The following is a 72,089-nucleotide window of genomic DNA, read 5'->3' as shown; positions in this document are numbered from 1 at the left end:
TCGTGTACAAACCAGCGAGAAAAAGTTTGAAATTATGTTTAAAATTCGTTGGGAGCAGCTAAGTGCTCTCATTATCAACCTCTGAATGAGTATAGCATCAATAATTTGCGTCCGGTTTTAAGGTAAGCTAGTTTTTCACACATTTCAATGTTTAAATCGTCGTATTTCTTGAACTACGTATGTGTTGCACAGTGATATGTTTTTGCATGTACACATGCAAAATGTTTTGCGAACAGAGTTAGTAGTAAAGAAGTAATAAATAAGAAAGTCAGGCCCAGTGCTGAAGTTTTGCTTCATCTAAATCTACAAACATATTCCGCAAGTAAGTGTAGGGTGCATGACGGAGGGTAGCACCTAGCACCATTAGTCATTTCCTTTCCTGTTCACTCGCAAACAGAGAGAGGAAAAATGACTATCTATCAGCCTCCGTAGGAACTGAAGGTCCTCTTATCTTTATTGCGTGGTACATAGGCGAAATGTGCGTTGGCGCCAGTAGAATCGTTCTACAATCGGACTCAACTGCCAGTTCTCTAAATTTTTCCAACAGTGCCTCGCGAAAAAAACGTCGTCTTCCCTCCACGGATTCCCATTTAAGTCCACGAAGGATCTCCGTAATACTACCGGTAACGAACCTTGCAGCATATCGCAGAACTGCTTCGACATCTTCCTTTAATCCGACCTGCTGGGGGATCTCAAACACTCGAGCAGTTCTCAAGAATGGGTTGCAGTAGCGTTCAATACGCCGTCTCCTTTACGAATGAGCTACTCTTGCCCAAAATTCTGCCAATAAAACGAAGTCGAGTATTCCGTATATCAGAGTGACGCGACCATTCCATTGTGTATCGCTCGGCACTGTTAGTCTAGATATTTAATCATCGTTACTGTGTCAAGCAGTACACAACTAACGCTCTACTCGAAATTATTAAGGAATGGTTTTTGCTACTCATCTGCATTAACTTACACTTTTCTACGTTCAAAGCTAGCTCCATTCATCACGCCAACTAGAAATTTTGCTGAAGTCAGCTTGTATCCTCCTACAGTCCCTCAGCGACGACAGCATCATCAGTAAACAGCCGTAAACTGCTTCTCAGCCTGTCCGTAAGGTCATTTATGTATGCTCAGAATAAGAACGCTCCTTTGACGGTTCCTTGAGGCACTCGTGACGATACCTTTGTCTCTGATGCACACTCGGTGTCGAGGACAGCGTACTTGGTTCTGTAATGTAAGAAGTCTTCGAGCTACTCATGTATTCGGGAACTCAGTCCGTACGCTCACACCTTCGTAAGCAATCTACAGTGGGGCACAACGTCAAATGCTTTTCGGACAATTAGGACTATGCAATCTGTCTGTTGCCCTTGATCCGTGGTTCGCAGAGTATCACGCGAGAAAGGGGCTGCCTGAGTTACGCACGAGCGATGCTTTCTAAATCCTTCCTAATTTGTGGACAGAAGCTTTCCTGAATTGAGAAAATTTATTACTTCGAACTCAGAAATTGTTCAAGAATTCTGCAGCAAACCGATGATAAGGATATCGGTCTGTAATCGTATAGGTCCGTTCTTTTACCTTTCTTATATACAGAAGTAAACGGCGCTTTCTTGATATAGACTACATAAATGCTCTTACGGTCAGACTGAGCAGCAGTTACGCCTGTTTACTGATGATGCTGTGGAACTTGGTGCTGGGCGAGAGATTTGCGACAGATGCGAGCTAAGTAAGAGGCCAATGCTGCGCGAATTTTTCCTTTCGTTATTTTCTGCGAGGGGTGTCGTGGAGAAAAAACTGCCCAACTCGACTGTTGTTGATGTGAAGAGGATATGCGGAACAACAGCCACTGCTAAACCAGTACCTGCCAGACCTCGTGTACTGACGGATAGGGACCGTCGAACATTGCTAACGGGGGGGCAAAAAATCGCATGAAATCAACGAAAGGAATCACTTCTGATTCCCAAACTGCTACCGGCAGTCCAGCTAATACAATTACTGTGCGTAGGGAGTTGAAAAGAACGGCCGACAATGGTCGAACAGCTCCACATTTCTACAGTCAATGCTAAGCGACGCTTGAGGAGCGATGTTAAAAGCGACGCCACTGTAGACGAGTGGCAATACTATGGAAGGACCTTGGTTTGACGAGTTCTTGCAGAACGTTACCTACCGTCATCTGTAGTGCCGACGGAGAAGATGGTATTACAGTGTCGGAGTGTTCCACGGCCATGGCGTGGTCCTCCCACCGTACTCAAGGAACACCAAATGTGGAATGATCTGAATACATCTTACAGCATTGTGTACTGCGTGCAGTAGGGAAAGGGGTTCCGAGATTTGTTGATTGTTTGCAGCAGGCTTGACAATGCACCCAGTCATAAAGCGTCATCTTTGAAACAGTGGCTTGCAGATCTACGAATTTCCGAACCGGGGCAAAAACCTGATAGTGCCCCCCCTCCCCTTACACTCGAGCGTTTGAGATACGGCGTCAACAATTCAAAAAAATGATTTTTCAAAAACATATTAGTTTTGGAGCGCACATCTTTCAGATGATGTTTATATGTAAAACATATATGTTCGAGGAAATGTAAGACGTGTTGTCTGGTCTTAAGTGCACCAGAGTGCAGTGCCACGCCTCTTCACAAAGCATACTTTCATCACCCGTCACTGTATTTCGCTCTGTGGAATTTAAACGCGTATATTTTTTAATGGAAGCCATCAAACCTATATACAGGACAGTGGAAATTATAATGTTTTGTGGTGCCTCTCCAGTCGGCCGGTATAACAACCCACACAAAAATAAATAAATAAAAAGGAGAGAACTGGGTGGCATTATTTGTGACCGAGAGAATTTTCACTCTTTATTGCCTATTAGCTAATAACTTTCTCTTTTGTGTGACATATAATTAAATATAGGAAAATCAAACGAGTAAAGACAAGACACAAGCAAGATAGTACACATTTCCTCAATCCTTAGGTCCCAGCATTCTTTTCTCTTGCTGCAGATTTACACGGACTGCTTTCCTTTCTGCGAAAGAATCTATTACCTCATCAAAGTTCGTCAAACGTTTTGCTACATGAAAAATCAAAATGTCGTTGTCTAATACTGAAAAAGTTGCTCATACGAATAGTACCCAAAACTGGTGTGGTCTATTTGGTTACGTGTAGTTTGGCACTGTTTGCTAGATAAAACGAAATGGGCCTTTCTAATATTGCAGCAATTGTAATACGCGCCAAATAAGCGAGATTGTTTTGGCATAAATTCTCATTTTTATTTATTTCGTTTACAAAGATAACACGACAATATAATTAGTCCTATTACAAGCAAAAAGTTTTATGTTAGGAAATAGTTTCACATTTCATTCATAAGCTCCAGTTTGTCAAATAATAGATTGAAAAATAGTGGTAAAAATTTTTGTATAAATTTGGAATCCTCATATTCTCCCATATAATTTGTGTGATATCCCGTTTCTTCTCCTTAATCGTTGTAACAAACAATCTTGTCATCACTAATTCTGTAACTATTCCTGCCATTGACAAAACGTATTCTCCGGTTAACTTTACTAACCCTGCCAGCATCACATCCCGCGCTTATTCTCCGGTTAGACATTATTACGTGCTCATACAAAGCGTCTCCCCCGCTGTTCCGAGAACAGAACTTACTCCTTTACTAACCGGGGTCTGTACAACTGGCCCTTAGCAGTGTAGCGATCTAACAAAAATTTCCTGCCAAAATCTCGTTTTCTTGGATCCATTCCCGTTAGCCGATTGTTTCCACTCTGGTAGTCCGAAACTATGGATTTCGCTAGTAATTATAATAACGCTTATCATTCGCACACCCAATCAACCAATCAACCCCATAAACAAACAGCGTTTGGTATTCACCCGATCGCGTTTATTCGGCTCAGGTCGTATAGCCCCGTCCTCTTCTGTCTGCTAAAAAGCTTGTCATTTCTTGCTGCGACGGCGATTCCCTTGGTAGAGACATCACGTATACTGCCCACGCATTCAAAAATCAACTTACGTTAGAATATGTTCATAAATGTTTAAAAAAACAACAGGGACACGTTTAAAAATCATATGAGTTATCGTCAGACCAACGTGGGTTTTGTGAAGCAAGGTTTTTCTCTTCATGAATATACATTTGGCGCCCCTTGAAACTGGCGCCCGGGACAGATACCCCGGTCCCCCCAGCCCAGAAATGGTTCAAATGGCTCTGAGCACTATGGGACTTAACAGCTATGGTCATCAGTCCCCTAGAACTTAGAACTACTTAAACCTAACTAACCTAAGGACAGCACACAACACCCAGCCATCACGAGGCAGAGAAAATCCCTGACCCCGCCGGGAATCGAACCCGGGAACCCGGGCGTGGGAAGCGAGAACGCTACCGCACGACCACGAGATGCGGGCTACGAGATGCGGGCCCCCAGCCCAGATCCGGGCCTCGTAGACAGTAGTATTCCTGGAATAGACTGAACTGCCCAGAGTCCCACTTGAACCCAATTGAACACCTTTGAGATGGGCTAGAACGTCGAGCTCGCCCCATACCCCAATGTGCAACAACAGTACCTTCTCTGGTTCTGGCCCCTTGAAGAAGAATGGACTGCCGTTAAAAGTCAATGCATGATGCGGCAGTTTTTCATGCATCTCATTGTTTATGACATCATGTCTCCTGAACTAGGATAGTTGGGTGGTTCTTGTCCCCATAGCGATTGTTACCAGACGGTAAGGGCTACGTGTACAATTTTGGTTGAAATTGGATCAATATTTTAGGAGGAAGTGTGGAACATATGCACAAATATACATCCGTTTTTATAATATATATAGATTAGTTTCGTGACCATACTGAGTTCTCTGCTAACAGGTAATAGTATGAATTTCTTCGTTAATCCTGGGGTTTTGATCCGTAAGTCCAAAGTCGAAAGTCACTTCTAAATACCGGACTGTTGAACAACAAGGGAGATATCTGCCATATAGTTGAAGTCTGGCGCAAAGCTGGTCTTTTTCTGCTAAAATGTATCCCCTTTGTCTTTTTGGGATTCGCTTTTACCTTACTTTTCCTACCGCAGTCTGCCATAGTATCTAATTGACACTGGAGTCGCCGAACTGCGACTGAATTGTCCCTGTCGTAAGGAATGCTGTGTCGTCAGCAAATTAAGCAGTCTGGCCATGCGGAGCGTATGGGATGTCATTGATAGAAATCGTAAATAGCACAGTCGACAACGCCGATCCTTGTGGCAGTCTGGCGGTTGATATCTTCATATCTTGGATTGACCTTCGACATACTGTTAGTTGTCTACTTGTATTGGGGAGAAAGTTGGCAAAAAGAGGTTTGTAACATATTTTAAAGAGATTCTCCTTCCAAATTTTGTCGTACGCACTTTTAATGTATAGAAAGACAGCAACTATCGATCTGGCGTATTTGGTGTTGTTTGTTAAATGTTTGTAAGCTTTAGAAGTTCTTCTGCCGAAATTTGGGTTCTTCGGGGCATATCACTGCATTCACACGTATGCTGGCTCTTCATTCCACTTCTTAATCAAACGTTTAAAAATTCTGCTCAAGCTGCTGAGTAAGCTAATGGGACGGTGATCAGTGACTTATGTGAAGTCTTTGTCTGTCTTTCGGATTGGTACCACTTTAAGCCTCTTTCCAGGTATCCGGGGAGTAATTGTTTAAAAATCAGGCACTACATATCCAGATGAGTAATACTAACAGTAATACAAACGGCTTCCTGAGGATATGCTTGATCTATGTATTTGTGATCTTTTCGGGGCCAGACACCTTTGAATTGTTCCACTTGTGAAGAATAGTTCTTACTTCCGATTGAGTTGTAACTGCACATTCGTTTCATTGACTGAGATGTGCCCCAAGTTGGTTCGTTGTGAACTCATGCTCGTTCTGCTACACCCACATTCCCAACATTCTCACGGGAAAGCGTGCAAGGGATAAGTCCCTGCAGTCACGCTATTCGTCTGTGTCCTCGGTGGATCAGATGGATAGATAGAGCATCTGCCATGTAAGCAGGAGATCCTGGGTTCGAGTCCCAGTCGGGGCACACATTTTCAGCTGTGCCTATCGAGGTATATCAACAACGCCTGTCGGCAGCTGAGGGTTTCAATTAATTATCATTTATCAGCTCCTCCTACCCCTTCTGTTAGTTCATATTTCTGCCCTCTCACCATGTCCTCCTCTCCCTTCCTTCTGTCCATATTCACTTCTCCCTATCCTGTCTATACGAGGTGCATTCAAGTTCTAAGGCTTCCGATTTTTTTTCTCCGGACTGGAAAGAGATAGAAACATGCGCATTGTTTTAAAATGAAGCCGCGTTCATTGTCAATACGTCCCAGAGATGGCAGCACCGTACGGTAGATGGAATTTTACCGCGAGCGGCGAGACTGAGAACTGTTTGAAATACTTAAAATGGCGACATTTTCCTTACTTGAACAGCGTGTAATCATTCGTTTTCTGAATTTGCGTGGTGTGAAACCAATTGAAATTCATCGACAGTTGAAGCAGACATGTGGTGATGGAGTTACGGATGTGTCAAAAGTGCGTTTGTGGATGCGACAGTTTAATGAAGGCAGAACATCGTGTGACAACAAACCGAAACAACCTCGGGCTCGCACAAGCCGGTCTGACGACATGATCGAGAAAGTGGAGAGAATTGTTTTGGGGGATCATCCGAATGACTGTTGAACAGATCGCCTCCAGAGTTGGCGTTTCTGTGGGTTCTGTGCACACAATCCTGCATGACGACCTGAAAATGCGAAAAGTGTCATCCAGGTGGGTGCCACGAATGCTGACAGACGACCACATGGCTGCCCGTGTGGCATGTTGCCAAGCAATGTTGACCCGCAATGACAGCATGAATGGGACTTTCTTTTCGTCTGTTGTGACAATGGATGAGACGTGGGTGCCATTTTTCAATCCAGAAACAAAGCGCCAGTCAGCTCAATGGAAGCGCACAGATTCACCGCCACAAAAAAAATTTCGGGTAACCGCCAGTGCTGAAAAAAATGATGGTGTCCATGTTCTGGGACAGCGAGGGCGTAATCCTTACCCATTGCGTTCCAAAGGGCACTACGGTAACAGGTGCATCCTACGAAAATGTTCTGAGGAACAAATTCCTTCCTGCACTGCAACAAAAACGTCCGGGAAGGGCTGCGCGTGTGCTGTTTCACCAAGACAACGCACCCACACATCAAACTAACGTTACGCAACAGTTTCTTCGTGATTACAACTTTGAAGTGATTCCTCATGCTTCCTACTCACCTGACCTGGCTCCTAGTGACTTTTGGCTTTTTCCAACAATGAAAGACACTCTCCGTGGCCGCACATTCACCAGCCGTGCTGCCATTGCCTCAGCGATTTTCCAGTGGTCCAAACAGACTCCTAAAGAAGCCTTCGCCGCTGCCATGGAATCATGGCGTCAGCGTTGTGAAAAATGTGTACGTCTGCAGGGCGATTACGTCGAGAAGTAACGCCAGTTTCATCGATTTCGTTTGAGTAGTTAATTAGAAAAAAAAGTCGGAAGCCTTAGAACTTGAATGCACCTCGTATTCTCCTCACAGTTCTCTCTGTCCCTCTCATCTTCATAACTGTGTGTCTTCTTCCCTCTGTCCCCCTTTCTCTCTGTCCCTCATCTCCTTCCTCTCTCTGCCTGCCCATCTCCTACTCCTATTTAGTCCGTTCACTTCTTTCTTTCACCATCACACTATCCGCCTCCTCCTTTCTATACTTGACTGTGCTCATCCACGCATGTAGCCCCTGCAAGGCATGCTGATACTACCTGGACAATGTTTCTCCTTCCCTCTCTTTTGGCCCATCTATAAGGCAGTCAGTGTGTGTGTGTGTGTGTGTGTGTGTGTGTGTGTGTGTGTGTGCAGCATTGCCTCCTAAAGCCCTGGATCGATATCAACTTAATCTGATACTCAAACAGCAACTTCACAAGTATCTACACTGGCGACTAGAACCTTCTAGCTACCAAAGCACTAGGGATATGGACAAAAATGATCTTGCAGCTTGTGACATGTAAGCTCCCCTGCATGGCAGGAGTGCTGTGTAGGCCTGCCTTGTAAACCTGCTTTGCACGGCAGACTACATGTTAGGGGTAAGAACAGAGAGGACAGTCAGAGAGAGGGAAAGTAAGAGAAGATGGCCAGAGTGAGAGGGAGAGAGGAAACGGTCAGAGAGAGAGGGGGAGGTGGAGGTGATCAGAGTAAGGGGGAGTAGGGGATGGACAGAGAGAGGGTGAAGGCTTAAATGGACACAGAGAGGGAGAGGAGCGGTGGACAGTGAGAGAGGGGGGGGAATGAGATGGACAAGGAGATCAGGGAGCAGATAGACAGATAGAGGTGGGAGATGAGGTGGACAGAGAATTGGGGAGGAAGGGGTGGTCGCACTGGAAGGAGTTGAGAATACGTATGTATGTCTGGGAACTCCTCCGAGGCACCTAAACCGAAATGGTCCAAATCTGCGACACGAACTCCTTGCCCTGACAGGACCAACGCACGGGTGTTTATAATGCTCTAGCCCTAATATATCTCTCTCCCCCCCCCCCCCCCATGAAATGTGGACCATGCCGTTGGTGGGGGTGGGGAGGCTTGGGAGGCTTGCGTGCCTCAACAATACAGATAGCCGTACCGTAGGTGCAACCACAACGGAGGGGTATCTGTTGAGAGGCCAGACAAACGTGTGGTTCCTGAAGAGGGGCAGCAGCCTTTTCAGTGGTTGCAGGGGCAACAGTCTGGATGATTGACTGATCTGGCCTTGTAACACTAACCAAAACGGCCTTGCTGTGCTGGTACTGCGAACGGCTGCCCCAAGGGCATGCAGCTTTACTGTATGGTTAAATGATGATGGCATTCTCTTGGGAAAAATATTCCGGAGGTAAAATAGTCCCCCATTCAGATCTCCGGGCGGAGACTACTCAAGAGGACGTCATTATCAGGAGAAAGAAAACTGGCATTCTACGGATTGGAGCATGGAATGTCAGATCCCTTAATCTGGCAGGCAGGTTAGGAAATTTAAAAAGGGAAATGGATAGGTTAAAGTTGGATATAGTGGGAATTAGTGACGTTCGGTGGCAGGAGGAACAAGACTTTTGGTGAGATGAATACAGGGTTATAAATAAAAAATCAAATAGGGGTAATGCAGGAGTAGGTTTAATAATAAATAAAAAATAGGAGTGTGGGTAAGCTACTACAAACAGCTTAGTGAACGTATTATAGTGGCCAAGATAGACACGAAGCCTTCTGGTAGAATTTTGCACAGAGCATAACTTAATCATAGCTAACACTTGGTTCAAGAATCATAAAAAAAAAGGTTGTATACGAGGAAGAATCCTGGAGATACTAAAAGGTATCAGATAGATTATATAATGGTAAGACAGAGATTTAGGAACCAGGTTTTAAATTGTAAGACATTTCCAGGGGCAGATATGGACTGTGACCACAATCTATTGGTTATGAACTGTAGATTAAAACTGAAGAAATTGCAAAAAGGTGGGAATTTAAGGAGATGGGATCTGGATAAACTGACTAAACCAGAGATTGTACAGAGTTTCAGGGAGAGCATAAGGGGAACAATTGACAAGAATGCGGGAAAGAAATACAGCAGAAGAAGAATGGGTAGTCTGAGGGATGAAATAGTGAAGGCAGCAGAGGATCAAGTAGGTAAAATGACGAGGGCTAGTAGAAATCCTTGGGTAACAAAAGAAATATTGAATTTACTTGATGAAAGTAGAAAATATAAAAATGCAGTAAATGAAGAAGGCAAAAAGGAATACAAACATCTCAAAAATGAGATCGACAGGAAGTGCAAAATGGCTAAGCAGGCATGGCTAGGGGATAAATGTAAGGATGTAGAGGCTTATCTCACTAGGGGTAAGGTAGATACTGCCTACAGGAAAATTAAAGAGACCTATGGAGAAAAGAGAGCCACTTGTATGAATATCAAGAGCTCAGATGGAAACCCAGTTCTAAGCAAAGAAGGGAAAGCAGAAACATGGAAGGAGTATATAGAGGGTCTATACAAGGGTGATGTACTTGAGGACAATATTATGGAAATGGAAGAGGATGTAGATGAAGATGAAATGGGAGATACAATACTGCGTGAAGAGTTTGACAGAGCACTGAAAGACCTGAGTCAAAACAAGGCCCCGGGAGTAGACAACATTCCATTAGAACTAATGACAGCCTTGGGAGAGCCAGGCCTAAGAAAACTCTACCATTTAGTGAACTAGATGTATGAGACAGGCGAAATACCTTCAGACTTCTAGAAGAATATAATAATTCTAATCCCAAAGAAAGCAGGTGTTGACAGATGTGAAAATTAACAAACTATCAGTTTAATAAGTCACAGCTGCAAAATACTAACACGAATTCTTTACAGACGAATGGAAAAACTGGTAGAAGCCGACCTCGGGGAAGATCAGTTTGGATTCCATAGAAATGTTGGAACACATGTGGAAATACTGACCCTACGACTTATCTTAGAAGAAAGATAAAGGAAAGGCAAACCTACATTTCTAGCATTTGTAGACTTAGAGAAAGCTTTTGACAATGTTGACTGGAATACTCTCTTTCAAATTCTGAAGGTGGCAGGGGTGAAATACAGGGAGCGAAAGGCTATATACAATTTGTACAGAAACCAGAAGGCAGTTATACGAGTTGAAGGGCATAAATGAGAAGCAGTGATTGGGAAGGGAGTGAGACAGGGTTGTAGCCTCTCCCTGATGTTATTCAATCTGTATGTTGAGCAAGCAGTAAAGGAAACAAAAGAAAAGTTTGGAGTAGGTATTAAAATCCAGGGAGAAGAAATAAAAACTTTGAGGTTCGCCGATGACATTGTAATTCTGTCAGAGACAGCAAAGGACTTGGAAGAGCAGTTGAATGGAATGGACAGTGTCCTGAAAGGAGGATATAAGATGAACATCAACAAAAGCAAAATGAGGATAATGGAATGTAGTCGAATTAAGTCGGGTGATGCTGATGGAATTAGATTAGGAAATGAGTCACTTAAAGTAGTAAAGGAGTTTTGCTATTTGGGGAGCAAAATAACTGATGATGGTCGAAGTAGAGAGGATATAAAATGTAGACTGGCAATGGCAAGGAAAGCGTTTCTGAAGAAGAGAAATTTGTTAACATTGAGTATAAATTTAAGTGTCAGGAAGTCATTTCTGAAAGTATTTGTATTGAGTGTAGCCATGTATGGAAGTGAAACATGGACAATAAATAGTTTGTACAGGAAGAGAATAGAAGCTTTCGAAATGTGGTGCTACAGAAGAATGTTGAAGATTAGATGGGTAGATCATGTCACTAATGAGGAGGTATTGAGTAGGATTGGGGAGAAGAGATGTTTGTGGCACAACTTGACTAGAAGAAGGGATCGGTTGATAGGACATGTCCTGAGGCATCAAGGGATCACAAATTTAGCATTGGAGGGCAGCGTGGAGGGTAAAAATCGTAGAGGGAGACCAAGAGATGAATACACTAAGCAGATTCAGAAGGATGTAGGTTGCAGTAGGTACTGGGAGATGAAGGAGCTTGCACAGGATAGAGTAGCATGGAGAGCTGCATCAAACCAGTCTCTGGACCAACAACAACAACAACAGCCCTAATATTTGCTGAGATGCAGACAAGTGATGCTTTGAAGCCCCTGCTGTATTGGCTGCCCTTGCCAGGATTGTTGTGTGGGAATAATAACCATCCTTATCTAAGTATTATGCGGAGCAGCCTATACGTCAGGGGCAATAAATGGTTCTCAAGCCCCCTATGTGTAGGCTGCCCTGCATGCTGCGTTGGAGCAGTATCAACCTGATTTACATGGCAGCCTATACATCATGGGAAAAAAGAGTAGCCATGCCCTTGACATATGGGTTGTGCTGAATGGGAGGAAGGTGACAAGAAGGGATGGATAGGGGAAGAGGGGTCAGGAGGGGATGGGTAGGGAGTGAGGGGACTGAATGGCATGTACAGAAGAAAGGGGGAGGAGACAAAGGGGGTGGAGGAGATGGACAGTGCAAGAGGGAGGGGGACATGGACAGAAACAGAGAAGGGAATACGAGATGGGTTGAGAGTTGGGAGCAGGTGAACAGATGTTGAGGTGAGGAAGTGATGGGAAAAGGGAAAGGAGGAGGAGATGTGAGCCCCTGGATCAATTTCAATCAAATTTTACACACAAACAACATGATTCACGAACATTAGCCCTGTGGGGCTTCTGACCTAGCTTCAATAGGAGCAGAGACATGGGCTAAAGATTTTTTTCAGCCCCTAACATATAGACTGCTTTGCATGAAAGGTGCGTCGTGTAGGAATAGTACTAGCCTGCTTTATCAACCTGCTGTGCAGGGCATCCTATGCATCAGGGACAAGAATCGTTTTCCAGACCACAGAATGTAGGCTGCCCGGCATAACAGGCATCTTGTGTTGGACCAGTGTCGGCCCGCCTTATAGATCTGCTTTGCATAGCAGCCAGCATACACGTGAGTGGTCAGAAAAGGCTTTGAGGCCCCTAAAAGTAGGCTGCCATGCACAATGTGCATCTTGTGGAAATGGTAGAAACCTGCTTTACTGCCTGCTTTGCAGAGCCTACGCGTGTGGACTGGCATGGCAGCAAGGGGTTGAGAGGGATACAGGTGGAGATGGACAGAGAGAGGGGGTTAGGCAGGGATGGATAGGGGTAGAGGAGGGGGAGGAGGAGATGGACAAAGAGAGAAACTGTGGTGGGAGATGAGGCACTCGAAGGGGAAAGGGGAGGAGGAGATGAACATGAAGGAGGAGATGAGTGCAATGCCTGTGATGAAATGCCACAAACGTAGATTTTCTGATCTTTGACCTTTCTTCTAAGGTAAGCTGTAGGGTCAGTTTTGACTCACACGTTCCCAAATTTTTCCCGAACCCAAATTGATCTCCTCTGATGTCAGCTGATAACAGATTTTCAATTCCAGAATGAGATTTTCACTCTGCAGCGGAGTGTGCGCTGATATGAAACTTCCTGGCAGATTAAAACTGTGTGCCCGACCGAGACTCGAACTCGGGACCTTTCCCTTTCGCGGGCAAGTGCTCTACCAAATGACGCCCGGTACTCACAGCTTTACTTCTGCCAGTATCTCGCCTCCTACCTTCCAAACTTGACAGAAGCTCTTCTGCGAACCTTGCAGAACTAGCACTCCTGAAAGAAAGGATATAGCAGAGACATGGCTTAGCCACAGCCTGGGGGATGTTTCCAGAATGAGATTTTCACTCTGCAGCGGAAGGTAGGAGACGAGATACTGACAGAAGTAAAGCTGTGAGTACTGGGCGTGAGTCGTGCTTCGGTAGCTCAATTGGTAGAGCACTTGTCCGCGAAAGGCAAAGGACCCGAGTTCGAGTCTCGGTCGGGCACACAGTTTTAATCTGCCAGGAAGTTTCATATCAGTGCACACTCCACTGCAGAGTGAAAATCTCATTCTGGAAACATCCCCCAGGCTGTGGCTAAGCCATGTCTCCGCTATATCCTTTCTTTCAGGAGTGCTAGTTCTGCAAGGTTCGCAGAAGAGCTTCTGTTAAGTTTGGAAGGTAGGAGACGAGATACTGGCAGAAGTAAAGCTGTGAGTACTGGGCGTGAGTCGTGGTTCGGTAGCTCAATTGGTAGAGCACTTGCCCGCGAAAGGCAAAGGTCCCGAGTTCGAGTCTCGGTCAGGCACACAGTTTTAATCTGCCAGGAAGTTTCAGATTTTCCATTCTTCTGTAAATAATTCATGTCAGTATTTTGCAACCATTTGTTATTAAACTAGTAGTTTGGCAATACTCACACCTGTCAATACCTGCCATTATTGGAATCTGAGTTATTACACACTTCTTGAAGGCTGAAGGTAGTTCGCCTTTCTTACATATTTTGTAAACCATCTGTAATAGCATTGTCATGGCTATTTCCCCCAGGAATCTCAATAATTCTGAGGGAATATTGTCTGCTTGAGGTGCCTCACTTTGAATAAGATCCTTCACTGCTGTGTCAAATTTTTCTTGCAGTACTGCACCCCCAACCTCTTCTTCATCCACTTCTTCTTCTCTTTCTGTAACACTGCATTTGAATTCTTTCCTTCTAATAGCCTTTCTAAATAGTCCTTCAATCTTTCAGCTTTCCTTTCCTTGCTTAGTATTGGTTTTACATTTGAGCTCTTGACTTCATACTCCTGCATCTCTTTTCTACAGAGGTCTCTCTTATTATTCTATATATGGCTTCTAGAGCCTTGCATTTGTCTGTCAGATATACCTGTCAGCCATATTGCAGTTTCTCTCGATACAGTGTAGCCTCATTAACATGAATCCAAAGGGACTGAAAAATCAAGAGCTCATGTTAAAAAATTCACATCAAGTGAGAAACACAGATTTTAGGATGTATATGTGTACAGTACTACAGTAAAGTGTAATACAATGTATTATCAATCACTTTACATTACTGTAGATGTATAATACCATAAAGTGACTGTAGAAGTATTAGTACTCGCAAATTACACAATTTTCATAAAAAAAATTTAAGCATGGTTTGCTCATGTTCACGGGAATGAAAATATCTTGTAATTTCACAATCAGTTATAAATATAGCGTCTGTAAACCCAGCAGTGACATCATTGAAGTAAAGTGTTCTAAACTGTCCAAGACTGAAACATCTTCTGTTGGGCAGTTAGAACAGTATCTGTATTCTCTTCCTCCTCACTTTAACACTTCTTGCACCTCAGTCATAGCTTTTAATGCATCAAATTCCACAGAAGCACATACAGCAATACTGTTATCTGCACTAATGCATTCCTCGAAATCAATCCCAGGGCTCAAAATGTCTTGCAGAATTGTACATTCAACTGGTGAAGAGGCATCATGTAACTAATGGACATCTTGAGTGCTGCTATGTCTCCAGGCTCTGTTAAAGCACTTCTGTATACGACATGTCGACATTGAGTTCCAGGCTGCTGCGATGGCTGTTATTACATCAAGCATGTTCCAGTTTGGAGCTACACTATTGTTTTCAGCAGCAAGAACTGCAGCTGTTACAATACAGTTGTGAGAAGCTCTCTTCATGAGAGAAATTATGCATTGGTCCAAGGGTTAAAGGTGGCTTATCACTTTTGGTGGAAAAACTGAACCTTTGTGTTTATTAGGTTCAGTTCCTGTACATTATGGGCAGTACATCTTTCCAATGTAAGAAGAACATGTCTGTTTTCAGCAACCATTTGCCTGTTCAAACGAAGAAGCCTCTTGCAAAACAATGTGCCGTCGATCCAAGCTTTCTTATGGTGAGAGTAGATGTAAGGTAAAGTGTCCATATTTATGTGAAAAATGTAAACATAAAGCAGTGACCATTATGGAACAATCAACATGCACTTGTCACACAGCAAGGATGAATGACAGCGGCAGAAATGAAAACAAATATCTTACAACATAAGTTAAAGTCTTGTAGGAAGAAATTTAAAAAAAGAAAAAAAAAGCTGTACAGAAAATATGAAATTAATTCAGATCAAACTGATGGTTGTGCTTCTCAAGTTGCCCAAGAAGAAAGTTTAGTAACTCCTGTCAACACCTCTGAATGGTCTATGCAGTGGAATCTACCTAAAATAATGTGTAGAGATAGGCCTCACAAAGAGTGTTTCCTCTTCAGCACCAGCTCATAAGAACAATTATGACACCTTATCCCAAAGCAATGATCACAATAAAAGACAAACTTCTGGTGCATACAATAAATTCACTACCAAGGCCACAAATTTAATACAGATTCATATTCATCCAAAAAATGTGCAAAAAAAGAATATATCTTGAGAGCAAATACATGTTTCAAAACCATCTCACCCAAAAGCAGTGATAAACAAAAAGGTTTGCGTGCTTGGAGACAGTCATAGATGTGGAACTGCTGCTTACTGAGAGATAAATATAATTTAATGTAACAGGTTTTGTAAAGTAAGGTGTACAGTCTTTGAGATAAATGAACTAATGAACTCTACTGAAACAACTGGCTTAAGTAAAAGTGATTTTGTCATGCTTCTAGGTTGTTCAAACAGTATATATAGGAATGAAATGAATATGTTCCAGCATAACGACAAGTTCCCGCATGAAGATCAAGAACAATACAGCAGAGAGGGCTGTGAGATGTCAGCCAATTGCATGCTCACTGGAACGTCAACATGACACGAGTGCCATCTACATGAAGAGAATAAAAGCGATGCACTCCACAGCCTCAGCCACACTAGAAGAGCCACACAAGAAGAGCTGCAGTGATATTAATGATAGCAGTGACTTATGAACTTGTATAATTAGCTTGCATGGAAATTGTATATATCAAAAGACAGTGATTATTCGCATGTCGCCAATTGCTTGTGGCCCATCATGTAGAAATGAAAGTAAAATATTGTCAGTTCAGATACTGTAATAAACTCCATTAATATGATTAGCTTGTGTGTTTTCTAGCTATTCGAGGACAGCTTCTTAGGCACCCTATAAGAGACGAGTGGGCAGGACCCACAGAATAAGTTTACAAAAGCAATGAAGAAATGTTAAAACAACATATTACATACAAATGTACTCATTGTTAACATTTCTCATCATTATGATTTGCCTTCCTGGTCCTGTGTCAACCAACAAATTTGCATTATAAATAAACTAATCTCGTAAATATGTTCTACCTTTCATAACACAGAGATCAGAGTATCTTGCAAACTGAATTTTGTAAATGTACTGCATATCTGATGACAGAGAAGCTCTCTCCTGGAAAACATGTATTTACAAGCATTGTAAAGACAGTGTGCAAAAGTGCCAGATTTATTGCATCATATTGCATTGTATTATATGTTTAACATATCGTGCTTAACAAGAGAAAATTACGTATAATGCCCATGGAGTGATTTTTCTCTGCTGAAAAATATGTTTATACAAACATTATGATAATGACCCTAGCAAATATTATTCAATGTAACAATGTTTAAATTAATGAAATATTGTCCAACATCTAGGGTATAATATATGTACCACAAAGATTTCAGTATGTAAATAAAATAAAATAAATGATTCATACACACCTTTTAGGAAGGAGATTTCATACAGCTCATGGTCTACAATTAACAATGAAACTTCCTGACAGATTAAAACTGTGTGCCAGACCAAGACTCGGACTCAGGACTTTTCCCTTTTGCGGGCAAGCGCTCTACCAACTGAGCTACCCAAGCACAACTCATGGCCCGTCCTCACAGCTTCAATTCTGCCAGTACCTCGTCTCCTACCTTCCAAACTTCACAGAAGCTCTTCCATGAATCTTGCAGAACTAGCACTCCTGGAAGAAAGGATATTGTGGACACATGGCTTAGCTGCAGAGTGAAAATCTCATTCTGGAAACATCCCTTAGGCTGTGGCTAAGCCATGTCTCTGCAGTATCCTTTCTTATAGGAGTGCTAGTTTTGCAAGGTTCATGGAAGAGCTTCTGTGAAGTTTGGAAGGTAGGAGATGAGGTACTGGCAGAATTGAAGCTGTGAAGACAGGTCATGAGTCGTGCTTGGGTAGCTCAGTTGGTAGAGCACTTGCCCGCGAAAGGCAAAGCTCCCAAGTTCGAGTCTCGGTCCGGCACACAGTTTTAATCTGTCAGGAAGTTTCATATCAGCTCACACTCTGCTGAAGAGTGAAAATCTCATTCTACATTTAAATATGTTTGGAAAAGACCAACTAGTAGAAAAGGTACAAAATCATATCTCAAGTAAACACCCCAAGTTTCAAAATAACTATGCAAACACAAACTACAGAACGGTTTAGACCAGAACCAAGAGAAGCATCAGCATAAGCAGAACAGTGTCAGCTACTCAAAATGATCTCATCTACTGAAAATTTCCTTCAAGAAGCCACAAACAAAAACAAACAACATTGCAAAATTCTTATGGTAAGTGCTTTGTCAGAACCACTATTCCAAGATACTCACTAACACGCAACTATTGTAGGCAATTTTCCACATATGGTGGTACAGCCACCTTTCTAAAGCACCAGATAATACTCTGTGAGGTAGGCCTAAATAAATGTGTTGCACTATCAGTAAATAATGACTTTGAGCTTTCTATGGTTAAGTATCCTGAACTAAACCATATAATTATAAACATAATTGAGGGAAACATTCCACATGGGAAAAATATATCTAAAAACAAAGATTCTGTAACTTACCAAACGAAAGCGTTGGTACGTTGCTAGAGACAATAATAAACACAAACACACACACAGATTTCAAGCTTTTGCAAACCACGGTTGCTTCATCAGGAAAGAGGGAAGGAGAGGGAAAGACAAAAGGAGAGGGTAAGGAGTCATTCCAATCCCAGGAGCGGAAAGACTTACCGCGGGTGGGTGGGGGGGGGGGGGGGGGGGGGAAGGGACAGGTATACACTCGCACACACACACACACACACACACACACACACACACACACACACACACACACACACACACATGCACACACACATATCCATCCGCACATATACAGACACAAGCAGACATATATATCTGCTTGTGTCTGTATATGTGCGGATGGACATGTGTGTGTGCGCGAGTGTATACCTGTCTCTTTTTCCCCCCAAGGTAAGTCTTTCCACTCCCGGTATTGGAATGACTCCTTACCCTCTCCCTTAATACCCACATCCTTTCGTCTTTCCCTCTCCTTCCCTCTTTCCTGATGAAGCAACCATGGGTTGCGAAAGCTTGAAATCTGTGTGTGTGTTTGTGTTTGTTATTGTCTCTATCAACGTACCAACACTTTCATTTGGTAAGTTGCAGAATCTTTGTTTTTAGATATAATTATAAACATATATGTATGATTCAGTTACGATTGTCGATGGGGCCATAATCAGTTACTATTGGTTGCCCTTTACAGTTACACACAATTTACTTTAAACCAGTAATTCCAGACTCAACAATAAATAAAAATACCACACATTATTAATGAAGGAATAAACAATTGTGTAAATAATAGTGTTTTCAGCGAGTTACAATTTAGCAAATCACCATTAAAAGACAGATACAGCAGATAATATTTTAAAAGCAAGCAACTATGATCTGGGCAGAAGGCCTTACACACCAAGACTGGCAATAAATTAAGAATTGTTTAAGAACTCGCTGCATTTTAAAACTTACACGTACTGAAATATTAAAGGTAAGTCGCCACAAACACAGCAGAAGGCATCACATGCCAGGAATGGCAGTAAATAAGGTTTTAAAGCTTACATCTAAAATACCAATACCACATTAGAGTTGTAAGGCAAATGACCACAATCATATCTGAAGGCCTTACATGCCAGGGAAGGCAATAATATAAAATTTTTAGAAACATGCTGTAAAACAGCAAATACAATAGCAAAGATTAATTAATAAACAAGCAGCTGATCACCAAACGGGTGAAATAAGATGATGGTAAACTTTGTAACACAATCCTTAACATCCACTGAACACTACACTGCTAGATTTATTCCAGAAGGCGATCAGAACTCTTAACTACACATATATAACCTTTAATGTAGGCATTACAAGTTATTGTAATAAATAATAAAACAATAACACACAAGGACCAGTACATAAGTTCCTTACGGGGTACTGAGCCAGATTATGTCCACAGAAGGCATGGACTGAATGAACATCACACTGAACTAATGGCCATCAGACCTCCTTTTACAACACACGTCTTACAAGAACCAAGGGAACACATACAGTGTTCCAGGAATTGACCTCTGAGAAGGTCCAGCAACAAACACTTTCACAAGTGATGAGGTAGGCAGCCAAGAGTTGCATTCACTTCACAAGATGGTAACTCATACTAGTGGCAGTCTAATGAATGACTAATGAGAATCTTGCTGAAGCTACAGGATGTCCGATAAACCAAATGCAATTATGGAACAATACACCAGAGCCGGAACAGTCGGTCTGCACTATGTCCCCAGAATACTGTGTTTAGAGTGGCTGGAATGAGAAAGGAACCTCTACCACCAGAGTAGAAGGATCACCCACTGGCCTACAATCAAGAATGCTGTCAAAACTACATGCCTTACCAGACAGCAGCAGCAAGCCGAGGAAACATACACTGCTGTTACATACACTAACCCACAGGGCAGGTAACTGGGGTGTTAGGGGCCAACGGACTAGAAAAATTATAAGCTGAGCACAGTAAATAGTAATAAGAAGTCGAGGAAATCTAATCAGATCCACCTTCCCCAAGCACTCCACTTGCTGCTCTTCACCTCGGCAACACTAAGAGCAGCAACACAAACCCAAGTCACTGGAGAACCACAAGATATCACAATGGTGGAGGTTTCTCTACTTGGTTTGAAATGCACTCATGTTAAAGCTTGCTGGATCTGCTTTACAACGAGGTCATGCACCCTCATGACCACAGCCCTTCCATCTGGCAGTCCGTGTGTGCTGCCAGTGGTTCTGGCATGCTCTGGCACTGCGCGGATCTGGCTCCTCCTGAGTCCCCAACCAAACTGGCCCATGCATACGACCCAGAAAAACAATGACGTCACCCCAAAGGTTGGGCAACAGTTACTACATATCGATAACTACCGCTGCTTCCACTAGCGGACAGGCAACACTTGTGAAACTGAGTGGCACCAATCAACATGAGAAGGAGACAAACAACCACAACCATGCCAACTAAACAATACTGTCTGGCCTCCAATGGAGGGTGGAAACCTACAAACACCACCAACACGAGCCGCAGCACGGTTCAGACATCATCATACCAAAAAACTATAATTCACCTTGCTGTCATATTACACAATAAGATTCCATATAAAATAAAACTTTCTCTAGGTCCAGTATTTAAAAACAAACTGAATGCATTTCTAATGAAGAAATTCTTCTACTCAGTGCAAGAATTCCTGGAAATGAAAAGTTAAAAAAGTGTTGATAAATATTAACAACTTAATATAAGCTGACCTGGCAAACATGAAACTTCTGCTTCCTTTGTGAAATACTGTGATTAAATGTAGAACATTTGTATTTAAAATAGTAACCTATAATTCTACAATATACAAGTATATTTCAGTTACACTTCTCAAAAATTTTTAATACTTATCATGTACCTAGAGCTTTTGTTAGTAGTAAATTTCACTATCTGTGATTCTCAATGGTTAATTACATGTTTGTGTATTTTTAAATGTTGTTCTCATTCTGCTGTATTTCCAAAGGTCACTTTCATTATTTCTGTCTATCAGTGAATATTTGCGTATTTTCACGAGTGGCAATTCATTTGCCTACTTATTGTATAGTTGTTCGTATTCATTGTTTGTATACTCTGTGTGTTACTATCTTCACCACTGAGGAAATTTTTATAAATTCTTGAGTGGCAATCTATGCATCCATGTTTCTTAGTAGAGTAGAGTAGAGATTTGATGTTAGGAAGAACTCTGCAAACAGCTGTTAACATTAGTCTTTATTAAAACACTACCAGTTTCACAACCTAAGGCCCCATCATCAGTTGCAACCTACATGGTTAAAAGGAAAGTACAGTGCTGCCACATTTTGCAGATGTTAAAACGAATTAAGGAATGTCTCAAATATATCCACAATGTCAAAAGATCTTAGGCAAGTCAAAATTTACTCCTCAATGAATATCATCAATGCTACGGTGCGCAAGAGGTAAGCAAGACATGCTCCATTCTTTAAAATTTGCCTGCATCTAGAAAGAAAAAGAAAAAGAGAAATATTGTGTGTCCAGATTGGCAATAAAAAACAGTCATCATTAACATGATTAGCCATGGCCCTATGCTAATTACTATGTGGAAACTATCAGGTGACAGTGTCTTACTGGTGTGATGGCAGGGCAGCTTGGTGCAGGGCAAGGCAAAAGTGGCCTGCAAAAATTCAAAGAGAGACTATTTGGCTGATGGAACAAAAGCTACACATGTGGACAGTGTGACATTGCATACCCATGACTAACTCGTAAAGGTAACGAACCAGCACTCCTTGTCATGAGTATATGACATCACACTGTCCTCATGGCTAGCTTCTGTTCTGCCAGCCAGGTCATCTCTCTTTGTTGTTCATGCAGGCTGCCGTCGCACCTGTAAGACACTGCCACCTGGTACTTACCACATAGCAATTTGCATAGTGCTTTGACTAATCACTTAAGCATGATAATTTTTTAACACCAATCCAGTCCCTTTTTAAAAAAAACTTTTAGAGTCTGCTTACTATAAAATATTTTCCTTTTTTTTTCTTTTTAGATGCAGGCAAATCTTAAAATATGCAGTACATCTTCTTCACCTTTCACTCACCATAGATTGATGATATTCACAGAATAGTAAATTTTGACTAGGAGTGATGGGTGTGCCCATGATTATTAATATTGTGAGTATATTTTACACATTCCTTTATTGATTTTAATTGCCACAAAATGTGTTGACACTGTACTTTGCTCTTTACTGAGCATGTTGCACCTGATGATGCAGCTTTAGGCTGTGAAATTGTTTGTGTTTCAATAAACAACAATTTTACCAGCTGTTTGTGGAGTTCTTCCTAACATCATGGCTTTCAACAGCTGCAATTCTCCAGAATATAAAATAGTTTGAGTGCAGAGTTTACTGTCATCTTCAGGTCTTAAAAATCTTTTTTCTGTTCAATGTGTTAATGCAACCAGCTGTTCAAACTTTCCTCATCCACTTTATTTGCTTCACCACATGTTTGTACAGGTGAAACTGTGTTGAACCTCATGCCAAATTGTCAAGCAGATAAAAATCAGTACATTATAGGAGGTTTCCCATAACTAAAATATTTAAAAAAAATAAAGCACCTTGTGCAAGAGGCCATGTCCATATGCACAGGTCATCGCTCACAGATGCTTGTTACACTACAAAAACACAGTACACAGTAGCACATCTGTTTACATAAGACTATGTAAACAGTAACACATCTCCTCCTCGCTCTATTCTTTATGTCCATCTCCACCTCCCCCTCTCCCTCTTCAGTTCCTCTCTATCTTTTGAAACTTTGTTGAATGTCAGTTTTGGAACTGATACAGCCTTATTTGTAATTATTGTATACAGGTAAAAATTCTTGAAGACATTATGGTTATCCATCATCTACCCTTCTGAAGAGAAAAGGATTCAACAAAATATACTGATGTTTTTGGAAATTGCAACACTGTGAAATGCACACAGTTTAAGTACTTGTGAGTATACAAGTGATTATTATTAGAACTGTACATGATCTCTGACATAGGGAATTAAATATGACGTGAAGTTCCCATTTGCTACAGTTAGAACTTTTAATGTCTGTGTGGACTCAAAGAGGGCCCGACAAATTGCCCTCCACAAAGTCTGTCCCTGAGCCCACCCTGTAACAGCTGTGGCTTCTGGATGATCATAATGAACAAGTTGCAGACTAACCCTACCCCAGGCAGTTCAAAGGTGACAGCTTAGGTGGTACCTGACATTCTTCAAAGAAGAATTACACATCCTGTCATGCTGATATACAGTGATTGGAGCAGCCTAACAGGAGAGCAGTTTCTTAAGCTTTCCCAATATAGAGGTAGTTCTTCAGACTTGTAAGGATACAAGAGGGATCTACCTGCAGATTAATGTTACCTCTTGGTAGTTGCACCTCTGGTACTTTAGCTGAGGATGTGCATGATAGGATTGTATCTCTTAATAAATGAAAAGAAAAGGCCAGTAGTCCTTTTCAAATATTCACACAAAATCAGTTTGCATATTTATTTATGAAGTTTTATTCCTACCACTAAAGACCAGGCCTAATTACAGATTAAAAATGTTTATGCAGGTCTCCTTGCACTCATATTTCATGGATAACTTTAAATTATATTCCAACAAAAGGATGAGAATCATGAATTAACTAGTACACAAAGTAATTTTTCCTACAGATTAACAAATTGTCTACAAGGCACACAGAATGATGATAATACATGCATCAAAAAAAGTTTTGCATCACCCTGGTTCCAAGAATTCCTGAAGGTAGATAGATGTTGACTGTGGATATTGTATCACAGACACAGTCCCTTTGACTGTTCAGAGATGTTACTAAACCCACCCATAGAAGTAAACATCCATGCATGAGCAGCGCCTATTAAACGGAGGGTGTCCAACAGCCAATCAGTTCCACTCACTCACCAGGAAGGAGGTACACGGCTCATGTGGTCTGTAGTTCAACCATACCTTGATGGTCAATGCCACGGTTCAATCACATCCGCATTGTTACTTAGTGCAAGGAAGGACTCTCAACAAGGGAAGTGTCCAGGCATCTCAGTGTGAATCAAAGCAATGTTGTTCAGACATGGAGGAGATACAGAGAGACAGGAATTGTCAATGACATGCCTTGCTCAGGCCACCCAAAGGCTAATACTGCAGTGGATGACCACTATCTACGGATTGTGGCTCAGAGGAACCCTGACAGCAGTGCCACCATGTTGAATAATGCTTTTCGTGCAGCCAGAGGATATTGTGTTACGACTCAAACTGTGTTCAATAGGCTGCATGATGTGCAACTTCACTCCTGATGTCCATGACGAGGTCCATCTTTGCAACCATGACACCATGAAGTGTGGTAAAGAGTGGCCCAACAACATTCCAAATGGACCGCTCAGGATTGGCATCACGTTCTCTTCACCAATGAGTGTCACATAAGCCTTCAACCAGACAATCATCGGAGATGTGTTTGGAGGCAAGCCAGTCAGGCTGAATGCCTTAGACACACTGTCCAGTGAGTGTAGCAAAGTGGAGGTTCCCTGAGGTTTTGGGGTGGCATGATATGGGGCTGACGTATGCTGGTGGTGGTCACGGAAGGTGCCATAGCAGCTGTACAATACGTGAATGCCATCCTCCAACTGATAGTGCAACCATATTGGCAGCATATTGGTGAGGAATTCATGTTCATGGACAATAATTTGTGCCCCCATCATACACATCTTGTGAATGACTTCCTTAAGGATAATGACATTACTCAACTAGAGTGGCCAGCATGTTCTCCAGACATGAATCCTATCAAACATGCCTGGGCTAGATTATTAAGGTATTAAGGGCTGTTTATGGACGATGTGACCCACCAACCAATCTGAGGAATCTATGCTGAATCGCCACTGAGGAGTGGGACAGTATGGACCAACAGTACCTTGATGAATTTGTGAATAGTGTGTCATGATGAATGCTGGCATGCATCAATGCAAGAGGACATGCTACTGGGTATTAGAGGTACCGGTGTGTACAGCAACCTGGACCACCACCTCTGAACATCTTGCTGAATGGTGGTACAATATGCAATGTGTGGTTTTCATAAGCAATAAAAAGGGCGGAAATGATGTTTATGTTGATCTGTATTCCAATTTCCTGTACAGATTCCAGAACTCTTGGAATTGAGGTGATGCAAAACTTTTTTTGGTGTGTGTAGTTTGTTACGAGGCAGTGGCATGTTTACAAATGTTATTTGTTAAGACTATAACTGAGTCTAATAGTCACTGCTCATATCCTTGAATGATCCCACAGCTAGTTCAAACAACACTAGAGCACACAGTGTACAGAATTCTGAGGTCCTTGAGCAATTTACAAACTGAACAAGCCTTAACTCCATGAAAAACTAGAAGCTATATAACAGAACTTTCATTCTTATATAGATTTGTGCTAGATTATTATGTGATTTCAGTTATTTGATTATTATTATATGAGTTTTTCCTGGGTAAAATATTACTGTTTAAATAGATGCAATAAGTACTGTCAGATTTTATCAAATTACTGATATGAGAAGTGGTTATTAAAATATACAGAAACAAGTTATGCTTTGTCTATGGGATTATCTGATTTTTAAATATGGCAGCTATACAGATTATGAAAGTTTGGATATTAAAAATTATGCTGTTGTTAATTATAGTAATTACATACTTGTTATTGGAGTCATTGGGTTCAGAAAATTTATCCAATCAATAGTACATTAATATATTCCAGAAATTTATAGTGATTTGGTCACAATATGAGCTAGAAGTCTGGGCTGGTTGAAATCTTGAATTAATTATATTTCTCTGAATTAATGAAGTTTGAGATAAAATAAATGTGTCTTTGAAATGAGCAAAAATTGGTCAACAGTTCAGAGACAATCTACTTTTCTGAATCTAGATTTCTATGGATACCTTTTAAGTCAAAAGGTATGAAATACAATAACTTTTGAAATACATCATTTCCAGTGAAACTAATTAATACAAAATATTCAGGACAGTGAATTGCATAATTTCAATAAACAGGTTTTAAATCTGAATAAACAGGTTTACAGAGGAAATCAATTAACAGTAGTTTGTAAATTCATGTAATATATGCTCAGATAACAGATTCCACTATCAAAACTTTTATAGGAAGAATAACAGCTAGAAAAAAAAGTCTATAGACCGTATCTGTTGTAATCAGGAGTATAAAAGAAAAAAGTATGATGGTCGAGGCCAAAACAGTTTTGTCACAGGCTGACCACAAGATTTCATTTACAAGGGAATGCTGAAAAGTAATACCTCCAAATTTTTTATGTGAAAAGTCTTAAATCTCTTTAAATAAAACAAATGTTATCAGCATTCTAACCTTTATTCTTCATGTCTACATATTTATTTCTCAACATAATCACCATGGAGACGAACATATTTCTCCCAAAGAGAGGCCAGTTTGTAGATACTGTCACTGTGGAATGCTTGACTTTGTTGATGGAGCCACAATGTCACCCCTGCTTGCACCACTTTTTCACTATCAAAGTGACATCGTTTAAGGTGTTCTTTAAGTTTTGGAAACAGATGAAAATTGGATGGGGCTCAGTCAGGACTGTATGGAGGACGATCGGTGATGATGAACCCAAGGTGTTGCATTGTTCCAGTGCTGGTGTGTGGTCTGTCATTGTCAGGCTAAAGGAGAGGGGTTGCTACATGTATAAATGAACTCTTTGAATTTAAAATTCAATTACAGCAAACTGTTTCTCACGCAACAAGCATAGTTTACATTACACATCACAATTTTGAGATGCTACTGGCAGAGGGGTGCAAAAATACAGACTTGAAGAATAAAGATGTAGAATGTAATAATGTTTCTTTTATTTAAAAAGCTTTAAGAGTTTTCACATAAAAATTTGGCGGCATTAGTTTTCGGCATGTCCTCATACAATCAGTATTTCAGTTTTGACTTATGGCTGTGAGAGATGAACTTCTAATGACAAAGAAAAATACTCAAATTTCAGAGTTTTGAACTCAGAGTTCAGTTCTCTTGACAGATTATCCAGTGCAGCACTGTAGTGTCAAACTTTCTGAAGTTTGTATCACTCACCCATATGGCCCTTTTCAACTATAATGGTGTTTTCAGGTGCTACAATACCAATGTCTGTAATGACAAAAGTGCATGCACTACACTTATCTTATGTCACCAGGTGGGCTGGAGTTCTACAACACAAATTAGTAGTACTTACTTGCTGTCACAGCATTTGAATAGTCTACATAAACTATTGTTTATTCATGATGTGCTTTAATGGTTGTGGTGTCTGTATCTCTTGTGTCTGCAATGGTATGCGGTTTCAGCACAATGATGCACTATTAATGCCTATGAGCACCTGAACAACAGGTGTCCTCTTCAATGAAACTGAATAGGAATTATTGGCCCATGGTCTTTGTGGTCAGTGGATTTCTCTCCTGTTGTTTTTTGCCAACATAGTTATATAAAATCTTTGATGTATGAAATTCCTGTAGAAACTGAAGAGGAACATGTGGGTGGGACCTAACTTTCAGTCAATTTGTTCATCAGAAACAGACATTTAAGAGAGATCAAACAATGGAAAATACAGGATAAAATAATGACAATAATGCGAAAAGTAAAGTTGCTACTCACCGTACAGCAGAGATGCTGGGTCGTAGACAGACACAACAGAAAGACTGTCAAAGAAAGCTTTCGACCAAACAGCCTTTCATCAGAGTAGTCACAGGCCAGACTTTCCTTGGCGGGCAGGGACTGTGGTCATGTGTGTAAGAGTTATGATTGCTTGTGTGTGTGTGTGTGTGTGTGTGTGTGTGTGTGTGTGAGAGAGAGAGTGAGAGAGCGCGCACTCGCACGCATGCGCGCGCGCGCACACGCTTGCAAGCATGCGTGCGTGTGTGTCTGTCTGTTTGTCTGTCTGTGTCTGGGTGCGTTGTCTGTTCAATTAATGCCAGTTTGGCTGAAAACTTTGTTCAACAGTCTTCTTGTTATGCCTATCTGCAACCCATCATCTCCACTATATGATGAGTAACAACTTTCCTTCTCAGAATATGTGAGAGACTGAGAGAAAATTTCTTACACCACTGTAATGAATGCTTTGAGCCTGGTTACCATCAGTTTGAACATTTGCTACAAGCTTAAGTTTTTGCTATAAGATGCAAGCTGTTTATGCTGAAAAATGCTAAATATTCATATCTAACGATTAAACTCTTATATCACCTTCTTTTCTATGAATATATCTCAAACACTAAGCAACCAGTGCTACCAAGATTATGACTATCAGTGAACTACATAAACTTCTACAACATTATAACAGCACCTGTGGTATTTCTGTTATATTGGGCTTTTTTATTTCTGAACTCTCTAGAAATGCTTTTCCACGAACCTAGAGTTCCTGTTTACTTGTTGAAATACCATCTAAGGATTTAATATATTCATTAAATGCCATTCTTAAAAGTAGTTTGTGTTGCTTTCTTGATATTGTTTAAGCTCTTTAAACCAACACTGTTCTGTTGCCAATTTCTGGGTTAGATTGATAGTCTTTAATAACAAACAGATTTGAATTTGAAACTTCAAGGCAGATTAAGAGTGTGTGTCAAACAAAGATTCAAACTCAGGGATCTTGCAGAACAATCACTGCTGGAAGAAAAGATATTGTGGAAACTTGGCTTAGTCATAGCCTGAAGGATGTTTCCAGAATGAAATTTTCACTCTGCAGCGGAGTGTGTGCTGATATGAAACTTCCTGGTAGATTAAAATATGTGGCAGACAGAGACTCAAACTCAGGACCTTTACCTACCATGGGCAAGTACTCTACTGACTGAGCTACCCAAGCATGACTCATGCTTGCGTAGGTAGAGCACTTTCCCATGAATGGCAAAGTTCTCAACGTCCAGTCTCAGTCCAGCACACAGTTTTAATCTGCCAGGAAGTTTCACATCAGTGCACCTTCTGCTGAAGAGTGAAAATCTCATTCTAGATCCAAATTTACTTGAGGGAAGGTTTCTCCTGATCAAATTATATCTTCTATGATTTGTAATGCACTCATGCCATTAGAGTGCAGAAAAGTGGGTGAGGGGACATATCTAGAGAATATGGTAATATACTTTCTTTCTAATCCTAGATAAGTTGCTGATCTCATAGAAGGTGACAGTTTCTCAATAAGAAGGAATTCCTTCAGATGTATATGATGTTTTGTTGCTGCCAGTTATAAAAGTATTTTGTAACCTTATTGATGTTTAACAATGTCCCAGTCTCATGGCTGCATACAGACAAAGAATTATCATGTATTATGCCACCAAACTTCAGTTTGATCTAACAGTTCTCAAGAAAAGACTACAAAGATGGAGGACTTGTTTTTATGCAAACTGTAGTATTATTTTTCCCTCATATTATATCAATATATGAAAAGTTTCATGTAGAAATACCAGGTGTGAAACTACATGATATCAACATGTATGTTGTATCCGTGTATAAACCTCTTTATGGTAACAATTCTGCCTTTTCAACACAATGGCTATGCTGCTTGACAAATTAGGCAATAGTAAACTCAGTCATATTTTAAAGTAGGGAAGGTTAGGTTTTAATGATGTGTCTACAAAAGGATCATTAAAACTAAGTGATCTTATTGTCTCATCCTTCTTAAGTTGTGCATGTGCTCTACTTTTTATGATGTTGGTGCTGATATTAAAATCTAATCTAGGTTAACTTCTATAAAGAAATTTAAGCTTGACCTTGCCTGAAAAAAAGTTTAAAGTTAATTTAATTTCAATACAATCTGCCACTGTTTGCAAGTGAAAAAGAACTGGACCACTGGTTTGTTAGGTGGTTAATTTTACATAAATGTTTATTGTGACTGTAAGTGAAAATGGATTTACTCTTTTACAAATGTATATGAACACAACAGTTATTGAGACACTTTCATTAATGAATGGAAAGAAAAGCAGCTTCTTGGTTTCTCATATTTGTTCATGGGTAATGATGTTTCTTGTGTGCAAGCCTCACAAAATGACACAAGACATCAGATGAATGAATGCATATATGAATCCAAGAAATGTTTGAACATGGGGCATTATATGCATTAAATAAAGGAAATATATGTTAAAGGAAATATATGTTTACAATATGATCAACTGTTACAATTCTTACTGTAAACAAAAATACATACTGGTATCACAATCTGTACATACTGCTATGCACATCTTCCCATTGCATCTGGTTATAGTATGATGTCAACAAACACACACAATCATTTTAATTATAGAATCCATCCCTCAATGTACACTATATGTTCACAGTTGTTTAAACTGTAATGCCTCTGAAATTTACTTTGCTCTAAAGAATGAAGCTGAAGATCAAGAGAAGAGTTACTTCCACGTATATGCATATAAAATTAACATTTCTTTTCTGTAAGTGAGCAAGCCTTTACACATTTTGTTTTTAGTCTTTGATGCAAATCCATTTCCTCACAAAGATCTTTTCCACTGACTTGCCTTCCAAATATTGTGCACAACTGTGACTCATAGCTAACATTGATGGAGTTTCCTCTATGAATATCAATTAAATATTCCATGCTTTGACAATAGTGGATGGGATCAACATACTGGACAGACACAGAAATACAAACCAAATTTCCACACTCACAGTGGTAATTCATCTGAATCACAACTATGAATATAAATATAGAAACGTGGAAGAATTGCAGTTAAATCATGATATGCTGTATGATGGGGACAGATGGGGTTAGCAATAAGTGTAAGTTCTTCCAAGTGATTCAGTGCAGCAACATACTTCAGTTGATCAAAATCCTGAAACACAAAAACAGTGTACATATGCCCTGCTGGAAATCTACAGCCAGTAGTTCTTACAACATCCATAAACATTTTATGTTTATATAAATTAGGCAAGGGAGTAATGGCAGAGAATCGGTAGGATTATGAGGGACATTCTGATTGTTCTGAGACTATTATTTCATTATTATATTTTGAAACTCACATCCTTTTGAAGTACTCTCCCTGTAGTCCTATGCAACACAGCAGCTATTAAAACTATCTGGCAAAGGTTTTATAGCGATCATCTTTTGGGAGATTTTTAGTAATACCCCTTACTATGAGACGGCTGCTTCTAGAGATTCACATACATGACCACAAGGAAAAATTATGTGGAGTTAGATGAGAACTATAGGGTGGATGAAGAAGTGCCTGAACAAAGGAGTTCTCAACAGAGATTTGTTTTTGTTAAGTGTTAAATTAAATAAATAAAATACATAAAAAATGGAGCATTGTCATGGTAGACCAGGATTTCTCATAGTCCTTGATGCTTTAAAAGAGTCTGAGCAGGCAGTTTCCAGAATAACAACCAGAAACTGGTGTCTTGTCTTCATCCACAAAAATGATAGAGAAGTAGATCTTACTTCAATGAGTGTTCTTTTAACTCTTGGTAGGCCAGCTAGTTCTTGGAAGAATACAATGGTGACTGCTGTTCTGTTTCAGAGTTGACATGCTAATGCCTCATTTCATGATCAGTAATGGCATTAATTAATATCTTAGATTAAAATCTAATTTTAATAGTGCTTTCTGATAGGATTCAACACAAAGAGACTTTTTTCTCAGGGGATTAGAAGATTAATACCCATGACTGCAAACCTTTTTTATCTACACTTATATCTACATCTATACTCTACAAATTACCATGAGGTGCATGGCAGAGGGTACATCCAATTGTACCAATTATTAGGGTTTCTTCCTTTTCCATTAACAAATGTGGTGCAGGATGAACAATTGTTTGAATGCCTCTATGTGTGCAGTAATTATTCTAATCTTGTCCTCATGATCCCTAGGTGAGTGATAAATAGGGAGCTGTAGTACATTTCTAGAGTAATCATTTAAAGTCAGTTCTTGAAACTCTGTTAATAGACTTTCTCAGGATAGCTTACATCTATCTTCAAGAGTCTTCCAGTTCAATTCTGACAGCATCTCTGTGAGGTTCTCCCATGTATTAAACAACCCTGTGACCATTCAAGCTGCCCTTCCCTTTAAATGTCCAATGTCCCCTGTTAGTCCTATATGGTAAATGTCCCATCCATTTGAGCAATATTCAAGAGCTGTTCACATGAGTGCTTTATAAACAATCTCCTCTGTAAACTGATTGCACTTCCCCAGCATTCTACCAACAAACCAAAGTCTACCACCTGCTTTTTCAATGACTGAACCTTTTTGATCATTCAAGTTCATATCCCAATAAAGTGCTACACCCAGTTATTTGTATGAGTTGGCCGATTCGAACAGTGACTCACTGATATTATAGTCATAGAATTCTATGTCTTTTCATTTTGTGAAGTGTAAAATTTTGTGATTCTGAACATTTACTGCAAGCTGACAATACTTGCACCACATTGAGATCTTATCAAGATCTGACTGAATATTTATGCAGTTCCTTTCAGAGAGTGCTTCATTATAGATAATTTCACCACCTGCAAAAAGCTTGATTTTATTATTAATATTGTCTGCAATGTCATTAATATACAACATGAACAGCAAGGTCCCAATGCACTTCCCTGGGGCACACCTGAAGTTGCTTCTACATCTGATGATGACTCTCCATCCAAGATAACATGCTGTGTCCTCCCTACTCCCTACCAAAAACTGCTTAATCCAGTCACAAATTTCTCTTGATACGACATAAGGTCATTCTTTTCACAATAAGTATAGGTGTAGTACTGAAGTGAATGCTTTTCAGAAATCAAGAAATATTGCATCTACCTGGTTGCTTTGATCCAAAGCTCTCAGTATGTCATGTGAGAAAAGTGTGAGTTGGATTTCACATTGTGACGAAGCAAGTAGGGATATTTTTTACTTCCCCTCTTGTTTTGCCATCTGCCTCCTTAACATTCATTTTTGAACTAATTACCATTAACATACACAAATATAATCTGCATTTTCATAAAACAGAAAGGCTGGCCCTCAGTTTTAAAGAATATAACACCAGATCTAATTTAGTGCTTAGTTTTATGTATGTAATTGATTTCCTAATTTATTTTTACTATTCCTAGTTAATACTTTTATTATGGGTTGAAATCAACAATTGTTTTGTGACTTAAAATTCTATTGTTGATCTATAAACAAATATAAATTCTGTACTAATTATAAATATTTGGAGGAACAACTAATATTATTCTTAAAGGATATATTTGGCTCTATTAGAAAACATGTTAGCAAAACCAGCCCTTCATTAATTCCAAAGTAATTAACAGTTTTGTCAAATGTATTGTTTACACAATGATACATGTTAATTTCATGATTTAAACATATAATTCGGCCTAAACCTTGTAGTAGAAGAAATTGTTAAAAAGACGGAATTTTTCAATGTATTCAGTTAATTTAATGAATTAATTTTTAATTGTAATTTTGGTAAATTAAACTTTGAACAATGTGTAGTTTCAGTACCTATTACTGTGATGATACATAAGGGCCCAAATTTTGCTCACTAAACAATCTGTCCACGGCAAAGTTTCAGACGAGGAACCTGTGTTGGTTAGAATGACAACAATGCATTAACTCAAGAGTGAAATAAGTGTTACACATTGGGCATGTGTTAAAGCAATGACAGTGTCTGTTGAATTTATTTGAAAGACTGTGAACCGTGTGGTTAGGTTTTTACTGCTTGTAGATGTTCAACATAAACTATTCTAGCAGTATGTGGATGCAACCTATTAATGAGGCTTATCGAAAGTTAAACAATAGTGCACTGGCCATATAACTGTGTAATATGGGGGGGGGGGGGGGGGGGGGGGGGTGTGTGACAGAGAATGCAAAAGACTGTGAAACACAACTGTACATCTGTTGGCTACATCATTAACAGTAGACAGTAGCTGTACATCCACACCCATTTTTCACCCCGTGTAGCAACGCATTACGTTGACACCAAGGACATTCAGCAAAGAGATAAAGCAGGGAACATTGTCACATGTGGTGCCTCAGGTGAGGAATATTGTACATAACCACAATAAACAAGGACTCTGGAATTGTGAGCTGTGAACTCGACAGCGGCTTACAGTGCAGTGGCGCAACAGCCAATCAACACATGGGTTTCATGGCCACACTGTATGACAGTAGACAATCAGTGAGTGGGTTCTATGGAAGCAGCCATTGAGTACAGGAGCAGCCGATGAGTACGCAGGTGGACACAGCAGACTGGAGATGAAAAAAGATGGCTTGCCGAGAGAATTACAATTTGCTGCAGCCTTGCAGATCCAGATGACAACAGCAATGGCAACAGCAGCAGCAGAAGAAGAGTGAATAAGAATAAGGTAATTTCATAGCAAAAGCTGTTTTATTTTAAGTGATACATAATGAGTGGCCTTAACAAACAAGACAGTGTGACTGAAAACAAAGCTGTAGAGATAAGTTTTTAAATAAACAGAAAGATTTAACAGGGACTGATTTGCAGGACTGTTGTCATTACGGAAAATTGGAAGCAGTTTTAAGGCAAATTATGAGTCGTATGTGTACAAAAGAAGATATTAATAGTCTGAAAGAAGACATTAATAGTTTGAAAGAAGACATTAGGGGGTTGGGAAATAGTACAAAGAAAGTGGTACATAATACTAATGAGAAATTAACATTGAGTAGTAAATGTGTAGAAGAGAGAGAGAAACCTTGTGATGACAGTAGTAGTAGGAAGGTGGAGGTTTTTGAGAAACAGTGTGCTGAAAATAGGGTTAAACCTGAGAACCAAAATCAATCAGCTTAAAAATGATTTTGAAACAGAGGTAAAAACAAAGTGTGCAGTGGTGGTAGAGGAAAAACTGGAAAAAGTAAATGAAAATGTAGATTCAAAATCTGCTAAAAAAGAGAAAAAGGTGGAAGAAGTACAGAATCTAAGGCATAGAGAAAGAGACAATGCCTCTGATAATTGTTTTGGTAAGCAGGATAATAGTTTTTCCACAGAAAAGATTGAGGATCTAATTGTGAACTAGGCAACTTGGATACTGTTTATAATGTGTAATTCATGACGCTGCAGCTGGGAATGAGAGTGTAACAGAAAGAGCAAAATTTTAGTAAGGTACAAGTCATATAACACTGCATCATTGGATCTATATGTTATCTGAAAACTTCTATTTGTGTTCTTTTGAATTATGAGCTTGAGGTGATAATACTGGAATGAAGGACAATAATTTTGCCGATTAACTGATAACTTTGGTGCTGGGTTGATGTGAATATTCTGACAGGTCAACTATTTGGTAGCATTTTGTATTTAATTTTCTGGTTGAATGAGAGTAGTGCTGAGTTGAAAAGAGAAGTCGGACAATGATTTGGTAAACTTCCATCCCACTAAGTTTGATTTAAGTGACTCTATTCTTTGTCATCATGATTTGTAAATCTATGCTACTGTGCATTTTGTGTTTTGCTATTTTGCAAACGGGAAAGAAACAAAAGTCTTTCAAGTGTGACCAGTTTCAGACAGTAATGACTTAGAGTAAGGTTTTGTCGTGTAATGTGCATCTGATTTTAAATTTTTACTAATCCACACCTTTCATACAACAGACAGTATTAGTGCTAATTATTGTAATGTTATGAGAACTATGTATTGTATATATTTATGAAGTAATGACTATCACTTTTAGTGTGAAACATTTTTCCATAGACTTATGTTAGAAGAAAAAGTAAGTGTCCTAAAGCAGGATATTTTGTCTGATTTTTTCATGTATTGTGGTGGAGGAGAACTACCTCCAAGGGAACTGATAGCAGTGCATTCCTTACCATCTGCCACTTGGAGCTGTTGAAGGTGTGGACAACTTGCTGAGAATGTTTGGAAAAGCTCATTAAAAGTGTGAAAGTGCTTGTGAAAAATACTAAACTTTGAGCAAGTGAAAATTTTTGTCTAAACATGAACTGCAATATGCAGTGTAATTTAGCTTCTTTGCTACCCATGAGGATTAATTTTTTGTTCAGCAAGACAGGACTTGTATAAAATGATGTGTATCTTTAAATATAATCTTCACTTACCCAAAAAGGACATCACTTATGATGTAGATGCACAAATTTTGCTGAAAGTATAACTTGTGGATCTTTTGTGACATTGTACAATGCACTGTATGTAAATAATTTGTGTGGGGAAGTTCGGGTTAGTTACACCAAACAACCCCCATTTAGCAGTAGTTCATTTATTCACCCCAAACACAAGCAAGGCTCACAAAGAACAGGACATGGCAGAAGAGGCCAAAGATAATCTTAGCTTAGTTCAAAGATGGATGCATTGATGTTGGTGTCGATTTTACTGGCGCCACATAGCCCCTTCCACAATACAGAGTACTCCTGAGAGGCCGGGGGGGGGGTTGACTATGGTGTCGGCAGGAGTGGTCTGCAGGAGCCAGACCATTGTCAGGTCGGCAGTGTCATCAGGGAGCTGTGTGGGTAGATGTCATGAAGGAAGGTTCGGCCACCAGACCTGGAAGTTGATGAAGCAAGCCGGGCGTCGTACTAGGCATGCTGGTCGTGCGGCGACAGGTAGGCCGGCGGTTTGCAGGTGGAACAGAGCGACAACGACGATGTCTCCGTTGGGTGTGGCAAACACACGAAGCATGTCCAGGTCAATGTCGGGCGGGAGGAAAACACATTTCACCAGGTGGCAGTGAATGGCGGAGGTTGTGTCATGGGCCCTGGATGAAGAGAAACACATGACAAACAGTGTATAATCATGCAGTATTATTGAGATGTCATGGATTATGTCCGGGGGAACAGGCACAAACACCTCGAGCGAGCGCACATTCAAGATGGGGGGGGAGAAACCTCGACAGGGAAACCTCGACAGGGCGAGGCAGGCGACGGTGGAGAGGTCGAAGAGACCGGAGAAGGGCCCAGTGTTGAGGGCGTGATCGTAGGTAAGCTTGACGTGGGGAGCATGTGGTCACTCAATGGAGCACGTGAGACTGGCGTAGAGGGCGAGGTCGGAGGAGAGCTCGACAATTGGAGCTGGAAGTCACTCGACCGAGTGTGTAAGTCCGACGTGGAGGGAGTGGTCGGAGCATCGTGAACCACAACAGTGAGTGGCGTGGTCATGGCCTGAAGGGGGGTAGAAGAAGGCTCGACATGAGCAGGCTTAAGTCTGTTGAGAGAGACTCTAACAGCTGAATCTTTCATCTGGATGTCATAGGTGTTGGCTGAGCGCTGGAGAACTCGGTACGGGCCGGTATATGGAGGTTGGAGGGGAGCACGGTCAGTGTCATCTAGGAGCATGATGTACTCGCAATTGTCCAGAGATTTCGGGACGTGAACATTAGGGTGGGATTGGCTGGCAGGCGGAGGGATATGGAGGTTGATGAAGTGGTGTCTGACATGGTCCACGAAGGAAGGTAAGTCAGACTGAGGGAGAGAAGCAGAAGGGCTCACAAGTTCACCAGGGAGAACAATGTTCTGGCTGTATACGAACTTGGTTATTGTGCCTTTCAGGTCTTCCTTATAGATTGCACAAATGCCGAGTAGCACAACGGGAAGGGCCTCCATCCATAGAGAGTCGTGTAATCGAAGAGCCACCTTGAAAGTGCGGTGCCAGTGCTCAACTAGCCCATTACTTTGCGGGTGATATGCTGTGGTATGGATGTGCCAGATGCTGCAAATGTTACAAATCTCGTTGAACAGGGCCAACTCAAATTGTCTGCCCTGGTCAGTCGTGATGATAGCTGGACATCCGAAACGCGATACCCATGACTCAACAAAAGCTCGAGCAACAGTATCTGCCGTAATATTGGGGAGGGGGACAGCCTCTAGCGAGTGAGTTGTTCGGTCGATAGAGAAGAGAACATAACAAAAGCCATTAGAGGGGGTAGAGGACCAACAATGTCATTATGAATATGCTGGAAATGCCCAGGAGGGATCGAAAAGGCGCCGAAGGGGGGTGAAGTGTGCTTGTGTACTTTGCAGCATTGGTACGCGATGCAGGAGCATGCCCATTGCTGGCAGTTCTTGTTGACATTTCTCCACACAAAGCACTCCGCTACGAGGCGGGCTGACGCACAAACACCAGGGTGGGCTAAATTACGCAATGCGTTGAAGACAGCTCAATGGAGCGTGGTTGGGATGAGGGGGCGTAAAATGCCCGTACTGTCGTCACACCAGATCTCACCAGAAACGTCAGGGAAGGTGGTGCGGACGAAGTGTAGTGAAGAGGTAGAGTCTGGAATCAGGTTTTGTGTTTCCTCGTCGGCGGGTTGGAGGTTATGCAGTTCAGAGAGGTCTAACAGCAAATTGATGGCATTGACTCGTGAAAGGAAATCAGCAACTATATTGTCAGCACCATTTATGTGTCTGACATCAGTGGTGAACTGGGATATGAAGTCCATGTATCTGAAGCGGCGACGAGGCGGGTCAGCTGGCGGGTTTGCAATGGCCGCAGCCAGGGGTTTGTGGTCCGTTAAAGCATACAAAGGGCGTCCCTCAATGTCAGTTTTAAAATGCTTGATCGCTTCGTAGACCGCGAGCAACTGCCTGTCAAACGCAGAATATTTCCGTTGTGCATTGGTGAGCTTGCGTGAGAAGAACTGCAGAGGTGAAGTTTGGCCGTCGATTGTCTGGCTAAGGACAGCGCCCATGGCAGTATCGCTCGCGTCTGTGGTGATGAAAAGCTGCACATTGGGGTGAGGATGCGCGATGGTGCAGGCCTCGGCAAGGACATTTTTAAGGGCAGTGAAAGAGACAGTCATAGCAGGGGTCCATGGAAGGGGTCGGGATCCAGAAATGTTGGTGCCTGCCAAGGAATCCGTTAGTGGAGCCTGAAACTCCGCAGCCCAAGGTAGATGTCGGAAATAATAATTAACCATCCCCAGAAAGCGCCAGAGCTCTTTGAATGATGAAGGTCTGGGTAGGTGTAGTATTGTTTGTACTTTCTCAGGGGGTGGTGAAATGCTGTCGGCAGTGACCCTGAAAAACAATAAAAGTGACAGCAGGTTGATGTAGCTGCGATTTGTCCTGGTTGGTCTCGATGCCTGCTGCCATGAGAGTGTTCATAATAGTTTGCACATGTCGAATGTTGTCCTCGACGGAGGAGCTGAACACAAGAATGTCATCAAGATATGCAAAGCAGAATTTTAGGTCGAATAGCACTTTGTTGATGAAGTGTTGCCAGGTCTGGGTTGCGTATTTCAGACTGAAGGGCATGAATCGAAACTGAAATAACCCGATCGGAGTGGTGATTGTTGTCTTCTCGATGTCTTGAGGTGCCATGGGGATCTGGTGGCAGGCCCGTTTGCAATCAATGACAGAGAACGTGGTCACACCTGCGAGGGAACTGGTAAAGTCGGCAATGTTGGGTATGGGGTAGGTGTACATAATTGTTCATGTGTTTAGTCAACGGTAGTCTCCGCACATGCGCCAGGACCCATCTTTATAGGGTGTCATATAAATGGGTGTAGACCAGCTCCTGGCAGAGGGTTCAATGACACCGGAGCTTTGTAGTTCAGAAATCTGATTTTTATGGTCGGAGAGGTGCTCGGGACAAAATGGATGTGGTTTACTGGAGATCGTGGGAACTGGTGTGAGGCAAAGCTTGTGAACCGTGCCATTGGTGAAGATGGAAATGTTGCCGGCGGCGCAGCAGGTGGTTTGTTTACAATGTGTGGCGGGCGGGGCAGGTGAGGCGTGGTCATGGTATTTGGAGTCACTTGGCATATCCGACAAGAGCCGAGGCGGCAAAGTGTCCCAGGAGTCAGTGCGACAAGATGGCCGCCAGCCTGAAGTAGTGGCACTGTGGTCAGGTGAGCTTGGTAGAGCTCGTGAGCCGTTAGTGAGTCCATTGTCCGAGGGTGCGGCCTGTGGCGCGCAGGAGCTGAAGTTGCGTAGTTTGAGGAGCTGTCTATGAGGGGTAGGGAAGGAGCCATTTGTGTCCGGTCGAGTGTCAAATGCTGCCATGTTAGGAGGGTGTGGCCCTGCGGAGCTGTCAGTACATGTTATGGCAGTCTCGATAGCACAGTTGCGAGGGGTAGCGGGAGGTAAACACACGGAGGTTCGATTGTTGGGACTGCAAGCAGATTCGGCGCACTTACTGACATCGCTTTGTCCTTGCTGTAGTGTCTGCAATTCCTTTGCTGCATCAGAGAGCTGGAGCTGAGTTTCGTGGAGCCAGAGGGAGAGCTCGAAGTTTTCCTTGCATAGGCAAACGATGTTTTCAACCTCGATAAGGCCCTTGTGCATTGTTTCTAGTAATGTCATCGACAGAGACGAGCATGTACGGATGAGATGATTCCGGACCAATGTGTCACGGGGGGGATTTGGTCAATGGAGCACAGGGGAAGTGAGTCTTGGACAGGTGATGAAACACGGTGTTTTGCACTAGGTCCAGTGAAAGTTTGTGGTGTCACAAGAAGTCAATGCCTAGTATAGGTTCGTCAATTTCGCACACTAAAAAAGTCCACTCGAGTTTGCAGTTTGCAGAGAGTGACACGACGTGGGAAGTTGAAACCGAGCATTGTAGTTTAGTTGAATTCACGGCCTGCAGTGAAGTATGATGAGAGCGGATGTTTGACGACGCTAAGGACGTAGGCAGCAGCAAAACATCAGTGCCTCTGTCCACCAGGAAAAGGTATTCCAACGAAATGTCTTTAATGTAAAGTCATCCGCAACTATCCGGTCGTTCCTGGACAGAATGGAGCACTGGAGGGTACCTGTCATGTTGTGTGCAGGAGGCGGCACCCGGACCTACCTGCGATTGGCCTTTGGGAAGTAGCAGGGTGGTCTGCAGTTCCACGCTCCCTCGCCAAACCATGTGTGGAAGTAACAGCATGGGTAGTGCGGTTGCATTTCCTGCGGAACGTTCGTTGCCAGTGGCAGTGGCCAAGGTTCGGTGGCCGTAGCAGGCTCGGTTGCAGAAAGGGGCGTGACCACGGGAAGAGCCGGTGACGTTCCAGTAGCTTGTTTACTGCTTCCCGGAGTGAGAGGAATGGTCAGCACAGTGCGGCCCCAGCTGCGTCCAGATGCCAGACGATGAGCCTGAACCTGAGACTTGTCAGGAAGGCAGTGGCTGACGAAACAGAGCAGTGATGCATCGTGTAGCCTGTCAGCAATTGTCATTCTTTGCGCAACAGGTTCGGGAGACCTCTAAGCCAGAGCAAAGTGGATGTGAGGAGATAGTTTATCTGACCAGATGGCGAGGAGAGCTGTGTCAGAGAGTAGACCAGGGCAAGTAGCCGTCTCCAGAGCTGGGAAGGTTTGTCGTTGCCTAGTTGCTTGACGTGGAGCACTTGCCGTATTGCTGCCTCAGTTGAGCGTGAAAACCGACACAGAACTGTCTTTTTGGCTAGAGTGTACCAGGTAGATGAGTCCGGGGCGTTGACCAGGTCAGAAATCAAGTCCTACTGGTCGTTCAGGTGGGTGATGAGGCACAGAAACCTGGCTGACTCGTCAAGTTTGTAATGGTCGAACACTTCATCTGCAATTTTGAACCAGGTTGTAGCTCTGTTGGAATTAAACGGCGGCAGCGTCAGTAAGCATTGTAGAATGTTTGGAAGAACAGCTTGAGTTAGGAGGTGAACTACTCATGCATCAAATAAACATTGCATTTGTCCCAGGTTTTTTTATTATAAACTAGCTACACACCCTCACTTCAAACAGAAGTTAAAGAAGGACCTTTGCCAACCATGCCTCAACTCGTAAAAAATGGAACCATTATAGAACCACTTTGTCCAAAAGTTCTTTTTTCACAGCCAAGAAGTCAAATATAAATGAAACCAATCAAAATAAACAAAGCAATTTGAGTCAGTTTTTAATACATAAAGCAAAATCTGTAAATACATATGTCCTAACCAAGTAAATTCAATATTAGCCTCTTCCCACAAAGATAGGCATGCAGCACTTAATTCTGTCACTGACACATAATTCCAAAAATACTTCTATCACCGAAGTAAAAAATTAACAGTGACATCTGTTGGTTTTTTGGTGTACTGCAAAACTAAAAGTGCCTGCTATTGGTTATTTGGTATACTATGCTATCACTAAAATATACATCTGACCACTACATTCAGCAGACTCTTAAAACTTTAATTTACATTATCCTTTCTTGCCATCATCACATTTTGCTAAAATAAAGCCCATATGTTGCCCCACACTCACGTTACATGTGGAAACCCCATGCAAATTGGTATAGCAATTTTGGAGATTAATGTGTTCAAACAGGCAAACAGAAAGACATGAAATTTTTGATAAAAATTTAAATCGTGATAACTTTTTCCCCTGATCCATTTTTTATTAGATAAAACCTATACATTTCCCCAAGCTATACTCAAGTTACCTGTGAAAATCACTTGAATATTCACCTAGTTGTTTTTGAGATTAGCATGTTCAAACAGATGAACAGGCATGCATGACAGTTTTACAGTTTGGTATAGATCTTACAAGTATTTTCATAGCTATTAAAAATTCACAATCACAGATTTTCAGAACAATATATACTGTGTTAGGAATCTGTATTGGGCTAGGTGAAATCATTTTATACTTTATACTCTGATTTAAAAACATACATTAAAAACTTAATTTTATTTAAATAACTATGTTCTGCTTTTTAGTTTTGTGTAACTGAAATTTCTAAATGGAAAGACATGTGTTAAACTTCAGGTTTGTTTCAATGTCTTTTCACATGATCATATCTGAAATAGAATAGTATTATACCTACCTAATAACAATACAAATGTCTATTTCATTGTTATTTTCGTAAAAAATACACAAACAAAATTAATTTTATATTTTTTTATAGGATTTTTATTTCAATACTACATCTAAATCGATACTCTGCAAATCACATTTAAGTGCCTGGCAGAGGGTTCATCGAACCACCTTCACAATTCTCTATTATTTCAATCTCGTATAGCATGCGGGAAGAATAAACACCTATATCTTTCCATACGAGCTCTAATTTCCCTTATTTTGTCTTGGTGATTGTTCCTCCCCATGTAAGTCAATGTCAACAAAATATTTTCGCATTCGGAGGAGAAAGTTGATGACTGGAATTTCGTGAGAAGATTCCGTCGCAACGAAAAACAACTTTCTTTTAATGATGTCCATCCCAAATCCTGTATCATTTCTGTGACACTCTCTCCCATATTTCGTGCTAATAAAAAACGTGCTGCCTTTCTTTGAACTTTTTCGATGTACTCAGTCAGTCCTACCTGGTAAGGATCCCACACCTTGCAACAGTATTCTAAAAGAGGACGGACAAGCGTAGTGTAGGCAGTCTCCTCAGGAGCTCTGTTACATTTGCTAAGTATCCTGCCAATAAAATGCAGTCTTTGGTTAGCCTTCCCCACAACATTTTCTATGTGTTCCTTCCAATTTAAACTGTTCGTAATTGTAATACCCAGGTATTTAGTTGAATTTATGGCTTTTAGATTAGACTGATTTATTGTGTAACTGAAGTTTAACGTGTTCCTTTTAGCACTCATGTGGATAACCTCACACTTTTTGTTATTTAAGGTCAAGTGCCACTTTTCACACCATTCCGATATTTCTTCTAAATCATTCTGCAGTTTGTTTTGATCTTCTGATGAATTTATTAGTTAATAAATGACAGCGTCATCTGCAAACAACTGAAGACGGCTGTTCAGATTGTCTGCCAAATCGTTTATATAGATAAGGAACAGCAAAGGGCCTATGACACTACCTTGGGGAACGCCAGAAATCACTTCCATTTTACTGGATGACTTTCCATCAATTACAATGAACTGTGACCTCTCTGACAGGAAATCACAGATCCAGTCACATAGCTGAGATGATATTCCATAAGCATGCAATTTCACTACAAGCCGCTTGTGTGGCACAGTGTCAAAAGCCTTCCAGAAATCCAGAATCAATATGAAATCCCTTGTCAGTAGCACTGAGCACTTCATGTGAATAAAGAGCTAGTTGTGTTTCACAAGAACAATGTTTTCTAAACCCATGTTGACTGTGTGTCAATAGACCATTTTCTTCAAGGTAATTCATTATGTTCTAAAATCCTGCTGCATATCGACGTTAATGATATGGGCCTGTAATTTAGTGGATTACTCCTACTTCCTTTCTTGAATATTGGTGTGACCTGTGCAACTGTCCAGTCTTTGGGTACGGATCTTTCGTCAAGTGAACGGTTGTATTTGATTGTTAAGTATGGAGCTAATGCATCAGCATACTCTGAAAGGAACCTAAGTGGTATACAGTCTGGACCAGAAGACTTGCTTTTATTAAGTGATTTCAGTTGCTTCACTACTTCGAGGATATTTACTTCTACGTTACTCATGTTGGCAGCTGTTCTCGATTCGAATTCTGGAATATTTACTTCGTCTTCTTTTGTGAAGGTATTTTGGAAGGCTGTGTTTAGTAACTCTGCTTTGGCGGCAGCCCTGTCTTTGATGGTATCTCCATTGCTATCATCCAGAGAAGGCATTGTTTGTTTCTTGCCACTAACATACTTCACATATGACCAGAATCGCTTTGGATTTTCTGCCAGGTTACTAGACAAAGTTTCATTGTGAAAACAGTTATAAGCAGCTTGCATTGAAGTCTGTGCTAAATTTCAAGCTTCTGTAAAAGATCGCCAATCTTGGGGATTTTGTGTCTGTTTAAATTTGGCATGTTTGTTTCATTGTTTCTGCAACAGTGTTCTAACCCGTTATGTGTACCAGGGAGGATCAGCTCCCTCATTTGTTAATTTATTTGGCATAAATCTCTCCATTGCTGCTGATACTATTTCTTTGAATTCAAGCCACATCTGGTCTACACTTACATTATTAATTTGGAATGAGTGGAGATTGTCTCTCAAGAAGGCGTCAAGTGAATTTTATCTGCTTTTTTGAATAGGTATATTTTTTGCTTATTTACTAGCTTTATGCTCCCAGCTTCATCCTTGTAAATGTATCTCACATATATCACAAGTGTCTCCTCCTCCCCCCCCCTCTCTCTCTCTGTCCATGTCCCCCTTCTCCTCTTTATCCATCACCTTCTCCATCACTCTCTGTCCATTGCTTTGTCCCCCCACTCTCTGTCTGTCACCTCCTCTTCCTCCTCCCTCTGACCATTTCCCCCTCCCCTTCTTTCTGTCTGTCTCCTTCTCCCCCACTCTCTGTCCAAATCATCCTCTCCCACTCTCTGTCCATCTCCTCCTCTGCCCTCTCTGTTCATTTCCTCCTCCTCCTCCTCCCTCTCTCTGTCCATTTACTGCTCCTATTTTCTCTGTCCATCCCATCATCCCCCCTCTCACTATCCATCTCCTTCTCCCCCTTTCTGTGCTCGGTTGTGCCTGTTTGCATTTGTAACTCCTGAAAAACATTGCACAACATGCTGGTTATGTAGGGCAGCATGCATGACCATCATTTTTCACCCCCCACCCTCACCTCTGTTGAGCAGACCGCCAAGAAACTAAGTTAGTATTGCATTGTCATCCAGTTCTGAGCTATGTTTAAAATTTAGAGTTTCTAGCTTATTGAGAAGTTAGTTTAAAATCAATTAAAACACTTTTCGTGAACAGATAAACAGGAAATATTTTCAATTTCTTGCCTGATTTCTGCTGGAAACTATAACAAGCTTTTGCACCAGAGTATAAGACTCCTTCCTTAACCCTGGAAAGGGATGCATAGTCTACACAAAAATTATTTTTACTTTTAGTATTGTGGTTGTGAACTGAAGAGTATTTGTATCAGCACCTGTGGTTGTGAACTGAAGAGTATTTGTATTAGCACCTGACTGAAGGTCTTTCTAGGTTCCTTAAGAAGCTTTTGTAATATGTACTCATTTTGTACTTTTGTATAATAAGTACTTCTCTTGCCTTCGCTGTATTGTCCCAGATGATTGTACTATAATTTAATTGCAAACAGCTCAATGGCCAGGTGTAAGTCCTTCAATTTGGAGCTACTTCAGTCACCCTTCCAGCACACCATAATTTAATGTTTCTCACTCTGGATTTAATTTTATTCTTGCTGTATCATTTACTAACATGACCCTCAGTCTTCTGTTGTTGAGATAAGAATTAATCCATGCAAAGAGCTTTCACAGAAATCAAACTAAGCTGTTGTTAAAAAGTTATTCTTAGAAAGATGGAACAGTATTCTGTTGTAAGCTAGCATTATAAAAATTTGAGCACAGTATTTTAGTACTTTTATTGAAATATCATCATATCCAGAAGAGTTACTTCTTTTTAGTGACCTATGATTTTGGTGTCCTTTTTAACATATTAGCTGGTAAAACTCATGTCGGAGGTGGTGTTTACAATGCTACTCTAAGAAAATCTAATGGATCTTCATCTAATGAACCATTGTGTCCCTGTTTTTCTCAGTTACTGTCAAGAGGGATTTTTTAAATGTTTTTTTTATTTGGATTTCATGTCATTTATTTAGCTGTTATTGTTATCTGGAAGTTAAACATTATTTGCTGCAGCAAATTTATTTGTTTCATGCCTAATAATGTTCCAAATTATCCTTGTGCATTTTCAACTTCTCACCAAGTAATGAATAACCTATTAAATTTTGACCATGCAGTTGCGCAAATACTACTTCTTCAACTGATATTTCAGCTGCATATTGTCCTGTCATTCTCAGAGTGAGCTGCAAGATTTACAACTCAGTCTGAGGATGGCCAGAAGATATGTGGCTAAATATCAGGTGAAGAAGCAGTATTTGTGCTGCCATGTGCCCAAAATTTAATGCAAATCATCCTTGCTTTGTCGTTGGAATTTTGAATTTTTGTGAAAAATATGTAATTTTTGTCTTTTTGATGACACACTGAAGAATTTCAGAGCTAGTTCTCCCACAGCAAACCTATCATACGATATTCCAGCCCCATCTTGAAGTAATATATACTACTTTTGAAACTTTTGTTTTACTGATAGAGAGGGGGACAGGCTTTGTGTTGCTCTGCACAATAGGTACATAAACAGCCATGGAGATAGGAGCAGTACACAGAGAATATTTCAACTACTCATGCAGTAATGGCTATGTGTGTTTCGTACTGAACATCAGCATGAAAGTACAAGTGATGTGCTGAAGTGGTGAGTACTTAAATGATCAATGAAAATGACTTATCCACATGTTAATGTTCAATACTGGTATTTATTGTTGTAAATTATGTATCAGTTTTAAAAAGAATACTCGGCAACATTGTTAACTACATTCCTCACATGACCCCATATTACAGCAAGGACTAACAGGTAGCTCCTGTGATAAACCCAGCACTGCCTCATTGGATCAGGAAAAGTTTCACAAATGGTAGTAGACTGCATGTATATCTTTTTATTAACTTAATTAAAAACAAAGATGATGTGACTTACCAAATGAAAGTGCTGGCAGGTCGACAGACACACAAACAAACACAAACATACACACAAAATTCAAGCTTTCGCAACAAACTGTTGCCTCATCAGGAAAGAGGGAAGGAGTGGGAAAGACGAAAGGATGTGGGTTTTAAGGGAGAGGGTAAGGAGTCATTCCAATCCCGGGAGCGGAAAGACTTACCTTAGGGGGTAAAAAGGACGGGTATACACTCGCACACACACACATGTCCATCCACACATATACAGACACAAGCAGACATATTTAAATACTTAATTATAAAAAGGATAACTGCTACTCACCATATGGCAGAGATGCTAAGCTGCAGATAGGCACAACAAAAAGACTGTCACAAAACAAGCTTTCAACTAACAACACCATTGTCAGTGTGTGTGCGTGTGGGTGTGTGTGTGTGATCTATTTTTGACAAAGGCATTGTTTGCCAAGAGCTTATTTTGTGACAGTCTTTTTGTTGTACTTATCTGTGACTCAGCATCTCCATTATACGGTGATTAGCAACTATCCTTTTCATAATTTTGTTCTAATCCATCCTGGATTTTTTATTAACTTAATTATAACTGCAATAACCCAAATTCAATCACATTAACACATATAGTCAATATTAGTTCTAATGCTTGTTGTTAACTACACTCCTGGAAATGGAAAAAAGAACACATTGACACCGGTGTGTCAGACCCACCATACTTGCTCCGGACACTGTGAGAGGGCTGTATAAGCAATGATCACACGCACGGCACAGCGGACACACCAGGAACCGCGGGGGGGCCGTCAAATGGCGCTAGCCGCGCAGCATTTGTGCACCGCCGCCATCAGTGTCAGCCAGTTTGCCGTGGCATACGGAACTCCATCGCAGTCTTTAACACTGGTAGCATGCCGCGACAGCGTGGACGTGAACCGTATGTGCAGTTGACGGACTTTGAGCGAGGGCGTATAGTGGGCATGCGGGAGGCCGGGTGGACGTACCTCCGAATTGCTCAACATGTGAGGCGTGAGGTCTCCACAGTACATCGATGTTGTCGCCAGTGGTCGGCGGAAGGTGCACGTGCCCATCGACATGGGACCGGACCGCAGCGACACACGGATGCACGCCAAGACCGTAGGATCCTACGCAGTGCCGTAGGGGACCACACCGCCACTTCCCAGCAAATTAGGGACACTGTTGCTCCTGGGGTATCGGCGAGGACCATTCGCAACCGTCTCCATGAAGCTGGGCTACGGTCCCGCACACCGTTAGGCCGTCTTCCGCTCACACCCCAACATCGTGCAGCCCGCCTCCAGTGGTGTCGCGACAGGCGTGAATGGAGGGACGAATGGAGACGTGTCGTCTTCAGCGATGAGAGTCGCTTCTGCCTTGGTGCCAATGATGGTCGTATGCGTGTTTGGCGCCGTGCAGGTGAGTGCCACAATCAGGACTGCATACGACCGAGGCACACAGGGCCAACACCCGGCACATGGTGTGGGGAGCGATCTCCTACACTGGCCGTACACCACTGGTGATCGTCGAGGGGACACTGAATAGTGCACGGTACATCCAAACCGTCATCGAACCCATCGTTCTACCATTCGTAGACCGGCAAGGGAACTTGCTGTTCCAACAGGACAATGCACGTCTGCATGTATCCCGTGCCACCCAACGTGCTCTAGAAGGTGTAAGTCAACTACCCTGGCCAGCAAGATCTCCGGATCTGTCCCCCATTGAGCGTGTTTGGGACTGGATGAAGCGTCGTCTCACGCGGTCTGCACGTCCAGCACGAACGCTGGTCCAACTGAGGCGCCAGGTGGAAATGGCATGGGAAGCCGTTCCACAGGACTACATCCAGCATCTCTACGATCGTCTCCATGGGAGAATAGCAGCCTGCATTGCTGCGAAAGGTGGATATACACTGTACTAGTGCCGACATTGCGCATGCTCTGTTGCCTGTGTCTATGTGCCTGTGGTTCTGTCAGTGTGATCATGTGATGTATCTGACCCCAGGAATGTGTCAATGAAGTTTCCCCTACCTGGGACAATGAATTCACGGTGTTCTTATTTCAATTTCCAGGAGTGTATTATACAGAATGTACATATTTAATTCTATATGCTTTGAATAGATGCATTTAGGAATTTTAACTCTGTTCATTAGAAATGACCTGACTAGGTTATAAACTCTACCTGGATTTTCTGTGTGTCACTGAGTCACAATTTTAGCCTAGTGGCCAAGGATATTACGTTCCTGGAAGACAGTAATAGTTACATCATGAGCAAATGACAAAATGTAGTATCCTATCTGTTGATTATAGCTGTTCTGATCCAAGATACAATGTTATCTCAACCAAGGAACCAATTTTTGAATAATTTGAATTTTCATAGAAGATCACAAAACTTTTCCCCCTCCTTGCCATTACTTATCCCAGAAGGCTTCCTGAGATTTGCATAACTCAGATACAGGGTGAAGTTTTCTCTGTGTGCACACATAAAATACTTCCAGTCTTCCAGGCTCTGCTACTGCTTCACTTCATCCATTGTAATCAGACAACCTGATTGTCAGAGTTGAGGAAGGATCTTTTGGGCCAAACTCTGTTTAAAATACTCAAGTTATACAGTTTCCTCTGGGTACTCAATGAGAAAAAGCAGATACAGTAGCTATAACCTTTTAGCAAAGTAATTTTTAGCTACAAATTATTACACATTTCAGCAGGTACAGTTTGTCATCATCATCTTCTGGCCACAAATTTGACTGAAATTCCTTGTAAAGCAGAATGTTCGCCAGTGCCAGTAAACTGAAAAGTTAATATGCAGTGATCCCTTTGTGAAATTTGCCATGTACTAGACAGGATGATCTTTTTCCCATTTTAAAGTACTCAACCTTTTCCACCACTCATATAACAAATATATGACAGTCTTCGCTAAACACAATAAATGAGACTGGCTTGCTTCTTAGTAGATATTCATGAGAAATAGTCTACATTCACTAAGAAGTCATCTCCCACTCAACCTCATTCCATTTTACACACAGGTATTTTGAGTGGCTCTTAACTTCAACATGCCAGTCAATTTCATTATTTTCTTTTTGGTCTGAAGATGTTAATTAATAGTATTGCTTAAAATGCAAATGTAACAGTAGAATATATTACAAACTTTAGTTGGTTGGATAAAAAATTTACTCACGAAGTGGCAGCAGAACACAGACACCTTCTTCAGGCAGAAGGGTTGACAGAGAAGGAACAGGGGTGGAGGAAAAGGACTGGGGAGGTCTAGGACAAGGGGTAGATATTGGAAAAGTCATCAAGAACCATGGGTCAGGGGAGACTTACTTAACGGGATGAGAATAAAAGTCTGGTAAGTCTCCCCTGACCCACAGTTCTTGATGACTTTTCCAAAATCTACCCCTTGTCCTGCACCTCCCCAGTTCTTTTCCTTCACCCCTCTTCCTTCTCCTTCAACCCTTCTGCCTGAAGGAGTCACTGGCTCCAAAAGATTGCCTAATTATAATCTTCTATTATGTGTGTGTTCTGCTGCTACTTCGTGATTAGATTTTTTATGTATGCAATTACATTATATTGTCAAAAACTGATATGCTTACATGTATTTTATTGTAACTCAAGTATAGCCGCTGTAATTGCTTTAGTTGCTTTAGAAATCCTAAGTTACTTATTCTGTTTCTTTCAAGATGAAGTTCATTTAGATTGGAAAATGCAGCCACTTGTTCACGAGCCACACTTGTTATTCTGTTCCAGTCAAGTACTAAAGCAATTAAATCTGATAATCCTTCCAAACCTGTTACAAAGGAAACAATTGTTAAAAAGTTAACAAACCACTTGAGAAAAAAGATTAACTGATTCTAATGTGAGTAATAAAACCAATAATAATTTCTGAAAAAAAAAAATAATGAGCTTATAAGCCCTTTCTGCTGCATGAACAGTCAGAGTGATTCATTTTGACTGTGGTTTGTAAAATACAAATTTATCTTATAGTACACAGGGAAATTCTAATATTCAGTACATATTATGCATAAAAATGGAGAAAATTCTCTGGAATGTGGAAAGAGATCAAAAGCATACATTTTATGTAGATACTATATAAGTTAATGACATATAATTATAGCTGGAGGTGATCTGGGATATCATTGAGAGACCTTATTAAAATATAAGATGCCACATGTAATCTTTAAAGGCTTAGTCATTACCAGTATTTCATACTTCTCAGAACAAAATAATATGAAGCATAATTATAATACTGCAATCAATAACAATGGATACAAAGATTTCAAGAGTTTGAAATAAGCACAAAAAAGACTTAGGCTTATAAGTAGAAATATGTTCAACAACCTGCAGAGCATATTCCATGTCTTGTGAGTTATTCAGCGGTACCAATGAATGAGTTAAGGATGTTTCTGTGCAACTCCTATTCTATTGGAAAATATCTTCAGAGAAATTTTTAAAACTAGTTTATATGGTTATTGTTCATAATATTGTGGACTTTAAAAAGAAATATGGGAGGCAATACATAACAAAAGAAGGATGTTAAAAAAGGAAGCGTGCTTGTTGCATGCAATGCATGCCCCCCCCCCCCCTCCCCGCCCCGGTCAACATCATAAAGCAGCTCTTGGATTCATTCAATTGAGATTCAATTGAGACATCCTCAACTATTCCACTCGCAACTCTGATATGGTATTTTTACCTTACTGTAGTTGTTTATGCATGGGAAAAGGTCTTATGCTAAAACTGAGTTTCAGAGTGCCATCAAACAATGGGCCAATCACGCAAAATAGTAATTTTTTTATAAATATGTCACCTTTTAAATTTTTAAACAGTCAAGTAATCTCAGTTTCTGGAAATTCCTTGTTTCTTATTGGACCTGTAGGGCATTTCCGTATCCTCCAAAACGCACCTGTACATTCCATACGTACTTCACTTATTGGACCTGTAGGGCATTTCCGTATCCTCCAAAATGCACCTGTACATTCCATACATACTTCACTTATCCTAACAGGTGATTCTTGTGCACATTGGAGGAGGGAGATCCTACACTTCTCTATCCAGTAGTGAAGGTCAAGGAAATCAGTATGTAAGATCGTGACAGAGTCGTCTGAGCTTCTGATCTGAACCTTTCACTTGGCTTCAAATCGGAGGGCCACAAATGGTTCCTGGAACACTCACAAGAATATTAAGTACTGCATGGAAGTGGAGGAAAATGGTTGTCTGCCTTTCCTAGAGTTTCTTTAATTGTGTCAGAAGCGTCAGATACTTTACATAACAATAAACAAAGATGATACTTTTAAAGATAACATTTGTTCAACTAAAGATGTAATATTACAGGGCTCAGAAATTTTAGACTACAAGCTACTACATTTGGGGTAGCAGTCATGAGCTCTTCAACAGTGCAAGTGCTTGGGCATATCTCACACTGCATATGGGGGAAGTGGTCTGCTCTTTTCCACACCTATTCATGTTGCTTTTGGTTTTTACAACTCTGGAACATAATTTGTTCAATGATCTACATATGTCATATTCCTCTGTAGACTCTTCCCCCCCCCCCCCCCCCCCTACTGCCCCCCAACCTGGGGAGCAGGTGTTGTATGGATATTGCACATTGGTATGGTGCAAACCAAGGTGGAAAGTGATGTGATTGACCACAGTGGGAGATGGAGAGGGCCAGCCTTGGTCCTTCCACTGTTCACAACAGTGTTGAATCATCTGTGGTTGGTTGCAATGCCTAGCTGATGTCAGCTAGCTGCTCAGAGTGGTAGCCAATGGAGTGATTTTGAGTTCACTTGGCAAAGAGAGTCATGAGGACAATGCTGTGTAATGTACTGCCACTTAGACAGAATGTCCTAACAAGGCTTGTAGTGATTGTTGTGCTCATGGTGCCTGTGGCTGTGGCATTGCTTCTACACAGAGGCTGTTTGCGACTAGTTTAAGCATGACGGTATATGGCAGGGAGTATCAGACGTCAACTAATAGCATCTCCGGTTCGGCACATCACGATGTGTTCATGTGAGGGATATCTGGATTTTTGCTGTAGTGAAGTGTATAAAATCTGTTAAATCTGAGCTCAAGAGGTTAATCAGTAAGCCAAAAATTGATTATTTTAGGACACTCCTCAGAGACATTCACTGGACTGATGTTTACAGTGCTCATGGCATGAATGAAAAATATAACATTTTTGCTAATAAAGTGCTTACCTTATTCGAACACTGCTTTCCCCCAAAACTTACCATGGTTAGAGCAAAGTCTACAAAGAAGCCATGGATTACTCAAGGAATAGGGGTATCTTGTAAAACAAAAAGAAAACTGTATCTGTCAATCCAAAACATTTCCAATGTTGATGCTATAGCACATTATAAGAAATACTGCAAAATATTAAAGACTGTAATACGGATGTCAAAGCAAATATATTACAAGGAAAAGATAGTCATATCAGATAACAAAATAAAGACAATATGGGATATAGTGAAGGAGGAGATCGGTAGAACCAGACATGAAGAGGAACAAATAGCATTAAGAGTAAATGATACATTGGTGACAGATGTGTATAGTGTTGCAGAACTTTTTAACAAACATTTTATAACTGTTACTGAAAAGATGGGGTTGTCAGGTTCGGTAGATGCTGCTATGGATTACCTTAGACCAGACATTTCAAGTAACTTCCATAATATGAATTTGACCCTCACTACCCCAACAGAAATAATGTCCATCATAAAATCTTTAAAATCAAAAACATCTAGTGGGTATGATGAAATATCAACAAAGTTAATTAAAGAATGTGATTCTGAGCTAAGTAACATATTAAGCTATCTGTGTAACCAGTCGTTTATCAGTGGAATATTTCCTGAATGGCTGAAATATGCTGAAGTTAAGCCACTGTTTAAGAAGGGAGATAAAGAAATAGCATCAAATTTCCGTCCAATTTCACTGTTGCCAGCATTCTCAAAAATTTTCGAAAAAGTAATGTACAGTCTTCTTTATAACCATCTTATCTCAAATAACATACTGTCAAAGTCACAGTTTGGATTTCTAAAAGGTTTTGATATTGAGAAGGCTATCTACACTTACAGTGAAAATGTGCTTAATTCATTAGACAAAAAATTGCAGGCAACTGGTATATTTTGTGATCTGTCAAACGCATTTGACTGTGTAAATCACAATATCCTTTTAAGTAAACGAGAATATTATAGTGTAACAGGAAATGCTGCAAAATGGTTCAAATCTTATATCTCTGGCAGGAAACAAAGGGTGTTATTAGGAAAGAGACATGTATCAAGCTATCAGGCATCATCCAACTGGGAACTAATTACATGTGGGGTCCTACAAGGTTCCATTTTGGGGCCCTTACTTTTTCTTGTGTATATCAATGACCTTTCATCAGTAACATTACCAGATGCCAAGTTTGTTTTGTTTGCCGATGATACAAACATTGCAATAAATAGCAAATCAAGTGTAGTCTTAGAAAGATCAGCCAATAAAATATTTGTGGACATTAATCACTGGTTCCTAGCCAATTCTTTGTCACTAAACTTTGAAAAAACAAACTACATGCAGTTCAGAACTTGTAAGGGGTGTCCCAAGAGTATATGTCTAACATACGATGACAAGAAGATAGAAGAAGTGGACAGTGTTAAATTCTTGGGATTACAGCTTGATAATAAATTCAACTGGGAGGAGCACACCACAGAACTGCTGAAGCATCTTAACAAATCTCTGTTTGCAATGCGAATTTTGTCAGACATAGGGGATATAAAAATGAAAAAGCTGGCATACTATGCTTACTTTCATTCCATAATGTCATATGGGATTATTTTTTGGGGTAATTCATTAAGCCAAGCTAAAGTTTTCCCGGCACAAAAACGTGCAGTAAGAGTTATATGTGGTGTGAACTCAAGAACATCCTGCAGAAGCCTGTTTAGGGAATCAGGGATACTAACTACTGCTTCCCAATATATTTATTCCTTAATGAAATTTGTCATTAAAAATATATCACTTTTTCAAACCAACAGCGCAATTCATGGAATCATTACTAGAAATAAGAATAATCTTCACAAGGATTTAAAGTCACTTAGTCTTGTACAAAAAGGTGTGCATTATTCAGGAACACACATTTTCAACAACTTGCCAGCAGCCATAAAAAGCTTAACAACCAATGAAATTCAGTTTAAGAGAAGCCTAAAGGATTTATTGGTGGCCAACTCCTTCTACTCCATTGATGAATTTCTTAGTAAAACCAACTGATTTGTATATAAGTACAACAAAACTTCTGCACAATTTCAGTGCAGTAATGTGTTCATTGAAAATTTGTGTGTGTGTGTGTGTGTGTGTGTGTGTGTGTGTGTGTGTGTGTGTGTGTTTGTAAGTATAATCTAACTTCTGCACCATTTCAGTGCAGTAATGTGTTCATTGTAAATAAGTATTACAGTAGTTGTATTACATGTTTATTACTTTATAAATAAATAAAAAACTTTTTTATTTTAAATTCAGTGCATTATTATTTGTAAAATGACTCTTAGTGTTCATTAAAAAATGACGATCATTCCACTTGGGACCTGTGGAATGGTACATTAGCTTATTTGTCTTAGTTGTAAATATTTGTCATGTATTGTTGTTTTTCTGACATGTTCCACATCCTGGAGGACCTCCTCACTACGGATCAATTGGAATGAAAGTAAATCTAATCTAATCTGAAGGTTGTTCACATCCGTCTCAGCAACAAGAGTCCTGTGGGTTTTAGTCTGTTAACAAAGACCATTATAGGGTTGCCGTTGATATCAATATTGAAAGTATAGCTGCCACACTTTAACACTTGGAATGGGTCAGTGTAGTGCGGCTGTAAGGTCAGCTGTAATGTGTCTTCATGGAGCATCACATATTTGATGAACTGCGAATGTGGGTTTTCACCCATTGCACTATTATGGGGAGATTGGATGGTACTGGTGTAGGCGTTGGTAAAATGATTGTTTATGGTAGTGTGAGCATCTTGAGGTAAAGGGTCTCTGTTACCGAAGCATATACTTCAACCTTGAAGGTCATACAGGTGCCGCGAAGCACCAACAGAATTGTCTAAGTCCATGCTCCACCAGGGCATTTGAATGCTGTCTTCAACACATGGTGCCACTGTCCCACCAGGTCATTGCTCTGTGCGTGGTATGCCATGGTGCAATGGCGGGACATGCCACCAGAGTTACATAGAGCAGTGATGAGTATTGATTTGAAATGGTACCCTTAATGTATGGTGATGATACCTGAGCAACCAAAATGTGATACTCATGTCATTATGAAGGCCTTGGCCATTGATGCCACCATGATAATCCGTCAAAGGAACAGCTTCTAATCAGCATTAAACTTGCTTTGCCTATTGTATCCTACTGAATCTGGTAGCAATCCCGCAAGGTCTGCCAAGGGGTGTCTGTGCATATCAGTCCATCTTCCTTCACTGAAAATTGAGACTTGTGTGCATTCTTACTGAGATATTACTGTATCTCATTGCCCTAGCAGAACCCCTTGGAGAGCATTAAAGATAAACACCAGTCCTAATTGTCAAATTGTAAAGCAACCTGTTTCCAAATTACATACAAAAATAACCACTATTTCAGTATACATATAATTCGAAAACGATGCTTTGCTGATTAACATTGTTCCTAAGTGAGAAACATAATATAAATGTGAAATTAATACTGTAACTAATCGAACGAAATGTAGCTCATGGTCAAGATGTACCAGTAAACCTATCAGTATAAAATTATTACAGAAAATTAAATAGAACATATAAATAAAGCATGTTAATTGAATCTCCCATACATGTTAGCACTAAAATTCAGGCACTAGTTGATTTGTTATAAAAAATTTAGAAATGTAATTGTTATCTGTAACATAATTAGTCAGAAAATGTTATATTAACTCGTAACTAAGTTGAAAATAGGTTCACCTTTTTCAGCACTGTGATTGTAAATTTTTAGCAATGTGTATCTCAAATTCGGTTTAACTTTTAATTGTGATTTTAAATAAAATTGTAATTTTCATTGTCTGTAATTGTTAACAAAAGTATAAACAGAGGTCACGCAGGCACCTTGGGGCACTCGTTTTTTGGCTAGGGTTGGGAGCAAATGTATTGTAGGCTCACTCGTTTGTTGATTGTTGTGAACTCTGTGTCGTTTGATGTCAACTTTGGGTACATGTGATGTAGCTGGTACAGTTCACCAGGCTCGGACACCAGAGTCCTGGAAATATATTGGTGTTAAAACTGCACTGTACTTTGGAATTTATTTGGGAGTCTTCCGCAATCCTTTTGATAGGCTGCACAGCGACGAGACGAATCCAGGAATTTTACAACACCCCGAGAACTAAACAACTCTCACTGTTGGTAGAATTGACGTGAAAACTACAGCACATCAACTGGGCATTTCACTCAAAAGTCAAAACATTTGCAACGTGGAGGTGGGAAAATATAAACATCTCAACGTGGTGGAGGAGCTGGGATCAAGTGGAAGACTGTGCAGAGAACGACTCGCAAGAATTCCATGTACAAGAGGCAGGAACCATAATCTTGTACGTTGCAGACTGTGCCACGGACATCACCAGGAGCAAAAGTGATATTCTGGAATGACATCACGAATGAATCAGATAAGTACCCCTTTTAATTGTGTCCTACAATTTTCTGTTTTTGTTTCATTGTGTGCGTGTGACAATTTCACCTGATAGGCAGGAAAGTGTTTTGTCTAGTGTCTAGCCACTTTGATCAAAATGAGCAAAACTCAGTTAAATCAAATAGGCATGACCATGCGGTCAGGCCGTCATTTTCATGCTTCAACTCCAAATGTACACTTAAACAGTGAAGCAAATTTTGCGAGCAGTAGTTGTTTGCCTTTTCTTGGTTTTTCAGGAGCAAATCAGCAACCGAATTTAATTGATCAGATATCTCAATTGTTAAATAATAAACTAGAACAACTGGTAGCTCAAAATAACCAATTAGGTTTCAACATTAAAGAGGTCACAGAAAAGCTGGACCAAAATTGAAATCATTGAGAGAAGTCAATGCAACAAATAACAAAGTACAAATTGTTGCATGTGACATAGAAAGGGTAGAAATCAAAGTTGACTGTTTGGAGGCTTTCACAATCTCCGAATTTAAAGAAACAAACAAAAGCATTGAAATAGTTAAAGAACGTGTCAAAAACACAGAAGTATTCGTTTTAAATGAATTAGTGAACTGTAAAGACCGGTTAAAAATGTCGCAGGAACTCATTGTTTCAGAAAAAGAATTGGTAGGGGAAAGATTGAAATTAAATTCTGAAGTAGTTTCTCGTAAGATATCTCGTATTGACGAGAAAGTAGAAAGTGTAACAATAGAACTGCAAACAGTCAGCGCTGAAGTTTCAAAATTGCAAAATAATATAATGCCAAATTTTGATTCAAACCAGATGTTTGTGCATAATTGTAACAATGTTGGTTTAAAATCTTACCCAGGTGATGCACAATTGCATCCGGTTGACTTTGTGCATCAGTGCAAAGACAGTTTCCAACCTAACATGCCAGAGGCTGCTAAGGTTAAATTTGCGAAACGTTTTTTGGATGGTGAAGCCCTTACATCGGCGAACCAAAACATTGATACAAATACTATGTCTTTTGCCGATTTTGAACGCCAATTCTTGGCAAAGTTTTGGTTGGAAAACAAACAGGCAAGAATAAAATCTGAATTTCTTAATGGTAGCAAATATCATACAGGTCTTGCAATTGGCATGCGAGAATTTTGTGAAAAACAATTAAAGACATTATCACATTTGAGCAAACCTTTGGACGAACTGATACAGATTGACGCACTGAAATGGCGCCTACCACACCATTTTCAGTGGGAACTTGTATATGGACCAGATGACAGTGTTGACGAATTTTTACGTCATGTAGACAAAATTGACCGTGCATGGCAGAATGGTGACAGACAGTACAATCAAAACCTCAGAAACACTCACAATAGGAATAGGGGGTCACAACAATATAATGGACACAGAAATAATAACTGGCGTGGTAACCAAAACAGTAGTTACAACAGATACGAAAACCATCAAGAATAGAGAAACAGTAACTAGTTTCACAACAGCAATTCCAACCAGGGAAACAGGTAACCACCTCGTTGGGAGCCTGTAAATTTGAGGTGAATAGTTATGGCACAAACCAGGCAGATAGGAGGTTAAAGAGATGGAAACGTAAAAGTAATCATAATTGTAATGTAAATAGGGACTACTACTTAGATGATACTAGTTATAAGCAAAACTTTTGGGATCACATGTTGAGTGAATTGAATAATGCACATACTCAAGCAGGACCACAGTTTGAACTTAATGAACATGACTTAGCATTAATTGATGACACATTAACACCTGATGTAGACAGAACTTATGATATGTATGGTATCACTAGCTTGTTTTCTGATGAAGGTAAGGATAATGAGGTATCTATATTAGTAGAAATTGGTAGCCAAAATGAGGAAATAACACCTGACTCAGATAATGAAACAGATAGCGATTTCAGTAGTGTAACTTCAATGTTGAACACTTAGTAGTTAAGGCAGATGTGCATGCAGAGGCATCACCCACAGATTATTTTGATGATGATTTTGATAAAGATAGTGTTGTGAAGGATGATGTATTTGATGATATATGTACACAAGAGGAATTGTATGGCATTATTTATGTTGAAGTTATTGATAATGGTGTTGCAGCTGAAAGTAACTCTGAATGCAAAATTGGTTCATGTGAAGATATTAAGAGTGCAAACAATGTATTGTACCAATCTGTATAAAAGAAATCTTAAGTAAATCTACTAATAAGAAGGAATAAGTTAAGTTGATGGGTGAGAAGATTTTGGAATCTACTATCAGTGAAAATGAAGTTTGTTTAGAAAATAATAAGGAAAGTGAAGTCATCAAATCAGATCCATCCATGAAAGATAATTTTAAGTCTAGTGAAAGTAAGGTATCTGTTTCATGTGTATTTGATTCCAGTCATAATGACACTCAATCTTGTATTGATTCTGACATTGAAACCTGTGGTGAAGAAGTATGTAACAACATCGATACAACTGAATTAGAAAGTGACTTGCTGGCAGAGAATGTGAATAGTGACCCAAATATTATCTTAGGTAGCCCTTACATAGAAATAAGCATTAACAATTGGTCAGGTCTTTGTTTGATTGACACTGGTAGTCCCATTAGTAGTATCTCAGCCAAGTTGAGGAACAGGATAAAAGACACTGAGATTAAAGGTGCCACTGGCAAGTTTAGTAAGTTAATAAATAAACAAGCTTTAATTACATTTTATGTTGGCAACATTAATTTTGAACATGATTGTTTAGTTATTCCAGACCTCAATGAGCAAATGATTTTAGGGATGGACTGGATAGTTAAAGCAAAGGTGAGTTTTGATTGGCAAAATTCAGAATTAGTATTCACTGAAACAAAGACCAGTATTAAAGGAAAAGTAGTGATCCAGTTAAATCCAAGTACAAGCAGTAGTAACCATAATAGGGAAATAGTTTATCCAGAGTGTAGCCATTACATGGAGGAAGAGGAAAATAGGGATCACAATAACCAGAATTTGGTTGATGATAGTTACTCCCTAACCATATCAGAAAAGGTAAAAGAAGCAAATGACTTGACTGAGTCTGGAAAGCAGGAATTAGAAAATTTTCTCTGGGAAAACTGTAACATTTTTAGTGATCAACCTGGTAGGGTCAAAGATTATGAATGTCATTTGAAGTTAAAGCCACACAAACGCTTTTTCATTAAGCCTTATGGGGTACCCATCTGTAAAAGGAAAGAAGTAGAGAGGGAACTCCAGAAAATGCAAAAATGGAGAATAATAGAGAGAAGTCACAGTCCATATAACAGCCCGAAGGTCTGTATTTCAAAAAAGGATGGTGGTGTTAGGCTGGTATTGGATTCACGTCACCTGAATAAGTTTATAGAAAGAGAAACAGATCATCCTGAATCCATGGAAGAACTGCTGTACAAATTCAATGACACACAATATTTTTCTAGCCTGGATTTGACCTCAGGTTTTCATCAAATCACATTAGCACAAGATTCAAGGCAGTACACAGCCTTTTTATATAATGGTAAATGTTTTCAGTATTGTGTAGTTCCGTTTGGGCTGAATGTGTCTGTAGCTGAGTTTATTCGAGCTTTGGATCATGTGATTGGAAGTGAACTACTATATAAACTAATTATTTACATGGATGATATATTAATAACCAGCAAAACTTGGGAGGAACACCTTGATACTTTGTACAAATTACCCAATAAGTTCAGGCAAGGCGGTATGACACTTAAATTAAGTAAATGCAAATTTGGAGTATCAGGCTTGAAGTTTTTAGGCCATATAATTAATAGAGAAGGCATTCTACCTGACAGTGATAAAATTTCTGCAATTGTCCAGTTTCCATGTCCAAAGAACAAGAAACAGCTGAGGTCATTTTATAGTCTATGTAATTTTTATCATAAGTATGTCAGCACCCAAGCTTTAAATGCACCGCGTTTGAGAGAGCTATTAAAAAAGAACACCATATGGGAATGGACAGATCAGTGTCAAGCAGCATTCAATGAGACCAACAACAACTAAATAACAGTCAATTACTCCACAGACCTGACCTTTCACTACCATTTTGCCTAATGACAGATAGTTCAGATTACGGATTGGGTGTACATTTGTTTCAACAGAAGGAAATTGATGGAAAAATAGAACATCTTTCACTCAGTTTTGCCAGCCGAGGTCTGCAGAAACATGAACGTAATTACACAGTGACTGAGAAGGAACTACTTGCCATTGTATGGGGTTTCACTAAATACAGGAACTATCTAGCAGGCCATAAAGCCATAGTTTTCACAGATCACAAAGCTCTATGTTATATTCAAGACTGTAAACTTTTCAATAGTAGATTAACCAGGTGGGCCATATTTTTACAACAATTTGATTATAGCATTCAGTATATAAAAGGGGATCAGAATATAATTGCTGATGCTTTGTCTAGATTACCTGTGGGGGGTGGTCAGGAAGAAGAACTATTGGATAACAAAGTGTTTAAAATAATGTACATGAGAGGGATTAAGGGTGAAAAGGAAATTACTAACATTTGCAGTCAGCTTAGGAGACACCAGAACCAGGATGATGATTTGAAACTTGTGAAAAGCCTTATTGGTAAAAAGGGTTATGAAAAGGTTGGCATGTATTATCAAAACTTTAAAGGTATTTTATTCAGGAGACGCAACACTGACTCTGACATCTGGAAGGTTTGTTGGCCTATACAATGTGTTGATGTTTTAATTAAGTACACACATGAGAGCTATGGACACTGTGGAATCATGAAATGCACTGACAAACTTAAGGAAAATGTTTATTTTAATAATATGTTTAGAAGAGTAAAACAGGTTATACAAAAATGTGATCGGTGTCAAAGAGTAAAAGTCACAAATCAGAAATACCAAGGTTATTTACAAAGTACTGCGCCAAAAGGCAAATTGGAACTGATAGGAATTGATTTGTTTGGTCAATTGCCGAGAACTAAAGAGGGTTATACATATTTGTTTGTAGTTGTTGGCTTATTCGCTAAACTAGTAAAATTGTATCCACTAAAGAAGGCAACAAGCAGGAAAATTTTAAACTGTTTCTGTAATGATTACTTCACACAGATTCGAAAACCAAAAGCTATACTTTCAGACAATGGGAGCCAATTTACATCTAACGTTTGGAAAGATTTTATGAAAGATGAAGACATTAAGCACATCCTTATTTCTGTTTATTCTCCATCTTGTTACCTAACTGAGCACTATATGCATGAAATAGGCAGGCTTTGTAGAACTTACTACTCTAAAGATCATACAAATTGGTCAAGTTACATATGTGATTTTGAAGATGTTTTGAACACATTACAACATACAACAACTGGCTTTACACCTTATGAAGTCCATTTTAACAAACACCCACCAAACATCTTGTATGAATTGATCAATTTTCCTGTCTGTAATGAGTTAACACCAGACGAGAGAATGGAAATAGTAAAGAAAAATATTGAAACACACTGTGCCAAGAGAAAGCTTAAACATGATTCAAAAGGAAAGTTTACACAGTACAATGTAGGTGACCTAGTCTTAACCAAAAGTTATGAGAAATCCAAGGCAATCAATAGAGAGATCAAGAAATTTTTCGATATTTACATTGGTCCATTTGAAGTTTATGAAAAACCACATCCAAACGTCTACCGACTTATCTATCCCAAATCAAAAAAGCTATTTGGTTTAAGAAATGTCACTCAGTTGAAACCTTATGTGCAATAACTGCAATCCCTCAGGGGGGTACACAATCTTTGAGTACTATGCGTGTGGCTTATGCAAGGTGCCCCAGCTAATGTGACATTTTCTTTTTGAAAACACTGATGCCACATTCTATGATACCTTTCTGACACACAAACTTCCAACAATACATATGTTAATTTTTCGTACCTATGTTTGCTTGTATTTGTTATGTAAGATATTTTCATGTGATTTAATTTGTAGTATGAGATACATTTTGTTTTCATTGAGTAATCTGCATCATCAGATGTATTGATAATTTGACATTTACATCCTACCATTTGCGACTATTACTGATATGTGAGGACTATGATTTGCCAGGATAAACCAATATGTATTTTCTAGTGAGGAACAGTTACACATCTTTACAGACAACAGACCATACTGTATTTATATCAGCTTATGCAGAAATGAAAGGTGGATTGTGTGAAGATACACTAAGCTTATTAATACATACTCAAAGACTTTATGGTACATTTGTGCAGTTAAGAAGAACTATATACATCTTTTCACTGTTTTTATCTTACATGGGTTATCCACAAGGAAGGAATTACTATGTTCTGCTTCTCATACCATTACACGATTGACAACTGAATTAATGTGTTACTATATATAAGACCACATGAGATGTTGAAAGATGCTATGATTTATGAAAGGTTTGAACTGATTTATGCTGTTAAGAAGGAATTATCACCATGATATACTATATACATGTTTCACTCAGTTATGTACACATGAGAGAGATGTTGAAATTGCTATGAATTGTTGAGGATTGTCTTGAAATAAGGTAAGTGATGTTGTGATTTGCATTTGTATTAAGGATTTGAGGTTGCAGACTCATTCCTGTTTCTGATTCACATGAAATGATGTTTACGGTTTATTGATGGAAGATGGTTTGATTTGATATTGCATTTTCGTAAGGGTATTTGGATGAAGATGTTGATGATGATGATGATGATGATGATGATGATAGGTTTAGGTTATATGATATGCAATGCTGCTGAGGTGGTTGGTGGTACTCAACCCTCATTTATTAATGGTTTTGATGATTCACTTAATTGAGATGATTATGATGATGATGGTACCGTGCAGTCACACATAATGGAACTAATGAATCAAATGAATTGCATGAAGTAGAACTCTTATACATTCTGATTGAAGGAAATGCTGATGTGAAATTAAACTTGAGATGCATTTTGAACAATTATGACAACACATAGCCTACAAATCTCATTGAAAAACTATTATTTTACATTAGTCACATCTCACAAGATACAATCTGGAGACTTTTTTGGTATTGAGGGGTAGGAAATGACAACTTTAATAGACAGACTGAGGACTTTGATGAAATGGAATATAAGATGCCATGTGACAAGGTCCTGGATTTTTTTTTACAGAATCTCCTTACTGTAAGGTTGCCAACTATAGCACAATTACATTTTCACTTGCTTAAGTGTATCTTGCCACTTTCAGGAATTTTATTGACGTAATACTTATTTTGTCACAATTTATAAAATCTTGAAGCTGTTTCGCAGTGTTAATTTGATCTGACTTTCTGGATGTCTGGTAAACATTTTGAAACATTATTGCATTTGATGTACAAAGCCAAGAAATATTGACTATACATAGTATATTCAGATACTTGTGACAACGACACGGATTGGATATAAATGAACAGTTTCTATACTGTCACAATATAAATAAACAAATATAATTTTGAATATTCATGTTTGATAAGATTTGTAAAATATTTTATGGTATTGCAAACTGTTAGGATAAATTTTATTCTTCTGTCCTTTATATGATATTATTCTAGAACATGTCATATGGAAACTTTAAAAGTGCAACGTAATCAATCCAATCAAATTTGTGATTCGTTAGCTTAGTTGTGTCCGAATGTTTGAAGGAGGGAAAATTAATGGACATTCTAGAAGTGACAAAAACAAGGACGCTCTAGAAGTGATAGTTTCGGAAAAACATTCATTCAGAAAATTTGGTGTAAATATTGATTTTGTAAAAGTTTGGAAATTTCTTTGTAATCTCATATTTCCAATTCTTGTTTCCTTGATGTATATGTTTGTAGCAATTTGGAAAATTTATCTGTATGTAAAGTTTCATGATTCAATTTTGCACCTTTTAAGATATATGCAGTTTGTGTTATTTTGTCCAACTAGTACTGTATCACATCAATCACACTAATATTTCTGTGAGAAGAGTTTTGTCCATCAAGCTAGGCAAAACTCTTCGGGGGGTATTGAAATATTACTGTATCTCATTGCCCTAGCAGAACCCCTTGGAGAGCATTAAAGATAAACACCAGTCCTAATTGTCAAATTGTAAAGCAACCTGTTTCCAAATTACATACAAAAATAGCCACCATTTCAGTATACATATAATTCGAAAATGATGCTTTGCTGATTAACATTGTTCTTATGTGGGAAACATAATATAAAGGTGAAATTAATACTGTAACTAATCGAACGAAATGTAGCACATGGTCAGGATGTACCAGTAAACCTATCAGTATAAAATTACTACAGCAAATTAAATAGAACATATATATAAAGCATGTTAATTGAACCTCCGATATATGTTAGCACTAAAATTCAGGCGCTAGTTGATTTGTTATAAAAAAATTTAGAAATGTAGTTGTTACCTGTAACATAATTAGTCAGAAAATGTTATATTAACTCGTAACTAAGTTGAAAATAGGTTCACCTTGTTCAGCACTGTGATTGTAAATTTTTAGCAATGTGTATCTCATATTCGGTTTAACTTTTAATTGTGATTTTAAATAAAATTGTAATTTTCATTGTCTGTAATTGTTAAATAAAGTATAAATAGAGGTCACGCAGGCACCTTTGGACACTCGTTTTTTGGCTAGGGTTGCGAGCAAATGTATTGTAGGCTCACTCGTTTGTTGATTGTTGTGAACTCTGTGTTGTTTGATGTCAACTTTAGGGGAAATGTGATGTAGCTGGTACATTTCACCAGGCTCGGACACCAGAGTCCTGGAAATATATTGGTGTTAAAACTGCACTGTACTTTGGAATTTATTTGGGAGCCTTCCACAATCCTTTTCATAGGCTGCACAGCGACGAGACGAATCCAGGAATTTTACAACACCCCGAGAACTAAAAACTCTCACTGTTGGTAGAATTGACATGAAAACAACAGCACATTGACTGGGCATTTCACTCAAAAGTCAATACATTTGCAACGCAGAGGTGGGAAAGTATAAACATCTCATTACACAGCAGTTGTGTCTGACACCCAGCCAAACAAAGCACTAGTGGTGAGCCAGGTCACCGGTCGAACATTTGAGTGCATGAGATTGTGTAGGCAAATCAAAGGTTGACCACCACATTGACATGGGTAGATCAATTGGATTTTAAGTACAGCCACACTGAAAAGGGCCATGACCCTGTGATTGATCGCCATTCAATTTTGTGAGTAAAGCTTGAATTGTCAGGTCCCGTTATTGTTCATTGGCTAACCTGTTGTAATCCAACAAGAAGGAGATCGTCTGCACTCAAGAAATGTAGTAGGCCACAATGTCATCTGCCCCATGCAGGTGCTCGATATTAGTTGAATATTGTGCAATCAGGGCAAGATGGTGGAACTGCCTCGGGTTGTGCATCACTGATAGGTGTGATATGGTATCTGCCAGTGGTTTGTGGCCAGTGTAACTGATGAGGTGGTGGTCAATCTATAACTTCCCAAAAGTATCATACAGCCTGGTAAACTGTCAGTAATTGCACATGATACCAACGGTGTTGTAGCTGAGGGGATGGAGGATCAGCTGGTGCCGTGTTCACTGCAGACAGTGGGGTGCCATTTGCAATCAGTGGTTTAGTGGCTTAGAGAGTGACCTGTCATGTTAGCTTTATGGGCAGTGCTGAATTTGTTTGGGGCATATGTAGATGCTCCATACCTCTACTCCATCATGTAGGTCAGCAATCATCTTTATCTTGATGTCCCTACAGAGTTAAACCTGCTGTAGGTAGGGGCTACTCCAACAAAGAAATGTAATATGACAAATGCAGAAGGCAAGTCAGCAAAATTTAATGTCAACTGTTTCCTTAACATTTATGGTGCTGATCTTGAAGGTGGCTGCCTGCCATTATTTGTGGACTGGCTAAAATATTATTCCTGTGGCATTCTTACTATATTTATCTTAGAGAACCTTAAGCAGCCAATGACGAGTCAGTGGTCACTTTCCAATCCATTTTGCAGTTTTTTCTCATTCAAAATGCAGTCTGTAACAGATTTTCTTTTTTCATCTCATCCATACCTTTGATCTTACGACTTTTTTGTTTTTGATGCCAAGAGTTCCTTACTACTAGGTTGTTCCTCATACAGAAGTCAATGAGTCTATTACTTTCAGGGATTCATGGTCCTCATCTGTGTGACCCCAGAACCCTCTCATACTATCTTTTGCAATCCCCACTTGGGCATTCATATTATCTGTGATAATTGTTCCTTCCCCTCTTATTCTTTCCTCAAGGCTGTCTTCAACATTATCTTGTTCTTGTTCTTCTTCTTCTTCTTCTTCATCTTCACACCAGCACTGAATGATGTTGATATTCTAAGAAGAATTTCATTTTAGCCCAGTGAGGGAGATCCAATAAGAAACAGATCTTACATCTGCCAGATGATCTTTTATTTGAAGATCAATAATAGCACTGACTTCATTTTTTGCTTGGACTCTTCCTGACAAGAACAGATGATGTTCCCTTTGTAGCAGTTCCACCTGCTTTATATATATCTTTGTTTGTCATCCTTGGTGTAGACGTACTGCATTGCTACACTGGCTGAAAATTGGGGTTTGTAATTTGAACACTGACTACTGTAAATGATGTATCCAACAGATGCACATTTGCAGTTCACAGTACTTTAATGTCACTGTTCACAACCCCCCATATGCACATTTATACGGACAGTGCAGTATTGTTTAACTTTCCATAAGCCTCATTAATCGTTTGCTGACAAACCTCCACATACTGGTACAATAGTTTACTATTGAACATCTATGAGCAGTAAAAACCTAACCACAAAGTTCACAGTTCTTGAAGAATAATCAGATATGTATGGAGCAGACACTGTCACTGTTTTTGCACACAGCTAAATTGTTTAACACTTATTACACAGTTAATTTGAAGCATTGTTGTTGTTGTTGTTCTAACCAGCAGAGGTCACACATCTGAAACTCGGCCGTGGACTGACTGTCTCGTGATCGAAAATTGGGCCCTTATATATCATCACAATAATAGGTACTGAAACTACACATTGTTCAAAGTTTAATTTACAGAAATTACAATCAAAACTTAACTCATTAAATTAACTGAATACATAAAAAATTCCACCTTTTTAACAGTTTCTACTACTAAAGAGTTATGCTGAATTATTTGATTAAATTGTGAAAGTAACATATATCATTACACAAACAATACTTTTGACAAAACTGTTAATTACTTTGGAATTAATGAATGGCTGATTTTGCTAATATGTTTCCGACTAAAGCCAAATAGATACTTAAAGATTACTAGCATTTTGTCTTCCAAATGTTTATAATTAGTATAGAATTTAGATTTGTTTATTTGTCAAAAATAGAATTTAAGGTAAGAAACAATTAGTGATTTCACCCTATAATGAAAGATACTAACTAGGAATAGTCATAATAACTAGAAAATCAGTTACATACATGAAACTATGCACAAAATTAGATCTGGTGTTACATTCTTTAAAACTGAAGGCCAACCTTTCTCTTTTATGAAAATGCAGATTATATTCACATATGCTAATGGTAAATAGTTAAAGTAACAAAATAAATTTAAGGAGACAGATGGCAAAACAAGAGGGGAATTAAAATTATCCCAGCTTACTTCATCACATCACCCCTTCATTGGAGTGACCAGATAGATATTGCTAGTAGCTAAATGGGCAATTCAATGACCACAAGTGACACCAGAAACTGGGTTCAAAATATACACACACAAAAATTATTACATAAGAAATCCTATGAAAACTACAGTACATACATTGTTTTTTCAAATTTATGCTTATGTGAACTGGCCACATGAAAATCCCCATCTACAATATTTACATATAGATCACAAAAATCTATAAGTTATACTTCTAACAAAATTTATGAATTTTCATCATAAGAGATGTCCTTTTTGGGTTAAACAAGCATTATATTTTAAAAAACATACCACTTTGTAAAAGTCATGCCTTGCTAAAGAAAATAAATCCTCATGACAAAATAAAAGTCAAATTACACTGTGCATTGCAGTTCAATCTTAAGACAAAAAATTTCACTTGATCAATGTTTAGTATTTTTCGCAATCACTTTTAATGAGCTTTAACACACTTTCTCAGCAAGCTCTCCATGCCTTCAACAGGTCCGAGTAGCAGTTAGTTAGAAAATGCACTGCAATTAGTTCCCTTGGAAATGGTTCTCCTCCACCACAGTACATGAATAAATGAGACAAAATACCCTATTTTCGTACACTTACTTTTACTTCTAACTTAAGTCTAAGAAAAAATGTTTAACACTAGTGGCCAATGAAACCATTACATATAAATAAATACATAGTTCTCAAAACATTGCAATAATTAGCACTAAATTTGACTATAGTATGAAAGACAGTTGTATGAAAAATTTTAAATTCAAGCACACATTACACAACAACACATCACTTTAAGTCATAACTGTCTGAAAATGGTAAACTTCAGTGCTTTTCGTTTCTTTTCCATTTGCAAAACATCAAAAACTCAAGATGTGCATTACCTCTAGTAAAAACTGGAGATGTGCTGTAGCATATATTTACAAATCATTATGAAAAAAGAATAGTCCCATTACATAGCTTAATTACTATTCAAATCAAAATTAGGGGGATGGAAGTTGTACCAAATCATTGCCATATTTCTCTACTCTGAGTACTACTCACATTGAAACAGCATGTGGTGCCTCTGCCGTAAAACACCCTATCTTTGGACGTGATGTTCTTTGATTTGCTTTGTCTATGCTCTCTCTGCACACTAAATTTGTACAGCCATGTTGAATTTGCCTTGTTCTGTGCTTAAATAAATGTTCATTCGCCAGCTAAAGTGTGTTGTTACTGATCTACGACACATAATATCCACAAGTAAATTAAATCCTCACAAAATGTTATCAAATAGTTTACCTGTCAGAATATTCCCATCATCCTAGCACCACAGTTATAAGTAAATCAGCAAAATTACTTTTCTTCATACCAGTATTACCATTTTCAGCTCATAACGGAAGTTTTCAGATAACCCATTGATCCAATGATACCGCATTATATGACTTGTACCTCACTGAAATATTGCTGTTTCTGATAAGCTCTCATTACCAGCTGCAGTGTCATGAAATGCACAATACCCAGCACCCAGTGTTGCTTAGTTCACAATTAGATCATCATTTCAGTTACACCACATTTGTTTGTATACAGTTGTGGTGCCTCTGGCATAAAGCACCATATCTTTGGACTTGTTCATCTTTGATTTATCTTTGTCTCTGTTCACTCAGTGCACTATGATTGTACAGCCATGTTGTATTTGCTTTCTCATATGTATAAATAAATCTATATTCGACATCTAAAGTGTGTTTTTACTGCTCTACGACACGTAATATCCACAGTGATGACCACAACATCATCATCGTGTGTTTGTGAATTATTTTGTGCTTCTTTTTATCATTAACAGGCTTCATGTGCCGGCCCACATTGTCTTCGGAACAACAGATCTACCAGTGTCTTTCTGTGCTAGTGCCTTGGATTCTATTAACTGTGCTTGCATACTTACAAGTGTACCTAATGTGTGTTTGGTTAAAAGTGAACAATTACCTATGCCCAGTCATGCTGGCAACCACTTAACCGTAAGTGGTTCAACATGGCCACCATTACATGCAACTATGCAGCAACGACTGCTACACGGACAGTGCATGCCACTTAGTGACATCATGAACGATAATCAAGTAAAGGATGTTGTGGTTCACCCCTCAGCTATGCAGTCTCCTTCAATTTGGTTTGATGTGCCGACGAAGTTTGAGAACTGTAATTCAAATGTTCAAGTGCACGGGGTCACACATTCTTATATACCTGATTTCATAACAGCCCCCCCACCCCCCTACACCGTCTTGGCGACATGCCGATTTCTGAGACCATCGCTTTGTGTTCACACCATGATCACCTTCTGGCCTGCTTTCGTAATGGCACTGACCGTTCCACTTGCCCCAGTTACCAGATCAGCCCCCCTGTGGCTG

The sequence above is a fragment of the Schistocerca americana genome, chromosome 6, assembly GCF_021461395.2.
Source record: "Schistocerca americana isolate TAMUIC-IGC-003095 chromosome 6, iqSchAmer2.1, whole genome shotgun sequence".
NCBI lineage: Eukaryota > Metazoa > Arthropoda > Insecta > Orthoptera > Acrididae > Schistocerca > Schistocerca americana.
Note: the sequence above shows the minus strand (reverse complement) of the source record.